The 72,089-nt window shown below is 36.8% G+C and overlaps 3 protein-coding genes and 1 long non-coding RNA gene across 5 annotated transcripts in view; 3 read left to right on the top strand and 1 right to left on the bottom strand.

The window, feature by feature from the left end:
* Positions 1 to 5,226, top strand: part of LOC136246563 (uncharacterized) — a 12,916-nt gene extending 7,690 nt beyond the window's left edge. Inside the window, exons 2-4 of the mRNA XM_066038059.1 lie at positions 583 to 909; positions 1,428 to 2,137; positions 3,519 to 5,226. Coding sequence (XP_065894131.1) covers positions 585 to 909; positions 1,428 to 2,137; positions 3,519 to 5,093 — 2,610 coding nt within the window. The 5' untranslated portion in view covers positions 583 to 584 and the 3' untranslated portion in view covers positions 5,094 to 5,226. The remainder of the gene's footprint in view (positions 1 to 582; positions 910 to 1,427; positions 2,138 to 3,518) is intronic.
* An 11,179-nt stretch (positions 5,227 to 16,405) lies between these two features.
* Positions 16,406 to 31,416, top strand: LOC136243009 (uncharacterized). Its single transcript, XR_010694709.1, has 3 exons — positions 16,406 to 16,827; positions 17,285 to 17,460; positions 31,366 to 31,416. It is a non-coding gene; the product is annotated as an uncharacterized lncRNA (long non-coding RNA).
* A 416-nt stretch (positions 31,417 to 31,832) lies between these two features.
* On the top strand, positions 31,833 to 51,591 carry LOC136243000 (uncharacterized). The gene is made up of 2 exons (XM_066034522.1): positions 31,833 to 32,075; positions 49,910 to 51,591. The coding sequence occupies exons 1-2, from the start codon at positions 31,842 to 31,844 to the stop codon at positions 51,482 to 51,484; spliced, it is 1,809 nt and encodes a 602-aa protein (XP_065890594.1). The 5' UTR covers positions 31,833 to 31,841; the 3' UTR covers positions 51,485 to 51,591.
* A 19,126-nt stretch (positions 51,592 to 70,717) lies between these two features.
* The window catches only part of LOC136246560 (interferon-induced very large GTPase 1-like), a 102,625-nt gene continuing 101,253 nt past the window's right edge, over positions 70,718 to 72,089 (bottom strand). For both annotated transcript variants that reach the window (XM_066038056.1, XM_066038057.1), the window contains one exon: positions 70,718 to 72,089. This exon is cut by the window's right edge and continues 3,711 nt beyond it. In XM_066038056.1, coding sequence (XP_065894128.1) covers positions 70,923 to 72,089 — 1,167 coding nt within the window. In that variant the 3' untranslated portion in view covers positions 70,718 to 70,922.

Below are 72,089 nucleotides of genomic sequence, written 5' to 3'. Positions count from 1 at the left end.
TCCAACAGTATACGTGTCATGTGTGTTTGTTTACGATGCGGTACATGTAAATGTAAACAAGATTGTCATCATTTCTTCTACTAAACTGCCTTCGTATCATATGTACAAGTGACTACAGGCCTAACACTATACCTTGGCTGATGTGCTAATCCATGGTAAACTTTTTAAGCTAAGTTGTTGACTAATCTGAACGGAAGTTATGGCTGCTTATGTAAGTTCCTGTAGTTTATTTTCCGTATAGTTGTTGTATAAATCGATTATCTTGCTCTTCCTACTGTCTAGGGCTACAATTCCAAAACTACTCACCACAAACAGCTGAAACTTTGGTGATCCATTCCTTGGACACTGCAGATAATGTTAAGAAAAATTCAATTGTGCAAACGTTGCATTTGTGCTGAGATGGTCACCATTATTGAATCTTTATTTAATACTTATAGCAGGGGATAGTATTTACTGCATGGGCACCTGGTTATTAGAAGTATAGTAGTAGAAGTTTTTCCTTGTACTATATAGTATGCTTAAAGATCATATAAAACAGTGATATGTGAATGTAGTGTTAGATATGTTCTTTTTTTATTGTAGATATGATGGATGTTTCACAGTCCAAGGAAAAAGAAGTATTCACAGCCAACTATGCTAAGTTCTGTAGTACTCTGACTGACATTGAAAATCTGCTGAAGTACTTTGTAGAAGAAAAGGTCATCAATGTTGAAGACCAAAGTGAAATAAACTCCAAAGTTAAGAAGTCAGAGAAGGTCACCAAGTTACTCCAGCATATTTCTGGTCCATTAGAGAGTGGTGACAGTAAAGGATTATATACCTTGCTAACTATAATGGAGAAACATGGCACTCAAGCTACAAAAGATTTAGCTAACAAACTATGGGGCTCCTTAAAGGAATGTTCTGCAGGTGAGATATAAAGGTGGTGACACCACGTGTGGCATTAGGCATTTACATTTTATATCCATTTAAAAAATTATGTGCCTGACATAGTTACTGATGTACCGGATGCTGTTTTTGTCTGTTTACATATGTGAGGATTTCTGGCCACAACTATCTTAATCATGTTTCCGACTATATAATTTTATAAGCCTCATTGTCAAGTAATGTCATGACATACAACAAAAGTGCCTTTAACACTTGTAAATTCAAAGTTGTGACATTCCTATTCCAATAATTTATGTTTCAAAATAAAGGATCATGTTTTCAGAATTTGTAATAGCTAAATAATATCAATAACTATAATACCATCAATACCCCCAATACCATAATAGGGATTCAATACCATCATGCATATACCTAATTTCACTCTACCTTGATTTTTTAGTTAATAACTTTTAAAATGCAAAAGTAATATACATCTGTGCAGTTTATGCAAATACAGTGTAAATTTTTGTTTGTAAAGTATGTTAAATGATTGTCTACAGATTCTCATCCTGCCATTGCCAAAGCACAAGGTACACCTGTTGTGACAAAGCCACATGTGAACAAAGCCAGTGCTCAGTTTAGTAGTCTAGTAAGGACAGTAGAAGCAGTTCTTGACAAGAGCTCTGATAATCTTGAATTGTGCAAACGATTTTGCCTAGATTTAACCATCAGCGATAATTCTGATACCTTGCTGTTCAATGATGAGCAGTTACTGAAAATTGAACAATGTAAAACATTTCGGGAATTGTTTAAGTTGCTACGCCAATACTGGAGCTGGAGAGAATATTGTATTTTAAAACACATCATCAGTGAATCTAATTCTAAAGAGGCTAGAGATGAACTGAAAAAGTATGAAAAAGTAATGAGCTCTTATGCCGGCCTTCAGTTAATTTCAGATAATTTTTTACCAGAAGAATTGCCACATGAGTATGTAAAAATGATCGTCGTAATAGAAAAACCATATAAGGAGCTTACTAGGGAGGAATATGATGAGATACGAGATTTCATCTTCAAACACATGGATGTCAAACCTTACATAGCTCATCCCTTTATTAAGTTTCTCTTTAGCTCCTTGCACCTTGAGTGGTTTGTTCTTCATCATGCAATTCCTCACATGACCAAGATGGCTCATAAAAATATAAGTGTGTTTGCAGAAAAGTCTGTGACTTACATCCAAATTGGACAAGAAGTGATTTTAGATGCTCATAAAGTATGTGTAATTTCTATGATATTATATAATTAATATTTGTATGTATGTACGTATGTACGTGCAGTATATCCTCCATGAAATAGCAGCTTGGCTATATAATAGGCACATCCATGAAGTAAAATAAATAAACTGGCAACTGAAAGAGCTAATATCTGGAGCGACCAAGAATGAATGTTAGTTACATTCAACTAAGTACAGGACTGCGTGCCTGCCATCTGTGCCTTGTTTTTTGCTTTCATCTTCAATCAGTCTGGTCATTGTGTTCTTCATGCAACAAAGCCATATCTAGGCATTAATATTCCGTAGCAAAACTTTCCTTGAGCAGCATATTTAGATGCTACAAAATTATTTAAAGCTCTTACTAGTGTTGCACCGATAATTGGTTCAATAATCAGTATCGGGCCAATATTGGCTACTAGCCGATTAATCGGTTATGATGAAATCAAAGTCAATATTAACCTCCACTATGCTGTGTAGTATAATGATGTGGGGGAAGCAAGACATAAGTTATTTGGCATTTTAATTAAGTTATGTGTTGGTGGTTTAGCAGTGACTACAAGCCGTGCCCAATATAAACTGTCAGGTTCCAACAGTAAACTGAGGTTTTTGGTTTCTGTGTAGTACCAGCCACTTGTCTCAACTGTATAGCAGTAGTAAAATGTACTTAAAACCTGTTAACCATGTGTAACTTTTACTCGTGGTATACATCTAACTTTACATTTTAGCCCAGAATGAGCTGTATATCAATGGTTATGTCACTAATATGAGTCATTTAATAATGATGAGGATGAGGATGAGTGTTAGTGTTATTAGTGTATATTGAATCGGTTATCGGTATCGGCTAATTCTGTTACTTAATATTGGTTATCGGAATAATCAGCTAATTTGGATATCGGTGCAACACTAGCTCTTACGCTACTGTAAAGGGCACTGGACACCCGTTAGATACCGGTAACTTTCTAAACCGTGCCCATTAACAATCTACGTTGATCGAGTGTGGAGACCACACCTCTACTTACTCTAACATGATGATCACACTTCCTTATTGTTTTAGCTGTATTATAATGATAACATGACAAAAATAAGTTATAGTAACCACACCCCTTGGTAGGTGGGACGCTGGCTTGAGATTCTAATAGAACAGTTGCATGTGTAAACTATAATTATTACTAATAACTGCTGTACTTGATACAATGTGTTGTGTTGTATAGTATAAATCAATTTCATTATCTATCAAGTGCTGTGTGGCCCTCGGGCTTGGGTATATCAGGCAAATCCCCATGGCCATGGTATATCTTTTAAATAGTAGCTAAACTCACTGTAAGAAAGCGTATTATTTTTGTTCCTGTATTATGCATTCTCAATTTGTTATATATTACAGGTCAAATATGCAGCTTGTGGCTACAATTGCACATTTGCACATCCACCTCCCTGTGAAGTTACCTGCAAGATTTGCCAACTTCCTTGCAGAGAATCTCAGATCAGTCTATGTTGCAAGAACAATTTCTGTGCAGGTCATGTCACAACCGCAAAAGATGGCGACTCTTATCCACTTCAGAAAGAGTGTCCCATTTGTCATAGCGATAAGTTTGAGCACTTTCCTGACAATCAAGCTGATCAAAAAATTCAATCACTTCTTGTCTACTGCCCTAATAAAGATGTAGGGTGTAATTGGATAGGACAATTAAACCAAGTGGACATGCATTGTAATGATGACAATTCAGGGTGTCTACTTCAAGAGTTACGATGCACAAGCAATTGTGGTAAAGTCCTTCAACGCCAACATTTAAATAATCACTTGTTGCATGATTGCTCATGTTACTGTTCATACTGCAAAACATCAGCTGGTCAACAAGAAATTGTAAAATTCCACAAAGAAAATTGTCAAAAATATCCGATAGTTTGTCCAAATAATTGTGGGGTAACTATCTCTCGTAATAAGGTCGATGAACACAAAAATATCTGTCCTCTTCAAGAAATTGATTGCGAATATTACAAAGTGGGATGTAGAGACAAAATTCTTCGTAAAGATAAGGAACGTCATCATAAAAACAAAATAAGCAAACACCTTGATTTAATAAAAGAACATATTTCAGATGAAACAGCAACCCAAAAATGTTGCATTCATTTGGCATATACATTCTGCTTTGGATTGCTTTTGCTTGCTATAATTTGTCAATACATTTATATAAATTATAAATACAATGAAATAGAAAATGATAGGTATATTTATAATGAGGTCCTTGGAAATTTGGAAATAGAAAATGACGATTTGAAGTATAAAATCCAACTTTTAAATTCTAGCATCTTCCACCTGAAAATGACTCTTCATCAATATGTACCCACAGAAGATCAGTTAAAATACTTTGATGAAAAAGCGGAACAAGTATATAATGCCTGCATAGAAGCTGCTGATAACTTGACAATGTCAGTTAGAAATATGAGGGAATCATATGCTTCTCTAGAAGAGTCTATCAGGGAAAAAAATATGTACATGCATTCTTTTACTTGGAAACTGCATCTAAATGTCTTAAATCTCCTATCTCTACATGGTGACAAAGTCACTCCAGTTGTGATAGCCTTGCTAAATTATAGTAAATGGAGTAAGGAAGACAAGCCATGGTTCAGTACTGTTTTCTTTGATGTTAAAGGTGGAAATCAGCTATGCTTATCAGTTACACCAGCCAATGTTACAGTGTCAGTCTCTCTGATACTGTTAACACCGGCACCAAACACAAGCTTACATCATGATGGAGTGTTTGCCATTGAACTGTTAAACCAAATTAATGATACCAATCACTCGATTAATGACATAAGTTTTAATGAAGTAGCAAAATCAAAGCAAAGCAATGAAGCAACCTTTGGGGATCTTAAATACTTGTTATCTTCTTATCAAGATGATGTTGCATTCCTTAGAGAAGACTCTTTGTACTTTAGAGTTACATTTTACAAATAGCTATTAGTACACAGTATGATTGTTGTAACTTTTAGGGCAAAGCTAAGTAATGCGATGCTTCAGTGTTGTAAGATATTAAGTGTTTGGCTTACTTTTTAATTAATTGAAATATGTATTATTAAATGAAAATAAAACTGGAAAAGAAAATCTATTTGGTATAGTCATTTAAAGCCAAAAGGAAAGCAGACTGTGGTGTTAGTAATTCCTTTATTATACACTATTACGTAGGAACTCAATGCAACGCAACATGACATAATGTTGCTGGTGAAGACCTATTTTTGTAAGCTCTTTCGTGCTAGAGTATTTCAGACTTCCATGACTGCAGCTATAGCAGCTAATGAGAGCAGTTAAATGTTTTCCTTCACCTTTAGATAGAACTGAGGATTTGTAATGAATCGATTGATTATATAAAACACATACATTTATATGTATCACTAGGATTAATTAAAAATATATGATTCTAAAATAATCTATTTACATGGTGCACGCTGTATTATGTGTATGTATACTGTATAGTATATCTCAATGGAGCCATACTTTAAAAGAATTTACAAAGTATAATTTGTTATACAAATACTGCCTATATATTTATGTTTGTGTTGAAACCAGCTACTAAGTCCAAAAATTTTTCTTAAGCTCAAACAAAAGCAGATACCAGGTCCCAATGTATATGAAGTCATCTATAGATTTGTGGTCCATTTTTCCTCAGTATAGTGTAGAGTGTTTTTTCAACTAGGTGTGGTACTTAGAACTAAATGGATGGATGGAATGATGGGCGCACAAGGCCAGGGCTGTTGTATTTCTGTTTGTTGCAGCCAAATCAGGATGACTACTTTGTACTAAATTCTCAATCCGTACAACACCGGCTTCTAGAATTAAGAGTCACATAATCCCATCTGATTTGGCTGCCTGCCCAATGCCCATGGAGCTAGAATTCAAACGGAGAATGATCCCGTTGCATGAGACAGAAGAAACAAACTGTAATGATGTGCCATGTATATAAACAGTGAATCGATTGACAAATGCAACCTCCACTATAATGTGGTACATATGCCTAGTATATGCATGCTGAAATTGGTGAATTTAGCACATAATTCGATACTGTGTGGTGCATATTGTTATACACAATGCCAGTGCATGAAGTATATATGTGACCGGATCTGCAAATAAGCTATTAAGGGTCTTATGATGGCCTTTTCAAATTTCCAAGTTGACGTGTCATAACTCATCATGTGTTTAAACCCATTGTCTTAATATTGCATCCAAGAATAATGCTATAATAGTCTAGGGTAATTAAGGTGACCAAATTTCAAGCTGGTACCATACACACAAGTCAAGTTATGGATTGCCAAGTACATGCAATTGGAAAGGCTATACAGTGGCGGATCTAGAAATTTTCAGAGGGGATTTCAGGTTCCACTCAACTTTAGCCTAGCTGTATAAAGTCGAAGACCAAAAAATAATAAATAAATTAAAAAAAGGTCACTGCTTGCTGTTGAACGCCTTCAAAGGCAAAAGTATGAAGTTTCGCCAGTAGAAATAGTCCTAATATAATACACTATGTATAACTCGTGGTGATTTTATCACCCACACGACGAGTCGTAAATAAATTTAGGGGCACGCGCTATGATTCAGCTGAAATCATTGCAACTCTCCTGTATCCGCCACTGCTATAAGACCCCTTTTCGCAGATTATTATTATGATTAAATACAGGTAAAGGCACAGCCTGTATACCCGATCAATGCAATGTCTTACACAAAAACATGTCTTGAATCTAGTAGCTAAATAACTGTCTAACAACGATTTAAAAGTATTAATAGAGCTATTCCAATCATTGGCGATCCTATTAATAAAGTAATTTGATCTACACAATAATCGTGACCGTTCCTTAAACAACTGGTTGAACTGATGCCCCCTGGTGGTAACTAGTGGCTAGTTGAGAAAGTATATAAATCAGTGAAAATCTGTGTTACGGATCCGGGCGAATTTTTTTTTTGGGCACACTTTGGATTTAGAAATTTTTCACGAAATATTTTTTCCGGATAATGCTGTGTACGTATCCCGGATACTGACATGTTAAAGACTAGTTAACAGGGCCAACAACGTCGTGTTCTCCGCCAGGCTGGCAGCCACTAGAAAAGAAGGGCGAAAAAATTGAGCCAGCTTAGAACTCTTTTCTCCTGCCTTTTTTTCAGAAGGACTGTTCTTACCTTGTTTCTCTCACTGGCTGCCTCATCACTATGAACTGATTTTTCAGTGGCGTCTCACATTACCTGGCAGCACAGAGCTATTCACAGGTATTGGTGAAACTGATTATGTGAGTGTGAAGCAGCTTGTGTTTTATTCTTGTGACACCACTGTGTGTGTGTGTGTGTGTGTGTGTGTGTGTGTGTGTGTGTGTGTGTGTGTGTGTGTGTGTGTGTGTGTGTGTGTGTGTGTGTGTGTGTGTGTGTGTGTGTGTGTGTGTGTGTGTGTCGTTTTTGTGCTATATAATTGTTTGTACCTCCTGCAAGAAAGAACAACTTAAGCATATATCACCACTCTTGAGATGAGATGAGCACTTACTCAGTCATGCCCTTGAACATATATGTGACCGAATTTTGAAAAATCACCCATATGGGTGCATTTGACACCTAAAATAATTAATAATCAAATCACAAACTTTACAAGGCAAATGTATTTGTTTATGGTTTTAAGCCATTCTCAATACTTTTAATTACAAGAAAATTCTTGAAATAGTTTTAAAACTGTGCCCTGCTCTTATTAACAACCCACTAAAGATGGAAATTCTAATTATTTCATGCACGCCTATATGGGTGATTTTCCAAAATTTGGTCACATATGGGGATTTCAAACAGCTGAATGTCAAATGACCCATACATAGAAGGGCAAACCTATTGTGTCAAATCCTTACTTATCCACACAGGGATATGACAAGTTACAAGAAAAAGTACTTGTGTGCTTAATGAATGATTATCAAAATTAATTCCCTATAGTGTGGCAACAGTTTTGTGTCAATTCTCCCTGTAAATACATTGATAGGTGCATTATAGATATTATAATTTTCATCACCATTTTATTATGTGGTAACGTGGTCATGAATTTGTGTGATGTTGTGTGATGTTGTGTGTATTGGGTATGATGTTCTTATTTGTAGGTGGAAACTCAGATATTGCAAGTAACTGGCTAGGGAATTTAACATCTAATGAGGTAACCTAACACACTACAGAATGCCAAGAAATGCTTATTGGATTGAAGTCATCTCATCTTTATGCAATCACTGTGAGAATAAGAACTCATTGTTCCAACTAGTCTCCATGCCAGACGGTTTGTGTGGGGGTGGCAAATAAGCCTTCTAGTCACTGTTGCACACATTCTGTGTAGGCACCGGCCGATTATGCCGGCACAATTTAAAGCATAATAGGTGGCCAAAAGCATCAAGCATAATGCCAGCATAATAGGGACGATGTTTGAAAAATTAATTAAATGCGCAATATGCGCACCTGAAAGAAAGCAAATATTCACTGCCAATAGTATTATTAGTGCATTTTATAATCAAAAACACGTAATACAACTTATTAAACCGTTTCTTTGTTGGTTATTCACACTTTGCAGAAATAAGATCGAGATACTCTAATAGAACAGTCACTTACTCTAATAGAGCAGTCAGGAAAGGCTGATATACTCTAATAAAACAGTCACTTCTAGAGCATAATTTTGATTTTGAAAGCATAATTTTGAGCATAATAGGCTTAATTTTTGAGCAATGCTCAAAAGCATAATAGGTAAAATTTCGGGCATAATAGGCCGGTGCCTAATTCTGTGACCACTGTGGAATGTTGGCAGAGCCAATCAGATTGCCTTGCGGGCTCTATGATAAAATAAACACCAATTATTCAAATTCTTACTGTAATAAAGGACTGCATGAAGTTTAACAATGCCATAGGCTTAGGATATTTGTTCCCCTTGTACAGAGCTCTTATAATCATTGGTTCGCTATGGATTTGTGAAGTAGTGGAATTGTCGAGGAAGACCTTCAGCAATGTTTCAAATACATCATGACATTACCAGTACAATTTTCGCTTCAGCTTGCTCAGACGTGACTGGTACAATTCATCCTTGCCATGCGTGATGTAATCTAATTGCATGTCAGTTTATTCATGGAAAGTGTATAACAGTGACCAGACTGTTTAGTTCCCGCCCCCACACAAACTGTCTGGCACGTGAGACTAGTTAGGTACCTATATACAAATGTTGCAATTTAAAAAAAAAAATGGCTGCATATTCAAGTTTTTTTGTTATTCAGACAAAATAATTGTTAAATCTGCAATAATGGGTAAATTTGTGGGAGCTGATGAAAACAGAAAAGAAACTCACTGTAGTTTCTAATAACTATGTTACATACTGTGCAAGAATTGTGATCCATAGATGTGATTACTGTTAACCATTTAATTGAGTGACTGACAGTCTACTTGCTGGCTAATGTAGTACATAGTTCTACGTATATGACTCAACCATACAGTTAAGGTACATCTTTTTTATAAAGGACAAAAATTACCAATCTTTAAGAGGTTTCATTATAGACAAATTTGTAAATTCTCAGTGCTATCTCTTATACAGGTTCTTGTACAGGAACATTTCTAATGTTAATGGTAATTAGAACTGCTCCAGAGTCAAGCATACTTGAACTGTTGAATGACCTAGTGCATGTATGGTATAATCATGTACGTACATATAAACTTATCTATTGGAACCACTATGTAACAAACCACTACGTATGTAACGAACATTTTGAGACCAACTGATGAAATCTTACTGAGAGGTTGTCCTTTAAATTGTATTCTATAGGAACCACAGAAATTTTTCTTTATAGTGGAGGGTGCTTTAAGAGAGGTTCTACAGTTAGATAATCCATCAATGCTTTTTAAATTCAGGAGTAAGAGTTACATGGTGCAAGTCAAGGTTGTCGACCAACAGGAAGAATTGTATGCAAAAGAAAATGAACAAGTAGCTACAGGTACCAAAACACACATATTCAATGATCAATAAGTGGGTGTAGCTCCATGATAGTCTACAGGCTCCCATAAGCAGGAATAGCATTTTTCTTGATGCCATGCAGTCTTTTCTTGCCTACAACAACACAATCCCATTAAGTGGGCATAATAGCATAGGGAATGTGGATGTGGCTCCATATATCACTTAAGATACCAAAAACGTTCTCAAATGGTGCATGAGTACGGCTCCACATTAAGTCCCTTGAAATGCAACCCAAATGACCTGACACTAACGCACTAATAGACCAATAGACCTGCAGTGCTGGTCACTGTAAAGTGTTAATAACAATAACAATAGCACTTCAAGTTCACACATGCATAAAGAAGTACAGTAGATGTACTCTATAAAATTGACGAGGATGCATTGATTTTTATTGCAGAAATTTTGAATGACATGTGCTAGTACCTGAGAACTGATACCAGTAGTATATGGCTATGGGAGAGTAAACTTCACAACTTCGTTTTTTATCCCCTTAATTCTTTAGGCTATCATTAGTTGTACAAGAGATATGGTGACACAATTAGTACACACATAAAGTATCCACTATAGCTGTCACAACAATGGATTAAATATATCACACCTAATAGAAGTGAATACTTGATTATCTGACCTTTGACTATCAACACACTTAATTACAGTAGATGTGTCTGTTCTATTAGAGTATTTCGTCTAAGGCGTGCATTCCATTAGATTAACTCTGTATATAAAATGGGCTTTGATTATCTGAACATGTCTTGGTACCTAGGGGTTAGGAAGCACTGTACGAGTAATTTCTTTACAGCCGTCAGCCATGCAGACATTATTTAGACAGTAAAGGACAATAAGTTTTCAAGTACAACTACCTTATAAATCATGGAGTAATAAAAGTACTTCTGCAAATTTACCATTGGATAAAATAGCAAATAACTTGCACTAAATCTACTACACTAACACTAATGCAGCCTTCAGGTGTGAGGATACAGCTAGCATATTGAGGTAAGCATACACTCTATGTACAGCAAAATACGATTGGCTACATTCCAGCAAAAAGAATATACCATTTTCTTAAAGAGGGTGATATCAATAACATGTAGCCATCAACAAAAAATAGTTGTGTAAAGGTGCTTTACAATATACATACTGGTGCTATTGTAATGTACACCAAAATGCAAAACTTCAATCATGTCTTTTGTTGTTGCCGTTACCCTTGAATGCTCACAGTCAAATTGTTCATCATTAAACATCGATCAGTCATCTCACAAGATCACCATAATACGGACTCATTGTTCCACACCTCATTTAGACGAGAAGTAGCTTGGTTAAAATCATTTACAATAACAATGTGAATCCACCTACAAATTAAGAACATTACACTCAATCATAGATCATCACACAAAATCATCACCACATAATAAAGTAGTGAATCATTACCTAATATAATATACCTATAATGTACATAAAAAGAGCAACATTTCTGTAGTACAAGGAACATCTGAGTGGCAAATTAGGGAAAAATATTACTTTATATTGTGAATTGTGATGTAATTCAGTCTTTAAACTTGTAGTCACTTGATATTACAACAATAAAATAACAAACACATAATTATCATGCTTTTGTATGTCTTCCTTTAATGCCTAATAAGATTGAGACAGATGGCTGATCAATTCAATCACATTTTATTTTTATAGTAATCTCGCATAAAATTGTCAACCATTACAACATGTTTTGGTAGTGCATTTCAATGTTCAATTATTATTCTTTAGAAAATATTTCTTCACAAATTTTCATGCACTACATGCTTGTACAATTGAATGTCAATGGGAAATGGTGGATCTGGTAAGCTGCAAGGATTAGTGCATGTTACCATGAAACATCTGATATGTCGTGATCATGTCTTCTCTAAATACTAAGGAGGGTAGTTGTAAACGATGGAGTCTTTCATAACGATGAAAGTCACTAACTAGTTTTGAAGCTCTGTGTTTAAGTGATTCAACTCTGTTAATATCACCCTAATAATGAGGCCCATAGATTAAAGCAGCATAGTCGTAGAACTGGTTGAATCAAAGTTATCTCCAATACAACAAATATCATAGCGTCCAAGGACCAAAACATCTCTTTATTAAACCCATCAAAAGCACAACTGCTTGTTCACACATATATAATACTCCTGTAAAACTATCCACGACAGCGATCAATCAAGAGATCAACACTGTGACGTTAGTTCTACTAACTTAAAAGAGACAATCAAGTGGCTTGTATTAGCAAAGCAGTAAATTAAGCTTTGTCCCCTTTTCCTGAGATGAAATCAAGGTCGATCAAATATCTTGATCACAGTCACAGATAGTTTTACAGGAACATATAGGGGCAAGAAAAGAACAGTTCTCAAAAGTGGGGGGCAAGTCATGTGGGTTGGCTGCAAGTTACAAAGTGTTTTAAAATCATATTGTGCCTTAGTGTGCTTTGCACTCTAGCATGCAAAGCACGCCACTACTAAGGGGTCTGGAGGCATGCCCCCACAGACAAATTTTGAGATTTGGATGCTTTGAGATTGAATCTGAGAGCATTTTCAGTGGAACATGTGTACTTGAATAGGATACTCTTATGCAATGACTATCATTGAGACACTGTACAATTAGATACATCAGTAAATGAAGGCATTTCAGATAGACTCATGCTGTTGATTGTATACATATAGATAAAGTGCTGTAGTGAAGACATATTGAATTAATTGCATATAGCAGGGCAAACTTATAGTGATTCCGCTGAATGTTCTATTAGAGTAGTTAGGTGACTGCTCTATTAGAGTATATCGATCTCGTGCACTCCCAGTATTGATTCATGCAGTGTTCCATGCTTGCATAACCTTTAGCACAAATCCCAGTAAATAAAGGCAAAGTAAGTTGGCTAATGACTAAAGTAGTTGCTTTACTTTGGCAACTGGGCATTGGAAAAAGTGAGGGGGCACTGCCCCTCCACTTGTAAAAGTGGGGGGGCAGTTGCCCCCTCTGCCCTCCCTATTTCTCCGCCCCTGGGAACATACATAGGTAGTGACCATCCCTTGTTCAGTTATAACTGGTAAAGCAGATAAAAACAAACAAGTTATCTAATGTAAGATTTAAAAAATTTTTTAACTCAACACATTCAGCTGAGCCGTTCTTCCATGAGAGAATTCATAACACCTGTAGTGACACACAAACATGCACGCACAGATTTGATTTATTGTTTAAACTCAATGCAATCGGCTTAAGCTGTTCTTCCTTGCCGGAGGTACAAACAGTTATATAGCACAAAAACGAGACACACACACACACACACACACACACACAGTGGTGTCACAAGAATAAAACACAAGCTGCTTCACACTCACATAATCAGTTTCACCAATACCTGTGAATAGCTCTGTGCTGCCAGGTAATGCGAGACGCCACTGAAAAATCAGTTCATAGTGATGAGGCAGCCAGTGAGAGAAACAAGGTAAGAACAGTCCTTCTGAAAAAACGGCAGGAGAAAAGAATCCTTCTAAACTGGCTCAATTTTTTCGCCCTTCATTTCTAGTGGCTGCCAGCCTGGCGGAGAACACGACGTTGTTGGCCCTGCTAACTAGTCTTCAACATGTCGGTATCCGGGATATGTACACAGCATTATCCGGAAAAAAATATTTCGTGAAAATTTTCTAAGTCCAAAGTGTGCCCAAAAAAAATTCACCAGATCCGATCACATAATATTGTTTTGATATAAGTTTAGAAAAAATAAATTTGATGTGAACGACCCAGTAGTTCCACCCTCTCTCCATAGACACTCTCTCCCTGCTGCTCGCCTTGCTAAGGCCACTCCAAGAAAATTCCTTATTTCCCATTTCATTTACCTCAAAAATACATGGGGACAGGTGGTTCATTATCCATTGATTCATTATAGATATTTCCAAAAATTTTCAAAATTCATAACTAACCTACAGGTAAGAATACAGTAGAAATATTTGAACTAAGAACCTGAACAGTGAAAAAGCTAGTTAAGTGGGCTTTCTGAATGCTAAACTAGTTACTGCTATGCAATCACAGGATAAATAATGAATGAAATGTTCAGTTGACAGCAATAATGAATGACCATGCGGGAAGAGAATCTGCATGCAGGTGGGAAATGGGAAACAATGAATTTTCTTGGAGTGGCCTAATATAGCCATGCAGCTACAGGGGCGTAGCCAAGATTTTTATGAAGGGGGTTAGGATTTAAAGTGGAATGTCTTAAGGGGAAGGCTTGGGTGCTTCCCCTAGACCATGTTTGGTCAAAAATGATGCATACACAAAATGTGCTCGTAGGCAGTAACATTAAAAGGTGCTGTTTGTGCATCTGACTAGCTAAAACCTACACATTGCTATTTATGCAGGTTATAGAAACTATAAACCTATTGTAAAACTAACTAATCTTCACTTCCAGACAGCATACTGACAGCCAACTTCAATTTCCTGACACGGAAGCCCTCCTGGCACACTCGAGTTGGCAATACTTCTTTCCGGCTATACACTATTCTCAGCCGGTCCTCCTATTGATCGTCAATAACTTCAGACTTGGCTTGTACTCCAATATGTTCGAGACATCACATGCCCACAACATGTAACAAATAAACAAACCATTCATCAAGTAATATACATCAACAATTCACAGTTTGTGCTAACCTGACACATGTATAACACAACCACTCAAGTATAGCAGCTGCTGCCTCGTAATATGTCTCAACCGACCAATGAACAGTCCTTCGCAGCTTCGCCATTTCATTCGCGCCATTTTCAACCATGCATCACGTGCGCAATTGATCACGTGATGCTATAATATGCTTTGCAATGGTTCAGCATTAATGTGATTCAATTCAATTATTAGCTTTATAGTGCAATGTTACAGGTGTACATGGTTGTACAACAATAAAAGTGAGTTTGTATACAATTGCACTAAAGGTAATCTGGTAAGTACCAGATCCCATAACTTAAATTAAGTACTTATCATTACTTATATAATTACAATTAGCTGCTAAATGTATCAAAGTTGGGTGGCTTGGGATGTTTGGAGCAGATGCTACAAGGACATGTAAAATGGAAACTATGCTGGTTGTCTGGATCGAAGTTTCTTGTAAAATGCTGCCATAGGATTTTAATTAGTTAGTTGAAATTTAATGGTAACAAAGGGTTGAGTTAGGTCAATTACTGGTAAGCTGTTGAAGGTTCGAGGAAGCCTGTTGAAGTAGAAGTTTCTTTGTTGATTAGATGATGTAAAAACATGTTCAAGTTTGTTACTGGAAGAAGACCTAGTAGAATGATGACAGAATTTGATGAAGGTCTGGATGTTGAAATGATCAGATGGATTTTGAATTGATTTTATGAAAAACAGAATGTCACACTGGTCATAAATATACATTAACGGTAGTAGGTTGAGCTTGATAAGGCGAGTTTTATAATCAGAAACATAATCGTTGAGCATGAGGATGTATTTGGTAGCTCGGCGCTGCATTCTTTCAAGAGCAGAGATATCTTGGATAAGGTAGGGATGCCACAATGGAGAACAATACAGGAGCTGAGACCTTACTAGTGCTATGTACAGAGTTCTTTTAGTTGTAGTGTTAATAGAATGGCTGAATGTACGTCTAAGCAATCCTAGGGTTCGATAAGCTTTGGATGAAATGTGGTGATAGTGGTTTCTCCAGGACAGGTCAGTAGATAGAATGATACCAAGGTCATGATGGATGTTACTAGATATTATTGAGGAATCGTCAATGTTGTAAGAAGTTGGGAACTTTGTATTAAAGGAGAGGTGAATAAATTTCTTGGTGTTAAAAGATAGGTTTGAGTCTTGAGACCAGTCAAATAAGGAGTTGAGGTCATCCTGGAGTTTGATGGAATCAAGTAGTTCAAAAATGAGTTTGTAGCATTTAGTGTCATCTGCAAAAGATAAAGCATAGGCATGTCCTCAAGTAGAGGTAAGGAGTAGGTACTCTGAGAGAACACAGAGTAAAAGTACCTGTTGAACAAAGTAGCTTTATCAATGTCATGGGTGGCAGAACTATCATCAAAGAAGACTGTAGCAGGGATAGAAGCAGATTTAGTGATGTTTCTTACATGCTGATATATTTGAGTCATTACTGAAGGCAAAATTGTGGACTAGATTTGCTTCAAAGTTGGCCTTGGCTTGTTGGATGCTGTTTTGGAGGTTATCTTCTGCTGTTTTTATACGATTCAAATTATGATCAGTAGGATGAGATTTGTATTTCTTTCGTAGAGTCCGAAGACACTTAATCTGATGGCGTATATTTGAAGTGTACCATTTAGGAAACTGAGAAGAGCTGGTTCTAATTTTAGGAATAAACAGGTCCATTCCCCTAGTGATATTGTTCTTGATAAAGAGCCAGATAGAGTCTATGTCAGATAGCTGTTCACAGGTAGTATAGTCAATATGAGATAGATAATTGATGAGGCCAGGATAATTGGCTTTAGAGTAATCAAAGATAACTAGTGGAGTGTGTGAGGGTACATGGTCTGCATGTGACTTAATACTTAAGGTGACAATAAAGTGATCAGATGATATCGGTTGGTAATGGGGATGAATAGATATGTTGTACACAATATCTTCATTGTTAGTGATTATTAAGTCCAGAGTATTTCCTTGATTGTGGGTTGGCTCTTCAACCAGTTGAAAGAGGTTTAGCTGAAACAGTAAGTCACAAAATTTGTTAGATTTTGGTGAGGAACCACTATATATATAAGTGGCTCAGTTGACATCAGGGAGATTGATGTGACCCTCAAGACTAGTACAGAGGAGCGCCAGTGGGTAAGTAGCTACCGGAGAGCTCCAGGGCTGTAAGATTTGGTGTGATCACTTTAATTTAAAAAAAAAACCTGCCTCTAAAAGGGGGGTTCGTCGGAACCATCCGAACCCCACCTGCCTACGCCCTTGAGCTAGTCTCGCATGGCCAGACTGCTTTTTCTCTTTGTCATTGAGTAGGTAGAAAAAGTGGTCTGCATGGCCACGCGAGACTAGCCTTGCAGCTACTGAGTCAGTGTCTGGTGTATTATGTCGCTTATAAGCCAATAAGGGTAGCTATAGCCGTTTTGTGTCTTACATTTTTTTATGGATGCTGTGTTTGTACCATAAGATACCGGTATTTTGCAGACTGCTGTCAATTAACTGTGGACCTCGTGACAACAACGCATGCGTAGGAGGTCGGGTGATCTTTTAATGGAAGTCTAGTATATATTATAGCTCACTTGGAAATCAGTCGAGCATTGTTACTGGTTATACAGTAGAAATATTAGTATACACGGAGTGGATTAACTTTGGGATAAACGGTATGGATTGTAGTTAGATATGATGCACACACGTGTATTAAAAAATTATAACGATGCACCTATCAATGTACGGATGTATTTCCCCACTATCCCCTCTCCGGCATACATGGGGCTGTAGTGGGATTTGACACAGCCGAATGCCTAATACCCCATAGTAGGGCAAATCTCTAGTGTCAAATGAAATCCCACCGTTGGCCCCAGTTGAAACGCGGAGATTTGACATAGCTAGCTATATTGAATTTATTTGGTTAATAATCAGTACATTAATATATAAAGTGACACGCCCCCAAAAGTACTTAAAATGGTGTAAAAACAGTGATTTTTGTGTATTTTTGAAGCGCCCCCAATGTTACGTAGTGGTACCCACAAAAACATGGTCTGCTAATTACTATACTCACATACCTCTAAGGAATACTCCACCTTATTTTCATGGCTGTAGCTGCAGCGGATACGTGGGCCCAGTACAGTTTCTGAACCTGGTTCGTCATTTTGCCCAATGTGTAATGTATTGTGGGATTCACCCGTTACCAAGACTATGGGAATTCACCTTAAACTAATTAGTTTAAACACAAAAAACGGTCTGGAACATTGTGTACATGAATAATACTTCAGTAATTTGAAGGAATTGTATGAAGAGTTGTTGCCCTAGAGTGGGCCATTCAGTTTAAAGACAAAAGTTAAGGAGAGCCGCTTCGAGAATAGTGCCGCGTGAGTAACTTAGTTTAGAATGGCTTTGTTCTAGTTTCTGTAGGCCTATATAAACAGACACCATGTTTCCCAAACCAACTTTTAGTGGGTTTCTCGTGCGTTTTTGACCTTACCATGTCTGGATATGTGGAATTCCGCTAAATTCAGTAAATTTTATTAGGTTTGCAATCCCAATGGCTATTTTCAATATGCTAGCATAGAACAGTTACAACCAAAAATACTTTAGCGCTTAATGAATGATTTTCAAATGCCCCATAGTGGGGCAACAGTTTCGTGTCAATACCCCTGTATAGCCCCACCTACGCCCGAGGGGGTGGGACAATAAATTGATTTTTTTGTTTAAACTCATGACATTCGGCATTGCAGTTCTTCCACATCAGAGTAGGCATAGCCGTCCTTCCTCGTGATTTATTTATTATTTATTTATTAATGCTTTACAGCACAAGTGCTGAAGGTCTGTAGGACTCCTGGTCCTACAGCCTGTTCAAAGACTTTAGCTACTAGACTTTAGCTACTTAAGGTGTGTTTGAAAAGTTGGAGAAAGGAGAAAAAATCCATGACTGGACCTAGGTAGCTTCAAACCTGCAGCCATCCGATTTACGCTTGATATGTGCATTATGCTCATGGGCATCCTGCAAGGCAAGACTATTGCTGATAAGCATGTTCAGGGGATGAGAGATGATTTATTAAGACAATATGCAACATAAGTGCAGGGTGTAGACTCAGACCAGGCAAACTTGATTACTTAATTGTCACAAGTTTCTCATCCACAAAAATATGGATTTCCATGGGGGCGGGAGCTCATTTTTCATTATTCATTATTGAAGAAAATACACCAAATCAAGCTGTCTGTTACTGTAAAGTATGCTAAACCCTTTCAAGAACTAGTACTTACATTTGGCCACCGTTTCTGAGGTGCAAGTGACATTTACTATGCTGTAAAAAAGTAGCCAGCCTTCTTAGCATCAAAATATGTGTGCACATGATTGATAACGGTAATAATGAAATTAGAGGCAGTGGGGTACAACAGGATGCGGGAGGGGATCAGAAATCGATATACACACAATACTTTTGTAATAATTTAAAGCACATTAATTAAAAAAAAAAACAATGGGTAAAAATGTAAGTTCCAGAAAAAAGTTTCTGCAAGTTTTTATCGCCTTACTGGTGGGTGAATTGATGATAAATCCTGGAGATCATTGTGTTTGCCTGTTTATAAGGAGTTCAAAAATTAAAATCCTTGTTTCATCTCCTTACTCTGAAGGGTTTTTGAGTTACAGACGTTTGTTTACATATATTGTGGTGACAAAAAAATTTACCACTCATAAGTGAAATCACCTTCCTTCTTGAACACAGAAACACACTTTGGGCTTTTTGTGGTTTCTCTACTTCATGGCAAACACAATTGAGCCAAGATTCAACACCGTATGCTGTTGTATAAGTAAGTTATGATGGTTCGTGTAGGCACCTGTAGATACATGTAACTTTCTTGATGGCCACTGTTATTTGCTGTCTAGTGCTGTATTTCCATCACTGCTGAACTTATGAAGCTTAAACTTAGCCAGTCCATTCCTCTGTCCCTGTAGACAACAAAGAACAAGTACGTAAAATGGATTTTGAAAATTGTGCAAATATTGAAGATTTTTTTAAAATTAGGTAAAAGTTGTTTAATTGAAGGAAATTTGTCAACCTTCAATACTTGTTCAATATTGGATTCATATGTGAATACATCAAATTGTTATCTGCCAAATTGCTTGATGGTTTGTGTATGATTTGCTAAGCTATAGTCCTGCCACAGTGATACATTTGTGATCAAGGTGAGAGAAACACATAAGATCACAGGTCAAGCAACGGAAATAAATTTAAGCTACAGGTCAAGATAGATTTTGCCTTATTTACTGTTATCTCTAAAGTGCAAGGTTTTATCTGTGAAATCTGTGTACTTGGACAATGTCTCAGGACATTATGCACCTATTTGCATGTAACAGTCAATCATTCTTCTTTCAATATGCAACTGAACTGAAATGTTTTGAGTTGCTGTTACTATAGTAATATTGCATCATTGTAGATGTAGTACGTATAAGGTACGCATCATGGACTCACCTTTGTCCTCCTATATATAGATGTGTTCTATTTCTTCATGCTGACAGTGTAAGGCGTTGATTCGCGATAGTACATGTGGCTTCCCAGTGAGTTGTCCATATTTTCCGTAGTGACTGAATTGATTGCAGAGGGGCGCACTGTCTAGTATGTGCAAGTTGAGCTGAATCCTGAAAACGGCTAAAAATTAAAAGTGGATTTTTCCTCAACAAAGAGTTAACATTTCAGCCAACCAGAAGGTTAGTGGTAACAGCAAAGGTGTCAACAACAGACATGTACGGTTTGGCTCCATTACAAGTTCGGGAAAGGGCTGTAATGGACAGTATTTATATGGCTTCCCCATAGGAAATGTATTGTGAAAATTTTTGATTGGCCATAAATATTGTCAGACATTTGAACAAAAAAAATTTGAAATATTTTTAGCAGGTCAAGCAGTACTACAAATGAGCCAAATTTCAAGATCGTGTGTAATTGCATTCATGAGTTATTAAATGTTTTTGAGGATTCAGCTCAACGCGTACATACTATATACTTCTTCATTTAAAACACTGTGTAACTTGCTGAACATAGCTGGAAACGAAGTGAAATGAGCGATCCACTTTTCAGTAATTGTTAGTTGTGGCGTACATTCAGACAAAATATTTAGTTTGGTCCCACCACCCACCCCCACACACACACACACACACACATTTTTTTGATGCGGTATGTGCGGGTTCACCAGTCATAAGCATGTTACAAAAAGTAAACAAGAATACATATGTAGGACATTTAATCCCTGATTCAGTCATGCCCAGATAGACTGAATTAGGGATTAAAAGTATATCTGCAGGTATCGGTGACCTCTGCTTTACTTTTATTTCTATGATCCCTGATCAAACTTAACTTTCCTTCTGCTTGTATGCCTTTACTGTCTCCTGGTTCCATGTGTGAGCTATATCATTTATATAATACTGTGTGCCAAAGTCTTGCACACAAACACAGCCATTTTATCAATTATAACACCTTTCTTCATTGCAGATACCTTCCATTTAATCACTTTGAAATAATTAATTTTGGTTAGGGATCATAGATATACAAAGTGTGTTATTTAAGGGAGTTCGTCTACACCTGTAACTGTACTAGAGTGCAAATAATTCCTATACTTCAGTCATGTATGACTATCTGCAACGGTTGTAAGGACTACTGGACTTCTGTTTTCTTCAAGCAAATACAGTGTTTGGACAAATGGCTGTAGCTATTCTACACTGATGCAGGTGGACCTAGTTCATTTTCAAGAGTAGCACACAATTACTATCTTAGATATTTTTTTGAGCAGGTAGCTGTTGCTTGCTAATTACTCTTGCAAAAGGAAATACCGTATAGCAGAAAATTTTGGTGGGAGAAAATTTTGGCGAATTGATCATTGGTAGAAATTGGCGAATAATAGTTTGGTGAATGGGCGAATGCAAGACATTAGTTTGCCCATGCAATTTTAATCTGACAGCATTGGTGACAGAGCTTTGCGATGTCTACGGACGAAGTACTACAGTTCAATACCTCTCATTTGAATCGACACGCTCTTATGCAAATAGCTAGCTGTAATATGCACTAGCTCGCTAAGTCTGTAATCGAGACTGGAACACACGTGGCACTGAATTGAGGAAATTAAGGCATGTGCATGGGCACTGAGTTGAATCGCTCGAGCTGATGCCTGAGCTATTAGTCTAAAACCATACTGTATTCAATGGGATACTTGTGAAAGACTAACCACTCACCGCTGTAACCAATATCATAGATAGTATATTCTACATAGAATATGATGTATCTATACCAATATTCACTCACTGATGAACAGCGTTAGAAAAATGGCGAGTAAAATTTTGGCGAATCCATGCATATTCGCCAATTTGCCAAAATTTCTCCCACCAAAATTTTCCGCTATATGGTAGTTGTTTGTAACTGATGTATCACACTTCCCAGTATACTACGTGCATAGACTTCATGATTTAAGGTTACGGTTAGAGATGTACCAATCTACCGATCTAGTATCGGACCGGTGCCAATCTTGACAATCTGAGCAAAATGGGTAGAACCGATTAAAGCCACCAATTCACGATACCGATCTTTCTAATCATTATTTCTTCAAACATACTGGACTTCTTCTATTATTTCTCTGTTCCATTTCCAAAATAAGCTAAAGAATAGTGCCATTTCTCCATTGACACTATGAGAAGCCATATAAACACACGAGTTTGCTGTTTCAAATACTGAAACTTACCCTTGAACTTACCAGAGGTCCTTGGCAAAAAACAATGAATAGTGCTACACCATATCAAATAGACTAAACTATTAGATTCTCTGCTACAACCCATCCAAGCAATGGGAGGAGCATGCATTAAAATATTTGTCACTGCTGATTGTCTGGGTGGTGTAATTGAGTCCACACCACCATTGGTATTGACTCCAGTAACAATGCTGTGATCATATCATTCAGCTAATAATGACCAGTTAACTTAGTCTGACATCATAAAATGCTACAAGAACTACCTGTACAAGATCAGTCATCAGAAATTATTAGATAACTGATATCAGATCAGTACAATATCGGTAATAAATTTCCTAGATCGTATTGGTATCGGTAAGGCTCAGAAAAGTTGAATCGGTACATCTCTAGCTATGGTATACTCATGGGCAATCATTCAACATTTTGAACACCTATAGATACTTTCTGAGAAGGCTATAAATCCAGTCTAACAGTATAAAAAGCTTATAGTGAATGAGAAGCCCTTCATTCTTGTGTAGTTAGTGTAGTTTGAGGCAGGTGGAGCACTACACATTGTTGTAGCAGCACAGGTAAGCAAATCCATACATTGCTCATGCTCCAACTGTCATTACCATGTTTTTCCACCGCTAAATATAGCAAAAGCTGTAGGCTCTATGGGCATTTGTGTGGCACAACAATACTGTATAGTAGGGCCTGTGGAAGTGCTTTTGTCGTGGTTCTCCCCAGTGACGGAGATACACTCCTTCAAAAACTTTGTTTCACTTGAAGAATGTAGTAAAATGTCTTCACAAACTTCGCTTCCACAGGGCCTAGATATTTTAGTTGTTTACTTACATTTAGTTGAAATCAATAATCTGGTTTTTGGTGGCACATATTTTTGAGAACAGTACTCTATTGTGGACCACACATCAAAGAGCAGTTGTTGTTCTGCAGTAATAGCAAACAAGTACAACTAAGGTACCTTGCTAACACAACACAGTTATTAAAAATATTTTAACCCTGCTTATTTAGAAGCATTTGTCATGCCCACACATTTGAAATGTACCATACGTTTTAAGAAAGAATAGCAGCTATCACACACTCTGTTGGTCATGTCAAGAAATTTGACTGTAGTTGGATGAATTTAACTTAAACATGGTGATGTACATACAGCTGTATTGCTAAATTATGTATATTACTGAAGTACTTGCTATTCCATCCACAGTTAGATGATAGATAGCTACAGCTGGAAAGAGTTGACAGGTTCATTTTAGTCACCTGTAACCATACCACTTCATTTTGTGTGAGGGTAGCAAAAAAAACATTCTGATAGTCTATCCATGCATGGAAGAATAACATTCTACGTTCAGTATAGAACAACTAACTGTCAGTTTGTTTCTAAAGAAAAGTCCACCAGTCCAGTGATTGTTATTAATCTGATCACATTTTGAGTTTAAGAAGCATGGTGCAGTAATTTTCATTTACTCTTGTAATGCATGAAGTCTTGACCTGTTTCCCATGAATCCACATCTTTGTACTATTGAAGAAAAGAAATGGAGCGCTTTGGTAGACCCATGATACATGTATTATACCACCTGCAGTAAGCTGAAAAGAACATGTCAGTTTTGAACAATATGTAATGGTATAAAGTGCAGGTGCTTATGCCCTGGCAAGTGTTGATACTTTTAGAACCTGGCCTGAGAGACCAAGCTGGAGCATGCCAGCTAGGTCTCTATGACTCTGCATTATAGATTTCTAGAGCAAAACAATGTTTGGTATGAAAGTTAACTCATGTATTTTAAGTGTCTGTGTCTGCATTTATGTCCATGTCCAACCATGTCGACCTTTTCCAACTACAGTACCCCCATCCATTTAGCATTGCATAAATTCATACAGAAATATCTTGCATAAGTGGGCAGGTAGCACAGCTGACATAGATGCTATAAAAACCAAGAATTGTTATCCATGGTATATATGGTTAGCACTTAAAGGGCTTGTTGGTTAGCACTTAAACGGCTTGTTGGTTAGCACTTAGATGGGCTGTATATCAAATAAGGATATTATCTTATAGGTCATTCCATACCAAGTCAACAAAAAAAAATCCGGACCCCTTTTGATTTTCATGAAATTTGGCACAAACATGAACCCTTTCAAGAAACTTTCTCGCACCAAAATTTGGCTCATTTCATTGGTCTCTCTTTAAGTTAGGACTGCTCAAAGTTTCTGCTGAAAGTTTTATTTTGCTTACATGTCTTCAATTAACTTTGCTTATGATTCACGTAGAAACTTCTGGTGTAGATTTTTGAACTCCTTATTAAATTCTCTTTCAGGTAATATATAATGTTTTATAATTGCTCAAAGGAAAAAGTCAAACCACAAAAATGTAGCTTTTCCCTTTGATCTTAATTTTCAAAAATACGTATTCTTTAATTAAATTTAATTTTGGTTTACATGTTGCTCTAATACCTATCATTCATCACTGTGAGTTTATAGTTGGGACCAATAGTAGATCATGAGTTATAAGTGTTAATGTGTAGCCTTGTAATTACTGCTGTTTGTATGGTTCAAGTATGCAAAGATGCGATACCAATTGTAAATAACTTTATATAATACTATGTCACAATCATTTTATACATTGTTGGTTTGTTAATTTGTTTATGTTGTGTAAGAAAACCCAATAAAAGCTATAGTAGTGAAATATTGAACTTGATGACATTTTCACTAGCTACATTTTCACTGCTACAGTTAGTATTTAATGCTGATTGTTGATATGCAAGTACTGTGACATATTTTGATAAACAAATGTATATCTATAGTGGAAACTGTCTAAGCCAGTCAGGGCAAATTTTTTTGGCCTTAATATTCGGGTGGCTATTTATATAGTTTGATGTGTATAAATGTCTTACTAGAACAATTTAAAGTTGGCTCTTAATAGAAAGGTGGCCTTTCATTACAGGTGATCACTAAGAAAGTTCCAAAATTTGAAACACTTACAAACAAAACATAATATTATGTAGCTGCATTCTTTGTTCTTAACACAGGCATGAAAGTCTGTTCAACGTACACCTTCAAAAATTCAATTGTGTACTGATATCAATGTATCAGATTTCATTGCATGTCAAAGTTACATGTGAATGATTGTAGAGACCGTCATGCAATATGCACCACTTTCAGTCTCAACCTTTACTATAATGCTCTGATTTAATTTTGAAGTTACTTGCCTTGACCCTTTCTTTAATCGATTGTTGATGTATTTCACTTAAAGCTATAGATATGTATCAGTGTGCAATTGCTGTAGTGAACCTTTGTACAATGTAAATTCTATGGAACATTTATATGATTCTATGATTCTCAATTATATATAGAATCAAATTATGAGCTACATTGTGATTTTTATCATGATACAGTTGATGTATGGAGTTTAAGCCAGTTACCCTAGTGCCAAAATTTCTGAGCCTTAATATGCAGGTAGCTGCTTAATACATTTGCATAACTGTATAACAACAATAATTTAAAATTGGCCCTTATGGAGTGGTGGCCTTTCTATACAGGTGGCTACTTTCCACTCAATTCCATCAAATTTTGACAAGTAAGACAATATATAGTGGTTTTAGAAGTGTACATTTTTCCAGCAAAGGCATTTTTTATAGGTACAAACATATAAAGGTGGCCTTTAAGTGGTCAGTAGTAGACTTTCCCTTTCAAAGTATGATTCAAAAGTGATATACAGTGTTACATACCGTATTTTATTGGTTAATAGCTGTGGGTACTATAACTTTCAGCAAGGAAAATGATGCGGGTACTATGCGAAGGTGGCTACTATGTGCTTGTGTGGCAGTAGCTGTGGAATTTATATGGATTTTCAAATGGCTGGCCTTGTGTAACCATCCTTTAACACTGTTAATCCACTTGGCTCCTCTCGGAAATGCTATTTCCAGGCTTAAAACAACCCTTTGCTTAGTTTCTCATTCAAATGTGTGTCATCAACACTTGTATCAGCATATTCAGATACAAACCATGGCTCTTATCCGAGGGCGGCTCTTATGACAGTAATTCAAGGTTGTGCTGCAGCTACTATCCGGGGGCAACTATTATGTGAGCTGCGGCTGTTAACAGGTCAAATACGGTATCTTAGTAGCTACCTTAAAGGCCACCTTTTTATAACGGCCAACTTAAAATAGAATATTTCTACTATAATGCAACTATATGAAGCAGCTGTCTAGGTATTAAGGCCAAGAAGCTTTGGATATCACTAAGACATGGCATTTCGATTCCACTTTACATGTACATAAGTATGAATAACTGTGTTGTTTGCATCCGCTATACACACGTATAAGATTGGAAACTACAGTATCATCATAATCTGTGGCCGAATATTATTATTATATAGTAAGTAAAATTGAAAGAATAGATTGGAATATCATTAGTTGTACAGTAAATCCTTTATAAATATAGCTACCTCTATAATAAGACCACCTTGTTATAGTGGCCACCTCTATTTTATAGGGCACTGAACTTACAGCAAAAACATAATCAGTGATTCCTTTATTAGGCAGCCTTATTATTGCTCCGACTTTCTTAGCTTTAAAAGTGGCTCTGTTAGTATGATTTCAGTGTAGTGAGCCCTTGTCAATACAAACCCTAACTATATTATTTTAATGCATAAAATGATTTTTGACATACTAATATAAGGTTACTTGCAACTGGTATTGGAAATTACACTAAAAATACAATACAAACAGCAGTGATTACAAGGCTACACATTAACACTTATAACTCATGATCTACTGTCCCAACTTTAAACTCACAGTGGTGAACGATAGGTATTAGAGCAACATGTAAACCAAAAATAAATTTAATTAAATAATATATATTTTTGGAAATTAAGATCAAAGGAAAAAGCTACATGTTTGTGGTATGACCTTTTCCTTTGAGCAATTATAAAAAATTATATATCACCTGAACGAGAATTTAATAAGGATTTCAAAAATCTAAACCAGAAGTTTCTATGTCAATCACACACAAAGTTATGGCCATTTTATTGAAGACATGTAAGCAAAATAAAATTTTCAGCAGAAACTTTGAGTGGTCATAACTTAAAGGGAGACCAATGAAATGAGCCAAATTTTTGTGTAAGAAAGTTTCTTGATAGGGTCCACGTTTGTGCCAAATTTCATGAAAATCAAAAGGGGTCCGGATTTTTTTTTATTGATTTGGTATGGAATGACCCTTATGCCAAACAAACACCTACGTAGCTACATACTAAACATTCATAGACCTTATGCAATGGGGTATATGAAAATTAGTTTTCTGTTTACACTCAGGATCTATCCACAATATTAATAGAAAATGGTGATGGAATGGCACTGGTGTTTCAAGTCTCTCATATATCAGCTAACTTAGATGATGGAGTGTGACTCAGTAACAAGACAGGAATTATATGTAATATTGTATAATCCTAAAGCAAATCGCAAATGGTGGTTTTTGGGTATGTTACTTTGTACTATCATCAATTATCAGCCTGTACAGAGCATTGAAGTTCTTAATGACGAATAAAGGACGATGATAGCAAACATGATAACGATGATAACATCTAGAGTTCTATTCTTGTTTTGTTACTGCATCATAAACCAACACACGTGACACACATACACTGTACCATTGGAACTACAGAATCTCACGAGAGGCGATTAAGATGGTGTATAGGTTTAATTGATATGAGACTTGCTTCCCTGCTGGATTAAAACTCTTGTATTTTTCTTTGTTAGCATGCATAATCTTAATTTTTAAAATTTTATTTTCTTTAGAAAGTTTGATTGTACAAACTAAGCAGGTTTTTGCTGAGACGGCAAACACATTTTAGCTTCCTGAACACTAAAATTAGTCACAAATATGACCACTGGTATAACCACAAAACAACCTATATAACCTATAACCTAACCTAACCTAACCTAGGCTAGGTTAGTGTCTATTAATGTGGGGGACATCTTTCACAATGTATTCAGAAACACACTGCAGCAATACATGCTATTGTAATAGTTATAATGCATGTACAATGTTGACAAGTTTCAACATTCAGTATGTACACTGTATAACAAGTAAACAGCTATAGTAACTATTATTACGCATATATCAGAATGTGTGATCAATGCACTTCTGAATGTAATGTGTTTCAAGTTTGTGCAGTAGTGTTACTAGACTGTCGCTAAGTTGGGATTTCTGGTACAGCCTCATGGCCAAACACCCCCCCAACTGAACCACATAAATAAATGTTATACAGACCTCCTGTCGTGTTAGTAAGTCACTTTCTTGGACAGTTGAAACACCCATGCCACTCCATCGCCATTATCTAACAATTATTATTGTCGATAGATCCTGGGTGTTTACGGAAAATAATTTTTGCATGCCCCAATGCATAAAGTCTATATACCATTTATTTTAACAACTTCACCAAATGGGAAAATTGCACATAATGGAGTTTTGTTGGTCACACACACTTTGTAAAGTAAAATATCTTTTACAGTAGTTATTTGTACATTTATAGAATTTTAAAAACAGTGTATATATATGTTATGAGGGTCATAGAATGGGTTTGATGAATATGTGGGTTTGCTATATAAATTCAATCTCTTGTTTCAATGTACTGTATGTGTGCAATACTAATTCTTCATACTGTGTAACTACTGTAAAAGACAGACAGAAACTATTAGTAGCTAATGACATTTCTGTGGTAAATAAACAGCTGGTCACTTTTGTTTTACAGACTATCATCTAGGGCAATTGGAAACAGTGGAAATGGAAACTGAAATGGTTAAATTGTCATATAAATGTACCTAGAGTAGGACCGCTGTATAACAGCTGCCTCATAAATACCACCTCTGTACAAAGACCATAAATTAATTATGCATACTGACCTTATAAGATCACTTCATGGTCACCTTTTATAAAGACCACCCTCTTTACAAAGACCACCACTCACCTTGTAATAATACCTAGGTTCCAAACATCTATTTTATGACTTATCAAAACAGCTATATACATAGGTCAGCTAAAAAATACTACACTCTTAAGATATCATCTCTTTATGAGACCTCATTTTTTTGTTGATACAATAGCTTGTAGTATACTAGCCACATTTCACTTGCATGGATTAAGGACTTGACACATTCTGGTACAAACTAAGTGATAATGGTAGATGACTTTGTCAGAGAAAATTGAGGCTGGTTTTGGGTGATGTTTTTTATGGGCCACTCCTATACCTTTGTCATCCCTACTATACGGTACTATTTTACTGTTTGATTACAAATGAAGAACATTATGAGAAGGGAATCTGCAATCAATCCAGTCACCAGGGAAAATATGGATAATTCAAATTACAAATCTAGAGGTAAGCCATAATGTGTAACTACAAATTGATGCCTTGGTGCTGTCAGTAAAACGGAATGGGAATCAAGAAGGAAAAAGGTAAGTCAGTAATGTGTGCATTGAACATACTGCAGTATACCAAATGGCACCTGCAAGGTCTAGCAGTGAAAATTCAAGCCTGTAGCCTTGGCCACTATCAGGTTATGCTTGTCTGAAGGTATATCAGGCAGTTAGTTATAGACTATAGTTAGTCAGTTGAAAACTCTTAACTGTACTATAGTGTTTACTTTATTGCATGTTTTAATACTATAGGAATAATGGATAATCCACAGTCCAAGGAAAAAGAAGTATTCACAGCCAACTATGTTAAAATCTGTAGTACTCTGACTGACATTGATAGTCTTCTGAAATATTTTGTAGAAGAAAATGTCATCAGTGTTGAAGATCAAAGTGGAATAAACTCTAAAGTTAAGGAATTGGAGAAGGTCACCAAGTTACTCCAGCATATTTCTGGTCCATTAGAGAGTGGTGACAGTAAAGGGTTATATACCTTGCTAACTATAATGGATAAACATGGCACTCAAGCTACAAAAGATTTAGCTAACAAACTATGGGGCTCCTTAAAGGAATGTTCTGCAGGTGAGATATACGTATAATAATGGTGATCAGGATTAAGAGCTCAGCACAATTATTTATATAATGTTCCTGAAATTGCTAGGCTGCCTTTGTTTGTTTAAGAATTGTGACTGGCTGAGCAAAAACCAGCTGTTTTACAAAATTCTATTTTGCCTTAAAATAAAGAATCGTGTGTTACAAAAAACTACTCACATTTCAATTGCTTTGGTAAACAATGAAATAAAGCTAGAATCGATAAATCTATATACCATTTTATTTTCCTGTTCATGGAGAGTAAATTATTGTTTCATCTTTGTACAGCAATGGCACATGAGGTTTGGGCACTTATTTACAATGTGGTAGAAATAAAATGTACCATTGTAATTTCTATGATGAATGGCTTGCCTCTTTGTCCACAAGGTGGAGTACAGAGAAAGCACTAGCTATTTTCTGAAGGATTTGTCAGTTCATTTGAACAGGTTGATCCTATTTTCATAGCTTGTTTTAGTTGTAAGTAGTGATCAACTGATTAACCTCCTGTAGTTTATTCACCATATTGTTGGTATACACGAAAATCTCCTACTGTTCCAAATGTCCAGTGCCGGACCATTAATCATTTATGTATCATACAAGGCTGGAACTTTGGCTGTCCACCCTTTGTTACTATAGTAAACACAGAGATGCGATAAAATGGAAATTCATGAAAAATATGACAAAAGAGAAATCAAAATGGAATCTCGTTTTAAATTTCCTTTTTACAATGTCATGCCATATAGCTGGTGTATAGGCTACCTGTGAATGTTACCTTATTAAAATATATTTGCAATATGTGTATGTAAATTGTACTATAAAGCATGTTAAATAATTGTCTACAGATTCTCATCCTGACATTACCAAAGTACAAGCTACACCTGTTGTGACAAAACCACTTGTGAGCAAGGCCAGTGCTCAGTTCAGTAGTCTAGTAAGGACAGTGGAAGCAGTTCTTGACAAGAGCTCTGATAATCTTGATTTGTGCAAACGATTTTGTCTAGACTTAACCATCAGCGATAATTCTGATACCTTGCTGTTCAATGATGAGCAGTTATTGAAAATAGAACAATGTCAAACATTTCGGGAATTATTTAAATTGCTACATCAAAACTGGAGCTGGAGAGAATATTGCATTTTGAAACACATCATCAGTGAATGTAATTCTAAAGAGGCTAGAGATGAACTGGAAAAGCATGAAAAAATAATGAGCTCTTTTGCCGGCCTTCAATTAATTTCAGACAATTTTTTACCAGAAGAATTGCCACGTGATTATGTAAAAATGATCGTTATAATAGAAAAACCGTATAAGAAGCTTACCATGAAAGAGTATGTTGAGATACAAGATTTCATCTTCAAACATATGGATGTCAAACCTTACATAGCTCATCCCTTTATCAAGTTTCTCTTTAGCTCCATGCACATTGAATTGTTTATTCTTCATCATGCAATTCCTCACATGACCAAGATGGCTCATAAAGATATAAGTGTATTTGCAGAAAAGTCTATTACTTACATCAAAATTGGAAAAGAAGTGATTGTAGATACCATAAAAGTATGTGTAATTTCTGCGATATTATAATCTAATCCAAAACAGCCTAGCTGTAAAACAAGAGTGCGGCCCTCAGAAAGGCTATGGTGAAAAAGATGTGAAATCCAAGGTGGAGGCCAAGAAATGGCTGTGATGGTAGGTTAATGATAAAAAATTTAATAACAACAATTCAAGTGAATTTGGTGCCGATTGGTCTTGGCACAAAATTCACCTGAATTGTCGTTATTAAAATTTTTACCGTTAACCTACCATCACAGCCATTTCTTGGCCGCCACCTTGGATTTCACATCTTTTTTCACCATAGCCTTTCTGAGGACCGCCCTCTTTTTTTACAGCTTGGCTGTTTTGGATTAGATTTCACTTCTTTTTGTATTTGTATACCCCAAAGCCGGCCTATGGCCGGCTTTAGTGTATTTTAACCAATCATATATTTCTTTACCACAGGAAGAAGAAAAGATGAAGCAGGGTGATTTCTTTGTAGCTGAACTCTCTACAAGGTGATCCTTCTAGCTGATCTCTCTACCGGATGACTTGTTTGTAGCTGAACTCTCTACAGGGCGATTTGTTTGTAGCTGAACTCTCTACAAGGTAACTTCTTCTAACTGATCTGGCTACAGGGTGACTTGTTTGTAGCTGAATTCCCTACAGAATAACTTGCAATGTAATATAATTGAGTAAATTATAAACGCAATTGAATGCTTTATTAGGGTGACTGTTCTATTAGAGCATCTCGATCTCACATTTGCTACACGTAGTTGCCTTTCGAATCATAACTCAGTGGTTTGTAATCCGATTCTTCTGTACAACTACAAGGACTCTCTATGATGATTATTCCAGCTACATACTGATTTTCAGCTCGTTGCTCTAAGCGGTTTGCCTGGTAGACACGAAAACTAGTAGTTTTTTTATTCATAAAAATCGATCGCGTAATTTTGACACAGGTTGGATTTTGTGACATATCTCCATGGTTTTTATCCTGATTCCTTTCAAACCACAAAAAGGCACTCCTACGATAGTTGCTCCATCTACATAACAATTTCTACTGATTCCTCCAAGTGGTTTACCCTTTAGGCGTGACAAACCTTCAACCATATTTTACGCAAATAATCGGTCATAACACAGTGAATATTCATCGGATTCCTACTCTTTTTTTTTCCCCGGGCTAGATGGACTGCCCTTGCCACCACCTGCAGCACTAGGTGTTAAAGTGCTGGACAGCTGGAAATACCAGCGATCAAACAAGGCCGCCAGACTCCAAGTGACCCTCGGAGTAGGCCAGATCAATATTAGTGGTTGATGGACAGCCAACTGAAGAGTGATGAACCCTCAAACACATCACTGCAGATCTTAACAATGAAAAGCAAAGCCTACATTGCAGCCAGAATAAGCATTTGCTGTAATGAATGCTGCGCTTCTCAGCAACATTGAAGCAAGCTTCCTAAAAACTGTTGTAGCAGTGGGCCCCATGCCACCAGCAGCTGCAAACACCAATGGTGAAAAGCAAGCTCTCTCAACCTCTCTAACATGCTCATCATATGCCCGTCTTTTTTCACGTTCGTGAAGCTGGTAACATCTGGACAATTGGGAGCGAAAATAAGAGCGCGCAAAAGGGTTGAAAACCCTGACATCGAAAAACACATGCTGCCTATTTCGACCCCAAAATTCCCTGGCAACAACATCAAGACGGGCACCATCAGATTCCTACCAAAGTTGGTAAGGAGATCTGCCGTAATGAGCCCTTTAAGTGTGCCAAATTTCAGCCCAATCCGAGCATGCATTTGTGTTATATGGCGGATTTTGCGAAGTGTGTGAAATGAAGATGAAGAAGAAAAAAATGAAGAAATTAAAACGAAATTGTGTTCGCTTGTATCTCGGAAATGGCTAAAGCGATTTTCTTCACATTTGGTATGTTGACTCCCCTAACTTGCCGGCACTTCTCTAGCAAATTTGGTTCCAATCAGATTAGGGATCACAGAGCTACAGAGGTGTGAAAACTGCGTTTTCTTTCTTCCTGTTAATGTACTCACGGTGTGGCGTGCCGGCTTCTTGGGCCGCACGACACACTACCGTGTGTCTTGATCTAAATCAAAACAGCCGAGCTGTAAAAAAAGAGTGCGGCCCCCAAAAAGGCCAAGATGAAAAAATATGTGAAATCCAAGGTGGCGGCTAAGAAATGGCTGTGGTGGTAGGTTAATGGCAAAAATTTTAATTACGACAATTCAGGTGAATTTGCTAGGAAGAGGCAACGCAAATTCACCTGAATTGTCGTAATTAAAATTTTTGCCATTAACCTACCATCACAGCCATTTCTTGGCCGCCACCTTGGATTTCACATCTTTTTTCATCCTGGCCTTTTTGGGGGCCGCACTATTTTTTTACAGCTTGGCTGTTTTGGTTTAGATATCACTTCTTTTTGTATTGCAAGCCACAAAGCCAGCCATTAATTAGCTTTGGTGCTTCCTTCTAACTTTTTTCCTTTCTTTTCTGCAGGAATATTGGAACAAAGAAAGAAATGTTGTGTACAGTTTTTTGTCTGATTAATAATATTTGTATATTTAACAATGAAAAATGATTTTGTTTCCAACACATATTTCTACAGGGTGATTTGTTTGTAGCTGATCCCTATAAGGTAACTTGTATCTAGCTGATATCTCTACAGGGTGACTTATTTGTAGCTGATCTCTCTACCGGGTGACTTCTTTGTAGCTGAACTCTCTACATGATGGTTTCTTTGTAGCTGAACTCTCTACAAGGTAACTTCCTCTAGCTGATATTTCTACAGGGTGAATTGTTTGTAGCTGAACTATCTACAAGGTAACTTCTTCTAGCTGATCTCTCTACAGGGTGATTTGTTTGTAGCTGAACTCTCTACATGATGGTTTCTTTGTAGCTGAACTCACTACAAGGTGACTTCTTCTAGCTGATCCCTCTACAGGGGGATTTGTTTATAGCTGAACTCTCTACAAGTGATTTTTTGCAGCTAAACACTCTACATGGTGGTTTCTTTGTAGCTGAACTCTCTACAAGGTGACCTCTTCTAGCTGATCTCTCTACAGGGTGATTTGTTTCTAGCTGAACTCTCTACAAGTAATTTTTTGCAGCTAAACACCCTACATGGTGGTTTCTTTGTAGCTGAACTCTCTACATGATGGTTTCTTTGTAGCTGAACTCTTTATAGGGTGACTTGCTTCTTGCTGAACTGTCTATAAGATTAACTGTTTGCAGCTGAACTCCCTACAGAATAACTTGTAATGTAAAAGAATTCTATAATGGAGTAAATAAATTAACTGAATGCTCTATTAGGGTGACTGTTCTATTAGAGTATCTCAATCTCGCATTTGCCACACGGAGTTGGCTTTCGAATCATACCTCAGTGGTTTGTAATCTGATTCTTCTGTACTACTGCAAGGACTTTCTATGAAGATTATTCCAGCTATACACTGATTTTCAGCTCATTGCTCTAAGCGGTTTGCCTAGTAGGCATAAAAACTAATACTTTTTTAATTCATAAAAACAGATCACGTAATTGTGACACAGGTTGGGTTTTGTGTCATATCTCCACCAAAAGGCACTCCTACGATGGTTACTCCATCTACATAGCAATTTTCAACTCATTCCATGCAGCGGTTTACCCTGTTGACGTGACAATAAATCGATCTTGTTTTATGCAAATAATCGGTCATAACACCCGAACCATTCATCGGATTTGAAACAAATTTGACGCTAGGATTTGCCTTTGAACTCCCTTTCTGTGTGCCAAATTTCAAGGCGTTGGAGCACGCGTTTGCATTTATAGCAATTTTTGCAAGTGTGCGAGAACACGAAAAAAAAATCGAAAATTTGGCAGCTCGTATCTCGGAAATGGCAGGAGCGATTTCCTTCAAATTTGGTATGTAGACTCCCCTGGCTGGCAGGCAACTCTGTAGCAAATTTAGTTCCAATTGGATAAGGGACCACCGAGATACAAAAGTATGAAAATGACTTTTTCTTTCTTCCTGTCAATATACCCATGGTGTGTCACGTCGGATTCTTGGGCCACACGACACACTATCATGTGTCTTGATACAAAGAACCTTGCATGGAGGACCATAGTAAAAATGGTTCTATAATAGCCATACAGAATCCAACCGTTCTATATTGAGCTTGACAATGTTATAGAACACTTTGATAAACCCATAGTTCTCTGTAAGGTAATTATAGAACTGCCAGACTGATTTGTAAGCTAATAGCCGTTTTGAGTGATTAATCACTCATTCTGACTAGCATATCTACTCAACCAAGCCACTCTAGGCTAATAGCCCATGCTGTGCTGGCTGACCAGTCAACACAACCAGTATGACAAGAAGAACTGGATTTAATTTATAAACATACTTGAATTAAGACTTTCAGTGTTATTGCTACATTTCACTGACATAAACGGACGAGTCCTAGGAATGTCACAGAAATATGCTCATTAAGTACCACAATCGAAAACTTTTAGCCATTACAAAATCAGAGTCTAGAACAAGAATAATGCAGGGGCAACATGGGCAAAACTGCTTATTCTGATAATTGATTTCAGGACTACCCCATGATTCTCTAATTGTTTTGTGTATCTTAAGTGTGCCTCAAGTTTACAGGTCTCTATAACAGTTAAAGTAGTGCCTAGGCTTGTTCTAAACATCAAATATTGCACTCAAAGAGTGGTCTCAAGACAAACATTTAGCACGCAGCTTTGCCTCGTGCTATATTTGTCTCTTGTCCACCTTTAATATGCAATATTTGATGTATAGCACTTGTGGCAGTGCTTTAACTCTTACACAGTAAGATAGCACCGTATAGTGTGGATGATAACGGTGTGGGCGTGGCCTGTGATAAATTATCACCCTAAAACCTGCCTCAATTTCCATGATGACATGACAGTATTTGTTGGGTAAAATCTACCCCAAAAGTGTCTTCAAAGTTTTTGTCAAGTTGGTACAGATTATATAAAAAAAATTATTCAATGGAATTTTCTACTGCTTGCCTGCCTGCCTGCCTGCCTGCCTGCCTGCCTGCCTGCCTGCCTGCCTGCCTGCCTGCCTGCCTGCCTGCCTGCCTGCCTGCCTGCCTGCCTGCCTGCCTGCCTGCCTGCCTGCCTGCCTGCCTGCCTGCCTGCCTGCCTGCCTGCCTGCCTGCCTGCCTGCCTGCCTGCCTGCCTGCCTGCCTGCCTGCCTGCCTGCCTGCCTGCCTGCCTGCCTGCCTGCCTGCCTGCCTGCCTGCCTGCCTGCCTGCCTGCCTGCCTGCCTGCCTGCCTGCCTGCCTGCCTGCCTGCCTGCCTGCCTGCCTGCCTGCCTGCCTGCCTGCCTGCCTGCCTGCCTGCCTGCCTGCCTGCCTGCCTGCCTGCCTGCCTGCCTGCCTGCCTGCCTGCCTGCCTGCCTGCCTGCCTGCCTGCCTGCCTGCCTGCCTGCCTGCCTGCCTGCCTGCCTGCCTGCCTGCCTGCCTGCCTGCCTGCCTGCCTGCCTGCCTGCCTGCCTGCCTGCCTGCCTGCCTGCCTGCCTGCCTGCCTGCCTGCCTGCCTGCCTGCCTGCCTGCCTGCCTGCCTGCCTGCCTGCCTGCCTGCCTGCCTGCCTGCCTGCCTGCCTGCCTGCCTGCCTGATGTGTTTAGCCAAACATGGTGGAAACGTGGCTACAGCTAAGGCCCTACTTCTTTCACAGAAACACTTTGATTCACATCAGAAGAAACTTTTGCCATATTGATACCCATGTGCTACTGTATTGTCTTACTTTTATCCTTCCATAATACTATAGCAGCCATAGCACAGTATGGCTTTGATCTCCAGGCATGCATGGACTGCTTGTGGAATGGTATGCACACAGCGTATGTATGAAAGTATACTACTATTGCGAGTTAGATGGCATGTAAATAGATTAGTCTGGTGGCTATGTCAGGCCTTGGTGCCATTGGGGATGTTGTAAAATGTGGAATGGAATGATATGTTCCTTTCATAACAAATTTTTACTATAAAATTTGCTATGCTTAATCATATTATAGAAAGGTCTAAAGAGAAACCATCTGTTTTTGGAGTGTTTACTAATTTAATTGTCCTGGAGTCCTTAAGGAAGTGAAAATGCACTCTAGAATCTGTGTAAAGGATATTTACTACACAAATTTACACTGAATAACTACTTACCATATATTAGCATGCTACCAGTGTTCAGGGCAACCTAAAAAGGGGGTGGGGCAACTGGAGCAGCCCTGGCCTGTTTGAGGCCTCAGTAAAAATGTATTTGGTGTACTTTTCTGTATTGTATGGGGTCCCTCTTTTATTTTCTTCCTCTGTGCTCTGCCAGTGTGGTATGTGGGATAAGGTGGGAGTCAACTAGTAATATTTGTTTCATCAAATTATTTTGTCTCTCTGAGAGGACACAGTCAACATGGACATGTGGCAGAAAATAAAAGTAGGGCCTTTACAGTATACCGAATGCATTTTTACTGGACCCCAAAGAGGCCAGGTCAGAGAAAATTGCTTCAGTCATCCCTCCCCTTCTACCCCTAGGTGGTTGGTAGCACTTTCATTATGATGAATAGCTGTTCAGAGCAAATCTGCATAGCAGATGTCCTTGCACAGATACTAGAGTGCATTGTCACTTACCTATAACCCCAAGGACGCATTGTACATGTCAAATTAGTGGCTGAAGACCTTTTATAGCCCTTCCATAAATATGATTAAGCATAGCCAATTTATTAGTCAAAATACTACCCAATCCATTTCATTCCATTCCAAATTTCATGTTTTACAACATCCTGTGTGTATCAGTGGTAGGTGCAGCTGGAATGTAAGTGGACCTGCTTTTGTGCTGTTATGAATATAATTATCAGATTCATGATTACTGCAGATCATGACCTCACTCATGAATATGATTACAACGAGCTGGATTGGAGTGGTACGTAATTTTCAGATACTGTAAAACAACAAGAAGTGAATATCTTGTTTCAGTGCTTTTTATTGTAGTGATACTACATTGGAAATTCCTAATATTTTCTTACACTTGTATAATTATATCAGACAGTATAGTAGGGATCATGGAGGTTTGGGCTGTCTTGTCCAACCCAGAAACCAGCCTCACTTTTCCTTCATGGCAGCTTAGCAGTATAGGTTAGGCATGACCAAACCGAAAATGTCTTCAAACCAACCCCAAACCCTTCCAACAAGTTTCTACGAAAAAACTGAATTTCTACTAACCGATTGCCTGCCTACCTGACTGACTGGCTAATGCCTCCAGCCAAGCATAACCAGCAATGGGTGAGGCTTTGGGCTTGATTTCTTCACTGTTCGGCTTTGCTTCGTCCTGAGACGTACCTTTCACAGTGTGTACAATACCCACATGGACTTGCCCCTTGGTGACCCAGTTTTTTGCTGACAATGATTTGCGATAGCTCGTTATTGCTTCCTTGTGGTTGTGTTGACAAGCTACTGTATCTGCCCATATTTTCCGTAGTGAGTGGATTAATTGCAGAGACACTTCTCATACTTTTCCTCATTTGTAATGCTGTGTAACAGGTGGAAAATCACTGAAAATGAAGTGTAATAACCAGCTCAATTTTCAGTATTAATTGTTGGGGTAGAAGATAAATTAGGAGATTTAATTGGATTAGTGATCAAAGAGAAAAAGTAGCAAAACAAGGGAATATTTAAAAAATTTTGAAACAAGAAACGTTGCATGTGCATACCTGCAGATATACTAACAGACATTTAGTCCCTCTACTTCACTCTTCACCAGACAACCTCTCTTGTTTCACAAATTTTATATATTCCCTTGTTTCACTGTTTGTTTTACAAAAGCTCAGTCTGAAATCAATTATGGGAATAAATTAATGCTCACATGACTATTATCATGAGTTGGAGTTAAGTCACAAGAAACACTCAATTGAAGGCGTTTCAGTATCCTTACCATTCTACAAGTTGGGAAACATTACTTGAAGATGAGAAGTAGTCTTATTGCACATAACAAGTATTTCAGCACATTCTTGAATATGGACCATACCCACATTACAGATAACACGAGTTAACCATGCTACAACAAAGCTTACTCCTTTAGTATATGTAACTAAAACACTTGTAAATTCCTTGCGATTTGCAAAAACTCAACCTTTCCATGATATCTTTAGGACTCATCCATTTATTATAACAAACATAGCTACAACGTTACTTGTTAACTGGCCGCAATTGAACCTTTCAGGCATGTATGTAAGGATCCAGTGGTTTCACTCATATTGGCATGGGTGTTTAATAACCTGGCAGGCTATTTGCCTACAATAGAAGTGTTACATAATAGTTGTATTGCGGCTCTCTTGCTTTGGGTGGACATATCAGGCAGACCACAAGTACCCATGTTACAACTATAAAATATATCACTCCAGGCACACTCACCTGATAGATAAAAGAACTACAGAGCATTCGCCATGTTTCTTTTATACATCTGCTTCAGTATTTGTTGATCGATGGTGGTTTTAATAGCATTGGCTAATAGCCAATAGAACATTATTCACACGTCATTATGCTTTACACGCAGTTCTAGAAAAAATGCAATTGTGAGATCTGTTTTTTTTAAAAGTTTTAGCGTTTTGTACTACATTAAGCCTACTAACATTACTGTTGCAACAGTGAGTTATTATATTAAGGTTACTTTAGACTATAAGTTACTCACCTATTTAAATCTACAGGTAGTTTTCCTCTTCGTGTTGTTCTGTGCTCTGCTCGATGGCTGACATGCGGTGTGTAGAAATACATATCCATGCATTGCTCAAACAATCACTTTACTGATCATCCCGTTTAGTAACTGTCAACTGGTCAAAACTTGGCAACTACACTGAGCCTAGCCTAACCTGTAAACCCAAACCCACAATTAAATGCTCTGTGTCGCTCAATACAATGATGTATTGTATTTTTTACTGGTTGTGAATCAAAGCCATGAGTAAACCGCGTTCCCATGTATTGCTTGGCATTATGTGAGTTAAACCCCAAGTGACACCTTTGAATGCCCATGTATATTAATATAGAGTACATATTGTACATATGTGACTGGGTCTGCAAGAACCTGACACAATAGTGTAAGCCTAAATTTCCCGTATAAAGCATTGAAAAATGGGTGAAATATTTGCGTAATATTGAAAAAAAATCGTAAAGTATTTGAATGCCTCTTTCGTAGTGAAGGAAGGGACTAACTAAAAACATGGATATCATCTTATTCGCCTACTCAAGAGGAGTTGGAAAAGCTTTGTTTCGTTACAGTAGACCCAAGGATACGCAAGTTATGAGCACTTGTTTACATTAAGTTGAAGCAATCATATGCGATAGATTTTTCTTCAGTAATTTGGCCTTTGTATGCAGTTAAGAATGGTGATAGAAGGACAAACATACCCAGTAAATGATTCCCCTATCCATGGCGAACACAATGGTGAAAATTTCAGCCCAGTATGTGCGTCAATCCGTTTGTAAGTTACAACCGTTTTAGTAAGCTCCTGTAATTTATTTTCCCTACACTTGCTGTACAAATTGATTTTTCTGTTGTTGCTATTTTGTAGGGCTGTAACTCCGAGGTTATTGGCTTGTGAGGCTGAAACTTTTCCAGAAGGTGTACTTGGCTAAGCAAATTATAAATAATTAATAAACAGGAATTCAAAAAATGTGCTTTTGTGTCAGGTTTTTGCATATACGGTCATTATATCATCCATGCCATAACAGCTTGGCTGTAAAATAGCTGATATTTGGAGCAGCTGTTACTACAGGATATATAATAAACAAAGTTTTAGCATTAAATCTTTTTCATTGACTTGTGTTATACAAAGTACACTGGCTATTCCATTTTTTTAAGTTACTTATGTTCCACCCATTATTCAGCATTACAAATGAAGAAGAGTTTGAGAAGTACTTCTACAATTAATCCAGTCACTATGAAAATTATGAATGAATGCATACCCCAACTATTGATTAGTGAAACATGCAGTGGCCATTTCACTTTCGTTTCTGCTATGTTCTACCTGTTATAATAAACTTGTTTTATGATGTTAGGGTTATCGATGTTAGGCTTGTTTAATTTTTTAGATAACATTTTTAGACAAGAAGGCTGTGATTGATAGTATATGTGGCCGTCTCAGCAAAAGCCTGACTTGTTGGTACACCTTCCAAGTGTTGTTTTTTCAGCATTATCTACAGTGTCCAAGTAATGAAGTTTCAGCCTTCTGTGATGAGCAGTTTTGGAATTATATTGCTAGACAGCAGGAAGAGAAAACAATCAATTTGTACGGCAACTATACTGAAAATAAACTACAGGTGCTTACATTCACAGCCATAACGTCCTTTTGCAGTAGTCTACAATGTTGCAATGCAATTTGGCTTAAAATGTTCACCATAGAGCAACAAATCAGTCAAGGTATAGTGTTAGCCTTGTAGTCACTTATGCATATGGATATAAAGGCGGTTTAGGTGATGAAATGACGATGATTTTGCTTATGTTTACCCCATCGTAAACAAATGCATATGACACAGATACTTTTGGGGCTACAGAAACAAATCAAAGAGTTTCATACTCTCCATGAGCAGACAAATAAGGTAGTGTATAGTTGTAATTGATTTGAGTCTTCCTTCTCCCAAGTAATGGCCCAATAAAACTTGTGTATTCTTTTGTTGAAGGATGCGTAATTTTACTTTTTTTTTTCAAAATTCCAATTTTTATTATGCTCTGTCCTCAGAGGATAATTTAGATTTTGACAATTTTGTTTGCAAGTGTAGTAGGTAGTGTAAATACCCAGGAACATCTTTTGGCTGCTAGAGCTTGGAAGGAAGATTGGTATGGCTGTTTACAATATGACCTTCTGTCAGCTTCCTGGCTTATCTGTTAATCTCAATTCCATTGAGATTGGTTGTTTAGGCCACTTTATGCCAGACACAATTGTCCAAGTGGCCAATGCTTGTGCAATGATGAAGACTGTAAGATCCTGTTTGAGCAGGCTGCTCACACTGCTATCTCCTGCTCATACAGTATTTTTAATTCTAGAACCTCCCCAGACTGGGATCTATTGGTTTGCCTAAACTGAACTTTTCTGCACACCATAAACATTATTTTTGTATTGTAATTTAATAGTGTAAGTCTTTCCAGGGCTCCTGTACTGTTCACCCAGTGCATGGTACCCCTGAATCTATACCCTTGTAGTTATGTTGTATATCAAGACACACGATAGTGTGTCGTGAGGCCCAAGAAGCCGGCGTGCCACACCGTGGGTATATTGACAGGAAGAAAGAAAACGTTATTTTCACACTTTTGCATCTCGGTGATCTCTTATCCGATTGGAACCAAATTTGCAACAGAGTTGCCTGCCAGCCAGGGGAGTCTACATACCAGGAAATCGCTCCAGCCATTTCCGAGATACAAACTACCGAAGTTTCGATTTTTTTCTTCATTTTTTTTGGCAGGTTATATAGAGCCGGCACTGGTTACACTGTTTTGCCTGCTATTTTACCGGCAGTAGAGGGTATAATACTTAGAATGTTACGTGCATTTAAAAAAAAACTTGTACAAAAAACCTAAGAAAGTGAAAAAAAAGTTGTCTAAGTGAGAGCTCGAACCCGGGCACCCGTACTCATAAGAAATGTTTGTAACAATTATACCAGCTCCTCATCTCCTTTAGTTTCTACCTTATAAACATCCGACTGAAGTGACTTCTATATATAACAAGAGTGAAGAAGAAACCAAAGCTGAACCCTAGCCTACCCTAACGCTAAGGAACTACTTTTCGCGTCCCCTAAAGTGAATGCTCGGGGCAACCTACTAGATGCGTGCCCTAAAGTTGAATGCTCGGGGAAACCTACTAGACGCATGCCCTAAAGTCAAATGCTCGGGGCATATTGGATGCGTACCAACTCTAGCTCGCCTAGACACAACTGGTTTGTTTGATAGTCCAGCAAATGATGGACTTGTGCCGGTAAAATAGCCGTTCATGTTCATAACCGGTGCCGGTACTATATCCACTTTGTTTTTTGTTTTTTTTTAACCAGGCGCACGCCCACAGCCGGCCAAAGGCCGGCTGTGGGCGCTCGCCTGGTTTACTGAAATTGTTTTCGTAAAAGTGTGTGTGTGTACCTATCTATATATCTACGTATCTATGTTTGTCCGTACGCACCCACGTGAGCAAAATCGTTTAATAATGGTAAAGGCAGTTTTATGTAAGAAGTAAAAGTGAAATGAAGTCTGTATTAAACTTCTACACGAGTGAACTTTACTCTGAGGTGGCTTCTTTTCGGCAGACTGAAATACGGGTGTGGTGACTTTTCTCAGACTACCTTCCCCTTGAGGCTTTCAGGCATTTAGCAACTGAAAAACAACGGTGCAGGCCTTGTACACTATCAGGAATAGCCTATCGCTTCAAGTTGATAGGGGGCGTATCCATTACATACGAGAACGAAAATGAAGAGCAGCTTTGAGGCTTTGTCGAGAGAATTTGTGGGAAAAAACATGTTAGTCACACTATAAAACAGTTTAGAAGATAGTTCTGTGCGTAATATGTTGGTAAAAGCGGTTTGTTTAACAAACGCTTCCTTAGCAGTGCATAGCAACGTAATTGAACGAATTACGAATATTTCATGAATTACAAAATACGAGAATTAGCTAATAATATTATTGCACAACCCAAAACTACCCTATTGTAAAGTAGTAATACATAGTTGGTTAATTCATGGTAGCATATACTGTCTGTAGTTAATTCCAGATGAGTTAGCTAGCTGCATGGCGCCTGGTTTTTAGAAGTAGCACAACATCAACTTGTTTCTTCTTCGTGTTTTCACACACTTGCAAAAATTGCTATAAAATGCGAACGTGTGCTCCGATCGCCTTGAAATTTGGCACACAGAAAGGGAGTCCAAAGGCAAATTCTAGCATCAACTTTGGTGCAAATCCAATGAATGGTGCGGGAGTTATGACCGATTATTCGCGTAAAACAAGATCGATTTATTGTCACGCCTACAGGGTAAACCGCTTCATGGAATGAGTCGAAAATTGCTATGTAGATGGAGTAACCTTTGTAGGAGTGCCTTTTGGTGGTTTGAAAGGAATCGAGATAAAGACCATGGAGATATGACACAAAACCCAAACTGTATCACAGTTACGGGATCGGTTTTTATGAATAAAAAAGTATTAGTTTTTACGCCTACTAGGCAAACCGCTTAGAGCAATGAGCTGAAAATCGGTGCATAGCTGGAGTAATCTTCATAGAAAGTCCTTGCAGTAGTACAGAAGAATCGGATTACAAACCACTGAGTTATGATTCGAAAGCCAACTCCATGTAGCAAATGCGAGATCGAGATACTCTAATAGAACAGTCACCCTAATAGAGAATTCAGCTAATTTACTCCATTATAGAATTCTATTACATTACAAGTTATTCTGTAGGGAGTTCAGCTGCAAATAGTTAATCTGATAGATAGTTCAACAAGAAGCAAGTCACCCTATAGAGAGTTCAGCTACAAATATATTGCTGTAGTGATTCAGAACATTACAAGTCACACTGAAGAGAGTTCAATTATAAACAAGTCATGCACGCTATAGAGAATTCAGCTACAAACAATTCACTCATTGTAGAAGTTCTGCTACAAACAAGTCTTCATGCAGAGAGTTTAACAACCAAAATCTACCATGTAAAGACTTCAGCTAGACTAACAAGTTACTCTGTAGAGAGATCAGCTAGAAATAAGAGAGAGCTCAGCTAGAAATAAGAGAGAGCTCAGCTAGCAAACATCACCTTGTAGAGAGTTCAGCTACAAACAAATCACACTGTAGAGAGATCAGATAGAAGAAGCCACCATGTAGAGGGTTCAGCTGTGAAGTGATCACCCTAGAGAGAGTTCAGCTAGAAAAATCACCCTGTAGAGAGTTCAGCTACAAAGAAACCATTGTGTAGAGAGATCAGCTAGAAAGAAGTCACCTAGAGCGACATCAGCTACAAAGAAACCATCCTGTAGAGAGATCAGCTAGAAAGAAGTCACCTAGAGCGACATCAGCTACAAAGAAACTATCCTGTAAAGAGTTCAGCTACAAACAAATCATCCTGCAGAGAGTTTGGCTACAAAAAAAATCACCCTGTAGAGTATTCAGCTACAAACAAATCACCTTGTAGAGTGTACAACTAGACACGAGTCACCCAGCAGAGAGATCAGCTACAAGAAGTTACATTGTAGAGAGATCAGCTACAAGAAATTGCCTTGCAGAGAGTTCAGCTACAAAGAAACTATCCTGTAGAAATTCAGCTACAAACAAACCACCCTGTAGAAATATCAGCTAGATACAAGTTACCTTATAGGGATCAGCTACAAACAAATCACCCTGTAGAGGTATGTGTTGGAAATAAATCACCATTGTAGAGAGTTCAGCTAGAACAAAATCACTCTGAAAAGAGTTCAGCTACAAACAATGGGAATTTCAGCTACAGTTCAGTTATGTATAAGAAGTCACCTTATTACCTACAGTATTATCTTTTATTGTTAAATATACAAATATTTTTAATCAGACAAAAACTGTACACAACATTTCTTCCTTTGTTCCACAATTCCTGCAGAAAAGAAAAAAAAAAACAAGTTAGAAGGAAGCCCTAAAGCCGGCCATAGGCCGACTTTGGGGTATACAAATGCAAAAAGAAATGAAATCTATTCCAAAACAGCCAAGCTGTAAAAAAAGAGTGCGGTCTCCAAACAGGCCAAGGCAAAAAAAGATGTGAAATCCAAGGTGACGGCCAAGAAATGGCTGTGATGGTAGGTTAATGGCAAAAATTTTAATTACGACAATTCAGGTGAATTTGCGTTGCCTCCTCCACTAGGATTCGGTACCAAATTCACCTGAATTGTTGTAATTAAATTTTTTGCCATTAACCTACCATCACAGCCATTTCTTGGCTGCCACCTTGGATTTCACATCTTTTTTTGCCTTGGCCTTTTTGGGGGCCGCACTCTTTCTTTACAGCTTGGCTGTTTTGGAATAGATTGTCTTAACAAATAAGACGTACCTACTGTATCCCCTCATTGTAACTTCAGTTTTGTTCTTTGTAGTAGGTATATAAGTAATTATGCATGTTCGTACTGTATTTTGTGACTTGGTTAGTTATTATTTTCTCAATGCGCATACATATGCGAATCAGTCGGATTTTATCTGAGACGGTCATTTTATGTTACTGACAGGCTATACCTGTTTACATGACTGAAATAGAAATTAAAATAGCTGCAGGTGTAGATGACTTCCTTGTTTTTTTTGATTTTTATAATTCCTATTCAAATGTAAAATTTCTATTTTTTAAACTAGGCACACAGTCACAGCCAGCTGAAGGCTGGCTGTGGGCGCACACCTGGTTACTTGAAATTGGTTTACAGGGTTTTCAGCACTTCCAGCAATTTCGTACAAATCGCATAGTGTTAATGCATAGCATGTGTGTGTTTGTAGTTGATTTATCTGGTACATGCGTAATGGTGGTGGATACCCATACCATGACTCAGACTGCTGTACACTTGACAAAATTTTTTAACAGGGACAGTAGCATTGCTTATTTCACTTCGAGAACTGCCAAATATAGCAAACACGCATGTGCAGCCTCACTACTATGCATTTCACTCGAAATACTGAAAATGTTGTAGCTAGCCAGCCAAAACCATGTGTCTGCATGTCTGGTGGCATGTCTGTCCAACACCAATGTGAGCAAACAGGCTTTGAGCTAGAGAAAATAAACATTCAAAAGACTGTTTATGTGGTGTACTAAAGTAAAGCTTAACTTTCTGTTTCATCGTGTTTACTTGAAGGGGTGTGGCCAGTAAATGAAGCCAAGTAAAATGGTTTATTAATATGTGCTATATGTACAGACATATAACAACAGAAAAACCACGGAATAGGCCTTGTAAGCTACCAGGAATGGTATATCTTTTCAAATTGAAAGAGGGTGTATCCCCTTTGTATGTGAACGACACTTAAGAGCAGCCATAAGGCTTTGTGTATAGAATTTGCATAATGTGACCGGATCTGTGAAAACCCAACACAATCACTCATTTCTCAAATTCCTGTTTATAAAATATTTATAATCTGCTTAGCCAAGTGTACCCTCTGGCAAAGTTTTAGCCTCATATGCGAATAACTTTAGGAGTTACATCTCTACAAAGTAGCAACAACAGAAAAATTGATTTGTACAGCAAGTATACGGAAAATAAATTACAGGCGCCTACAAAAACAGTTGTAACTTACCAATGAATTGAGGTACAGAACTACAATTTTTGCCATCGTGTTTATCATGAACAGAGGAATCGATTACTGGGTGAAATTTTCCTTTACTCACTTTTCTTCACTATATATGAAGGTGAAATTCATAAAGAAAAATCGATTACATACAATTGCTTCGATGTGACGTAAACAAACGCTCATAACTTCGGTATCCTTGGGTCTACTGCAATGAAACAACGATTTTCCGACTCCTCTTGAGCAGGCATACGATGATATCCAGGATTTTATTGTTAGTCCCTTCCTTCATTAAGAAAGAGGCATTCAAAAAATTTACGGAATTTTTACAAGTATTTCACCCAATGTATTCAATGTTTCATCCTGTAAATTTAGGCTTGCACGATTGTGTCGGATTTTCACAGATCCGGTCATATATGATAACATGATAGACAAACCATAAAACAGTTAAGAAGATACTTCTGTGCGTAATTTGTGTGATTCAAAGTGGTTTGTTCGAGTTTCACTTTCTTAATGATGTAGTAATGTAAATAAATTACAAAATAATTGATGAATTACAGAATAATTAGTGATTTACAAAATGCATTAATACTAAATGCACTGCATGTAACAAGGCGAGAAACATAAACATGCTGTGTGTTAAAAATATGTAAAGAATTAACAAATTCAAGGAATAGTATCTATTGGGCGCCTAGTTTTTAGAAGTAGCACAAGTTTTAAAATGGCGATGCAGTTGGGGATGAGAAACTAATTCTCATCCGCACCCACATTGCTGTATTTCTTACCTCATCAAGGATGGTTTGCACCGTTGGTGGTCAAGGGAGACCAATTAGCACCTTTTGTGGTTGTTAACTTGCTAGAGCAGTCTAAGAAAATTGCATTTTGAGCTAGGTAATTCAGCTCTCTAATTAGTAAAAAAAACTTTTTAAATGAATATCTGCCCTCCTGGACTGCTTATTTTGAGTACAGGAGGATGAGAAACTAATAATTAAGGTCTAAACAAAGTTTTGACATTAGACCATTATCACAATCATTGGTTTGTGTTCTGTATTCAGTCTTGTTGCATTCCTAATGAGCTATTATTTTGAATTTTTGATGCCTTTTGTAATTGTTAGAATAGTAAGAAAGGCAGCCAAACTACTATCCAATAAGTTGTGCAATTATTTTTAATAGTGTCGCTGCATGGCTTCATTCTTTCCTTTTTGATGGATTGATTATGTTAACAAGTGAAAGGAAAAAATTAGAAATTTATGTTTGAGTAGATATCGTAGAAATAAAAAGCAGTGAAACAAGGTAGGCCATCTTCACCTGTATGTATGTTATTATAGTGGATATTTAACACCTACTTAATTCATAGCTTTCATTTTTGTGATGCTGTGTTAATAATAATAATACACAAATCAATTCATATAGCATTTAATGCTAATAATTTGTTTTGAAAATACTCAATTATACTCGTACTCAATTTTAACCTCAATTTTAACTTAATTCATGCTTAGTTTTAACTCTCAAACCATACTGTAGTCAGTCAGGTGATTGCTACTATTAGGTTGCATTGCTGATTTTTTAAAAAGTATTGAATGTTTGAAATTAAATGCATTCTTATATTGCAGGTCAAATATGCAGCTTGTGGTTACAGTCACATATTTGTTTACCCACCTCCCTGTGAAGTTACTTGCAAGATTTGCCAACTTCCTTGTAAAGAATCTCAAATCAGTCTCTGTTGCAAGAACAATTTCTGTGCAGGTCATGTCACAACCACAAAAGATGGTGACTCTTATGCACTTCAGAAGGAGTGTCCCATTTGTTGTAGTGATAAATTTGAGTACTTTCCTGACAATCAAGCTGATGAAAAAATTCAGTCACTTCTTATCTACTGCCCTAATAAAGATGTAGGGTGTAACTGGATAGGACAACTAAGCCAAGTGTACATGCATTGTAATGACGACAATTCAGGATGTCTACTTAAAGAGATACGATGTACAAGCAATTGTGGTAAAGTCCTTCAACGGCAACATTTAAGCGACCACTTGTTGCATGATTGTTCACGTTATTGTCCATATTGCAAAAGATCAACTGGTCAACAAGAGATTGTAAAATTCCACAAAGAAAATTGTCAAAAATATCCGATTGTTTGTCCAAATAATTGTGGGGTAACTGTCTCTCGTGACGAAATTGCCGAGCACAAAAATATCTGTCCTCTTCAAGAAATTGATTGTGAATATTACAAAATTGGATGTAGGGACAAAATTCTTTGTAAAGATAAAGAATGGCATTATAAAAACAAAATAAGCAAACACCTTGATTTAATGAAACAACAAATTTCAGATGAAAAAGTAGCCCAAAAATATTGCATTCATTTGGCATATATATTCTGCTGTGGATTGCTTTTGCTTGCTATAATTTGTCAGTACATTTATGTAAATCATAAATACAATGAAATAGAAAGTGATAGGTATATTGTATATAATGAGATGCTTGGAAATTTGAAAATAGAAAACGATGATTTGAAGTATGAAATGCAACACTTAGATATTAGTATCCTACTCCTAACAATGAACCTTCATCTATATGCAACCACAAAAGATCAAATGAAATTTCTTGATGTCATACTGCAAAAAGCACATATTGGTTCAATAAATGATATTGATAGCTGCGCAATGTCAATTAGAAATTTGAATAAATCATTTGCTTCTTTGAAAGAAATCATCACTAAAGGCTATGATCATGTGCATTCTTCTTCTTGGAAACTACACCTAAGGATCTTAAATCTCCTATCTCTACATGGTGACCAAGTGACTCCAGTTGTATTTGCTATGCTTCATTATAGTAAGTGGAGCAAGGAAAAGAAGCCATGGTTTAGCACTGTTTTCTTTGATGTAAAAGGTGGAAATCAGCTATGCTTATTAGTTACACCAATCAACGTTACAGTGTCAGTCTCTCTGATATTATTAACACCAGCACCAAACACAAACTTACATTATGATGGAGTGTTTGCCATTGAACTGTTAAACCAAATTAATGACACCAATCACTTGGTTAACGATTTAAGTTTTAATAAAGTGGCACCATCAAAGCAAAGCAATGAAGCAACCTATACAAATCTTAAATACTTATCTTCACATCAAGATGATGTTGCATTCCTTACAGAAGACCGTTTGTACTTCCGAGTTTCATTTTACAAATAGCTAGGCTATAGCTACACAGGATATTTATCAGGAATTTTTTAGGGTTAAGTAATGTGATGCTCTGATTTTGTAAGATATTCAGTATATCTGAATGCATAGCATACTATTTACACAATTACAATATCTATTGTTAAAGACTTGTAAATCTATAATACCAATAGACATATAGTAGTGAGGCCAGTAGTTTGACCTGTTTTCGATTCTTTCATGATAGAGATTTCAGACTTCCATGACCAGCTATAAAACAGTTACAAGAGTGTAAAATATTTTCATTCACTCTTAGCTACAGTAGTTGCTGCACATGATGCTTAGTGCTTTTAATTTTATAAGCACACACTTAGCTATACCCTGTATATGCATCACAAGTTTTATGCACCTACTACATTAAAATAGGCCTAAAAGTGTGGGATGTAGCCTTTTAGCATAAATGATTCAACTAAACTCTGGTCCATTGTTATGACTATGCACACGTACACTTGTATGTGTGTAGTGTTAAGTGTATTTTTTATTATATGCTGGGCCCATAATGTGACTGGATTTGCAAAAAATTAATTATTATTCTTAGTTGTTAAAGTACAGAACTCAGTATGAGTGTAATGTACAATTTAATTACAAATAAAATTGTTCTTAAATTGATTAAAAGATTCTAACTACTGATGTTGGTAGTCTGTTCCACATAGAAATTGAAAAAAGTGTTAATAGGAGTCAACCATAGACCATAGTTGCTGGCTGTATAAACTATAGGAGTGGTCTTGATAGATGCTAACATGTTCCAAACTAAATAAGAAATCGTAATTTTGAGGTAAAGTGCTGGAAGGAATTTTACACTTGTGTAGGAAGCATGGTTCCTACACGTGTAGTGCTTTATTGAGAATTTTGTAGGAAATATTCCCACACTGTTGAATTTTGTAAGAAAGATTCCTACACTTGGCACAAAGTGTAAGACATCTTCATGCGGTGTAGGAATCATTCTTACAAGTGTAGGAATTGTTCCTACAAATGTAGGAATAATTCCTACACTTGTATGAATTATTTCTACACATTATGCAATGTGTAGGAATCTTTCTTACAAAACCCAACAGTGCAGGAATATTTCCTACAAAATTTCTTAATGCTGCTCTACACGTGTAGGAACCATGCTTCTGACACAAAGGTAAATTTTGGTACATCACAAAACATTTGGTGTGTTTTTGAGAAAAAAATGCCACAACTTAAAGTTTTGGTTTCTTATTTAGTTTGGAATATGTTTGCTGTTTAGGTTAGAATATGTTAAGGGTAAGTTAGGCTGGATGTAGACAAATCCTTGAATTATTTTGTACATCATCAGGTTTAGCTGGTTTCTTCTAACTTGTAGAGTGGACCAATCGAGTTGCTGTATTAACATGTTTGTGGCACTCTGATACCTTGAATAGCAGTTTACTGGCTACTCTTCTCTGAACAGCTTCAATCAGTTGAATATCATTCTGACCGTGAAATTCTCTAATGGTACATGAGTATTCTAAAGTTGGTCTGATGACTTTTGTAAAGCGAGCTCTTTATATTAGTTGGACAGGCATTAAAGCTTCTTTGCACAAAAGCCAAGTACTGAGTTTGCTTTTTTGGATGCAATTTAAATATGATTTGACCATGTTAGCTTGGTATTTAGAGTAACACCTAGATATTTGGCTTTCTGCACTTCTTGAATCTGAATGTTTTGAATGAAATGTGACTGGGCGCCGGCCTGTGATAATAGGGCATGTGAGCACATGATTTTTGTCTACTTTTTCAAACTTTCATTGTACATATCATTTTGTACAATATATGGCAATGCAATTTTCAGCTCTTGGTAAGTATTTTAATTGGTGTTATGATGCATGTTACAGAATCCAAATACTGTAATTATTTTGTTCCAGTACTGAGATATGACCTGTAGAGTGACTGGGTGTAGCTTGTCACTGCTTGTGCCCACATTCCTTAGTTTCGCAGGCCCGGTCACAAATATTGAAAGGTCTTTTTTGTCTGTGGTTCTTACGAGTTCACACTTAGGAAAGCTAAAACACATTCCACTTATATGCCCAGTTTTCAAGTCTCTGGAGTAATTCACAATTATCTTTAGAATAAATAGATCTGTAGATTAGCACATCATCTGCATACAATCTTATGGGGGAAGTGATTTTTTTCGTAATGGCATTAATTAAACATAAAAGTGGACCAAGAACTGTTCCTTGAGGTATTCCTGAAGAAATTGTGGATACAGAACTTTTTCTCCATTTACTATTACTTGTATTCTAGATCTAACAGGGAAATTCCTAATCCATTCATGAATAGGGCCATTGATCCCTAGCTGGGTGGCTCAACTTATGACAAAGACGCATATGAGAGACTTTATCAAAGGCCTTAGCAAAAGTCTAATAGGATTACATCAGTTTGTTTGCCAGCATTAATTTTATGCTTTCTGCAATGTTGTTCACTGTTGATATAAGTTGGGTTTCACATGATCTGTTCTGTTGAAATCCATGCTGTTCTTTACACAATATATAGTACTTCTTCAAAAGGTGGAATATATGTGAGTAAATGACATGCTGAAGTAGTTTGCTGCACACACAGATAAGGGATATTGCCTGGGTTACTTCTTTCACCTTTTCTTAAAAATCGGGACTACATTGGCTGTTGCTAGATTATGCATACATTGTTTCCTCTTTCAATGAAAGGAATAATCCAGGAGTGGGTAAATAGACAGACAGAAAGTTTTAAATTTGTTCCAAAACTCTGAAATTAAAATACTACTACTACTACTACTACAAAAATCTGTGCTATTGTTCAATCTGCTCTGTTCCATTTATATACTGTCCTTTTACTGTTAGTAGCTGATAGGTGAAAGTTAACTTTTACTAAAGAGTGAGCTAGGACAGCCTCATGGTAACTAAGTCCTGGCACTGGCTTACAAACAGTAACCAACGATGGACGGTTTGTGGCGAAAATGTCTAATGTATTATTTCTCCTGTTTAGGAAGTCAACCATACGTGTAAACTCATAATCTTGTACAAAATCAAAAAAAAACATAATGAGACCGTATAGGTGTTATCATTAATACAATATCTTTCCCATTTAACATTCAGAAGTTTAATATTGCCAGCAATCCATATAGGAGAGTTAGGGTGGTTTATTGCAGCATTTGCCAGTGTGTAACATAGATTTTCCATGCATGAAGTATCATTATGTGGAGGGCGATAGAGAGAACGATAATCAAAGGTTGGGATTCTCTCTGTTTGATACAGCAAGCAACTATTCAGCATTTGATTCAAGGTCTTCACTAACTATTCCATTATAAAAACTCCTCCATATCCATCACTTCAGTCTATCTTTCCTGTACACTGTATATCCAGTTGGAAATTTTTCTGATGAGGAGATAGGTGGAGTGAGCCACAATTCACAGCCAGCAATAACATTTGGTGAGTGCTCTGAAACAAAGTTATAAAGGAAGCCTTTTTAGCAGAAATACTTTGAAAGTTAATTCATATTATAAACAGAAACTTAATCAGTAGGAGGACCTGGAGTCATGATTAACTGTTATTAGTAGGCAGGTAAAACAGCTTCTTAAACGCTATCAGCTGTATGCATGTTTAATACTGTGACAGCAAATGGTATTCTCCAGCTATAATTATGTGGTTTTATGCACTTAAATGTTAATTAATTATATAGCAGACTCTGATTCACTAACAAAATAGTACCAAGGTTCCTCTGAACAGTATAAAATGTGACTCGGCCTGCACAAAAGGGCATGTGGACATATCAAATTTTCCTATTTTTTGAAACTTTCATCACTCATATAACTTTTTGTACCATCATACTATTGCCATGCAATTTTCAGTCCTTATTAATTAAACATTTAATTGGCTATGTAATAAAAGTAACAGAATGCAAAAATTCTATTCCTTTACTGAGATATGACCTGTTGTGTGGTGGATGTAACTTGTGCTTACATGTCCTATTATCGTAGGCTCGGTCACATACAGATGGATAATCATTCTTCTTGCACTTCTTAACAACTTTAATAATGATTACAGTACTTCAAAGGAATTAAAATACTTTGTGCAAATGCACGATGAACACATCATACAGGCTTAGTATTCTGTGTATGTACACTCTTATTCTCTCTTAACCAAGATTCCAGCTTATAATTGATTTGTGACTATTTTGGGGTAGCTAACCAGTAACTCTATGATTCCTTATACAGCTTTTTTCTTTCTCACTGGTCTTGCCATTAGTACTAGTAATAACATGGGTAGGAGTGAAATTTGGGATAAATGCTACGAGTGTTGTATTGGAAATTTACCAACAAGAGTGGTATGTATTCCAAATTTCACTGCTACCCATGCTATTCCCAGTTAATACCATACTCGCTGCATATACGCATGCTGTGCATTAGCGTTGCTATGTACGCAATTTGTCACTATGTACTAAACACGTGTCAACACTAATTGTTAACATAAATTCTAGCCAATGAAATTGCAATTACAACTTTTTCACTGCTACCAGTGAAATACGAGATAAATTTCACTGCTACTATTGAGACTTTTATATGGGCAATGAAGCAGGTATGGTATTATTATAGTAAGCACCAAATTTTAGATCAAGATACGAATGAGCACGAGTGGTCATTGCAGGTCTAGAGAATAATTTGGTAAGCTACGGTTTTTTTTTTCATTGTAAAATAATTTTCATATGCAAAACTTGTACGAAAATTTCTCACATGAAACTTTTTATGGAAGTTCGAACTACTCTAATAGAGCAGTCATCTACGTAAATAATGCGAAAATATTTTTACATGAAAATTTTTATCACAAGTTTATTTGCACAAAAATAAAGCGAATTACGGTAAATCTTTCTAATATGAATGCACTATCAGGGCAAGAAATAGCAGGGCAGGAGGTCTGGCATTGTATTGGTCAGAATATTTTTCAGCTGTATATGCTTGAATTTGTAGAAAGATTGAGATACTCTAATAAAGTAGTCATCAGAATATACAACAGTCATGCAATACTCTAAGTCTAATAGAGCATTCAGAATATAGCCAGTGTTCTAATAACACTGCTTGAGTCTCTGTTAATTATCTTTAAATTATGCAAGGACCTTTTCTCTTTTCTCCACTATTTCAAACATACTTATGTAACAACTTTAAAACAGGCTGTGTCCTACAGACTTTCAGCACTTGTGCTGTAACAATAGCAATTACAATTTCAAAGGCTTCCATATCTCAAAGAACGAAGTTTTCAACATCATGAAAGTAAAATTTGCTACTAGCTACTGTGATGTCCAGCTCGATGGGAGAAAGATGTTTGGCATGTAAAAAAGGCTATTGATGCATTCCAGAGTATCTTTTTTCAAACATTTCCCTGGGGTAAAATTCCCCCCAGGCCCCTTAGCTTGACATGCTGCATGTGCTTATCATATGCAGTCAAATATCACATGAAAGTAGATAAATAGGGACCCGCCGATTATGCTGGCATAATTATGAGCATAATAGGTGTCTGAAAGCATTGAGCATAATGCTAGCATAATAGGTAGAATATTTGTGTAATAGTATGAATTCTTGCTTATCAAAATAGCTATCACAAAAAGATCGATATACTCTAATAGAACAGTCAGTAACTCTAATAGAACAATCATATAACTGACCTATTAGAGTATATCGATCTTTTCTGTGATATGCATTTTGACAAGTACTTCAGCCACTTATTATTTATCCATAAATTGGAAATTATTACTAGAGCATGGGAACTGAAGCATAAATAATTGGGCATAATTTGAGCATAATGGGTAAGTATTGAGCATATATTTAAGCATAATAGGTAAATTTTTGAGCAGTGCAGCATAGCATAATAGGTAAAATTATAAGCATAATCGGCGGGTCCCTATAGATAAACTCTGATTTAAATATCATAATTAGATTAATAAAAGTAGTGTGCATTACTATGACCTCCAACCATTGGACTCAAAATCTCTGGGCTTCAGCCCTGAAAAATAATATAATATGGCTGCAAGGGATTTTGCCGATGTATACATCTGAAGCCCAAGGGCTGCAAGCTTGGGTGTATTCAGCAAATCCAAGCAGCCATAGTTTAAGTGATAATTATCATGCACTCACCTATTAGGTGAAAGAACTACAGAACACTCAATCTGTTTGTTTTATACACTGGTATCTGATCATCAATCAAGTGTGGGATAATAGCGCTCAGAACATTATCCATGTGTCATTATATATATATATATATGCTTCAATACACAACGTTGCAACCTACGATTTTGGGATTGTATTAATTTTACTTTTTTGGGCTGCAGTAATGGTACTAATTTTGCTATTGGGACATTGGGACAGTAAGTACATATTATAAGTAAAGTATTTAGGACTATCAGTTACTTGTTACGTGGTCTGCTCAATGGCTAGCGTCAAAGCCACGAGTAAACTGCATTCCCATGATATTGCCTGGGTAATATCAAATATTTCCTTGGAAATATGTGAGTTAAACCCCGAGCAGTGTCTTTTTCCTATGCTAGGGATTTTGTTGATACATGATATGTACGTATCTACAGTGCACCCAAAGCAAAAGGGCACTGGCCGGTGGGCTTATATATAGGGTTTATATATCGGCAAAATACAACACAGTCATGGTATAAGTGATGCATGCATGTATATCACTCTAGGCACACTGATAGGTGAAAGAACCACAGAGCACTCACCCTGTTTCTTTTATGCATCAGTATATGTGACCGGATTTGCGAAAAGGTACCTTTTTCACACACAAAATTTGACCCATTTTTTGAACTTTGAAGCGTCATAACGTTTTAATTATAGCATACCATTGCCTGAAAGTTTTCATGAGTGTGGCTATGGTATCTGGCTGCAATTTGATACCAAATGCAAGTTAATCAGTGTAAGGATTCAAATGTTACATTATTTTGTTTGCTGGTATGTAAAATGTGTGGAAAAGGTACCTTTTCGCAAATCTGGTCACATATCATGATCGATAGTGCGTGGGCTAATAACTATTAGAAAGGTATTATGTCATTATGCTTTATGTATAATTCCAGGAAAATTGAAATTGTGGGATCCAGTTTTTAGTTTTACTCTTTTGCACTACATTAAACCTACTAACTTGGCTATTGGGACAGTAAGTTAATATATCAAGTACTTAGGACTAAAAGTTACTCACCTATTCAAATCTAGCTGTCCTCTTTGTGCTGTTCCATGGTCTGCTCAATGGCTGATATGTGGTAGAAATACATATCCACGCATTTCTCATACAGTTATTTTCCTGGACAAATTTCTCCTTGATTTTGATTTCTCTGCAAGAATAATGCTGGAACTTTTAGATTTAATATAAGAATTTTAAATTACTATGCCACTCATCAACTGAAATATAATGCTTGTAAATGAATTTCTATGATGCACTGTACCAGGATAGCATGTAGACAGACACTATCAAATTCATCCAATGTTAATTTCACATCTTGTTAACTAAATGGGTACAAATTAAAGCACATGGCAATTCTGCACTTCCATAAGATAAACATATAAACTTAGCTTCCAATTCAAAATAATTTCCAAGTCTATTATAGACAACACATGTTTCTGATATGTATACATGGCTTCACATAAGTTGTATGGCAAAGTCAAATACAGTTGCAAGCTGCTGCATGCATTTTCACTGCTTTCTATAATGGTTGGTTCAATGTCATGACCACATGTGGAGAACTTGTCACTATACAAGAGTTTAGCATAATTGTTTTGTTATGCTACTATATTAAATTTTCAATCTATAACTATGTATAGCTATACTGTGGCTTATTGACAAATTAAATGATGACCAATCTGTATATGTACACTGTATTCACCTGTACGTACATTATATATTCAAATTATGTACGTTCATATGTTCAAAAGTATCATGTATCATAATATAAGCTATCTTATAGTACTATCTACAGACTACACATGAAATTTCTATTGATCAGGATATGTGCATGAAATGAGATATGTCCACATCCATGTTATACATCCTCCTTGGAAGCTATGATAATGTGGGATAAGTGTTTGGGTCCAGTGTATTGTGTTAATGTAACACATTTTGATAACTGTAAACACTCTACATATGAGTTACTACAGTACATTGATCTATGATACTCAGGAAATCTACATATACCTGTTTACATTAACTAGCTGGTATATCACGTATGTGGTAGGGATCCAAAATTCATAGTAGCAAAATTAGTAAGTTTGCAAAAACAAAATTTTATCACAGCAAACGCATGAAAATTTTTCTCAAGAAATCAGTGAATGACACATAATGAAACTGCCATAATAATATTATATTGTATGTTTATAAAAGCAGATTTCATACACTTCTTATCATGTATAGTTGGTAGTCCACGGACAATAAAATAAGTTTTTCAGTAAATTATATGGTATCAGTTGCAGAGGTGCAAGTAAGGGGTTTTGAATTACACCATGTAAGCTTTCATCATAATTCACTAAAGTAGTGTCATAATTTGGCAACACAAAAAAAAAAAAGAATCATGAATCATTATGCCCATTAATACAGATCTCATAAGGTTGGCTACTATCAAAACTAAAATACAACAGTGTGGGTCTGCTGTCTACGTGAGCTGCAAAAGAGATTCTATATGTGCTTTGTGCTCTATGTTATAGCCTAAATTGTCTAAACAAGTTTGGGCTAGTGTGGCAAAGTGCCAGAGGAGAGGTGGGCCGAAGGGGAGTAGCTAGCATGTTATGCCTCAGGAAATTAGCTGTGAAAACTTTGAATCTGGAACAATTGATTTATTAGATTTAAAAAATTAGCTATGCCTACAGATTGCTAAGCAGGGTTGTAACAGGGGTGGATTTATACATGGAAAGCTAGCGCACTAGTGCCTCAGGTGGAGGTGTCAAGTTAGGGATCTAGTCTAAGAGGCATGCCCCTTCCAGGAAGTTTTAAATAATAGATTCTAAAATTTGGTAACATTCCTACACTATATTATACTGTACAATTTATGCTACCTGTAACTATTTCACTGCCCTTTCAATATTGCAGTATTGTTGTGTATTTATACTGACATGCACCATCTGCTGGTTGAGATCAACTAAGAGGACTGAAATAGACTTGTCTGGCAAAGTGGCCATGGACATGAGTTGTTTGGCAAATACCCACAAGCATTGTCTCTTTAAAACAATGAAGTTAGCTATAATTAATTAATTATAGATAATTAAAACCCTACAAAACATAATTTTTGCAAAGAAACTTAGACATGTAAAACCAAAGCCAGAGAACAGTAATCTAAAGCTGGAGCATATTATGAGGTGGCAGTCAATTAACTTATAATCATCAACTGTACCTTAGTTAGCAAAGAATATCAGAATTGTCTGGCAGAATACCCCTCTCACTGGAATTTAAATGAAATTTTGAAATTGAATCTATGAGCATTTTCAGTGGTACATACGTACTTGAAGTATTTCTATGCTGTGGCAAAGTAAGTATTCAAAACATGCACAACAATTGGTGATCAGTGAATGGTAACTCTCCTTACTGTCCCTTATTGAAATGTGCATGTAGTAAATAATGATAATAATAATTATGATGCTCATTTGAAGTAAAATTCACTTGCTAGAGTAAAATACTTGTGAGTCCATAATACAGTGTCACAGTGAACAGATGTACACTATTGAGTACTACACAGTGTAGTATTATAATAAATAATAAACCAGTAGGTTTTCAAAACATCTACAATGAATAGGGGTTAGTGAATGGTAGCTCTCCTAACTGTCACTTATTGAATTGTGCATGTATATGTATGCAATTGAGCCAGTCACATGAAGAATCGCATAAGTCCACAGTACATCATGCTTGAACAGTATATTTTGGAACAGTAATGTGTAACTACCCAAAAAATTTGTTGAAGCAACAATACTTGAATTTCTTGACATTTTAAACTAGTTTTTTTTTTGAAATACACTGACTACTTACGTGAAAGGAGAAAAGGCATAAGTGCATAGGATATGATTGGATTTATGCCGCTCTTCAACTGTCAGGCTCAATTGTACATTGCTTACTGTTTAAACTGATAACAAAGTTGTGCTAAGCCATACAATCCATAGTTAAATAGCTCCTCAAATTGTTGAGGACTATAGTTAAATCTGTGCATGTTGGATATCAACACTTAGAGAATGGTAACAAAATATACCTGTATTATAATTGATTGCAGTTTTACCAGTTTCAATACTATTAGCTACTGTAGTTGAGAGTCCATGAGTGAACAGATGTACTGTATTACACAGTTAATACCATACACTATAGGTTTTCAAAACATGTAGGGGTTAGTGAGTGGTAACCGTCTTTACTGTCCCTTATTGAATTGTGCATGTGTATGTATGTAAATTTACATTGTTTACTGTTTAAACTGATAACAAGGTGGTTGTACTAAGCCATAATATTATAATTCATAGTTATTGATATCATGATGAAGACTAGTCAAAGCTGTGTTATTATATTAACACCTAGAATGGCAGGTGAATGTTATGTAAAAAGTGAATGCTAAATTTCCAGTACTCTTTACTGATTGAGGTTTCAATACCATTACTTTATTAAAGCCATAATTGTGACCGGGCCTGCGAAAATAGGGCATGTGGGCACAAACTACACTCCATTACTCTACAGATCATATCTCAGTACTGGAAAAGTATATTTCCATTCTGTAACTTGTATCATGATGCCAATTACATGCTTACTGAAAGCTGAAAGTTGCAACACCATAGCATAATGGTACAAAACGTTATGAGTGATGAAAGTGTGAAAAAGTAGGCAAAAAACGTGTGCCCACATGCCCTATTATCGCAGGCCCGGTCACAATTTATGTTTGGTCATAATTTATTAGCTATGACTTCTCTTTAGTGCAGTATATGTTGTTTCCCATTTCTAACACCGTACCTATATCATAACACCGTACCTATATCATAACACCGTACCTATATCATAACATCGTACCTATATCATAACACCGTACCTATATCATAACACCGTACCTATATCATAACACCGTACCTATATCATAACACCGTACCTATATCATAACACCGTACCTATATCATAACACCGTACCTATATCATAACACCGTACCTATATCATAACACCGTACCTATATCATAACACCGTACCTATATCATAACACCGTACCTATATCATAACACCGTACCTATATCATAACACCGTACCTATATCATAATACCGTACCTATATCATAATGTACAGTAGCAGTATGTGATGGGATGTGTAACCCCCTGTGTTTTGTTCATACTGATAGTTGTGGTATTTCCACTTGAATGTTGTGTTACACAATTGTTACTAGTGTGTGAACTAAATAGGCTTGAAGAAGTATGTACATGGCAGAATAATATACCTTCGTACAACTAGTAATGACATACAGTAGTAGTAGTAGTAGTAGTAGTAGTAGTAGTAGTACACTAAAAATGTGGACTAGAGTAAAACATAAGCGAGCTCATAAACTAAGCCCTAGCGTATTATGTACTGTACCTATTCTATTCTTTTGAACAGTGCTCAATAATCCAGCCTATTATGCTCACTTTTATGCTTTCAAAATCAAGATTATGCTTGAGACCTGACTGTTTTACAGAGTATATCATCAGTATTACTGACTTGTATTATAGTAAGTGACTGCTCTTTCAGAGTATCTCAATCCTATTTCTAAAAAGTGTGAATACCAGCCAAGAAACAGCTCATAACATCATTTAATCATATTACGTGTTTTCAGCAGTAATAATTGTACATTATTTGTTTCCTTTTTAGTGCATGCATTGCACATTAATTATTTTTGAAAATCATTTTTTTTATGCTTTCCTAGCTATTATTAAATTTTTCTTGTCCCACTGTGTAATGGATGAATTTCATAATAACAAGAGTTGGCCCTAGCCACCTGAAGTTTACAATATTTGTAGGGGAAAATGTCTATAATAGCATCTCCAAATTTTAAAAGTATAGCATAATAGGTCATAAGATATAACATTTTAAAGTTTGTTATTTTACCATACGTTGTCTATGAGAAGGGGCAACTGTTCTGGATAATGTGTGGGGAAACAACAAATTCAATTAATGTCATTTCTCAATTTAACATTATTTGTAGGTGTGAATCTCACAATTAACCTCTCCAAATTTTAAAACAATAGAATATATAGATCATGAGATATGACATTTTGAAATTTGTGGTTTACCCATACATTATCTGTGTGATTGCCAGCAACTGTTACCCCTCCCATAGATAATGTAAAGGAAAAATGCAAACTTTAAAATGTCACATCTCATCACCTATAAAGGCTATCCTTTTTAAAATTGAAGACGTTAGTTTTGACATTTACACCTATACCTATAAAATAATGTAAAATTCAGGTTGCTAGGGGAAACAGTTTAAAATTCCTTATTATGAAATTCATCTATTGGCCAGGGATTACCATAAATCAAAGACTGCGAACAGATTTAGTCTATAAATCATAGAAATATCATATCATATCACTATTGTTGAATAAAAACTACATTCAGTACTAGAATTATTATGCCAGATGGCAGTCACAGAAAGATAGCTAGTATTATCACACTATGTGCAACATCCATAGTTATCAGTAAGAAATGTTCACTTCCTTCAAAAAGAGTAACTGTAAAAAAAAACAATCATTGCTTGATTTAATGACACAACATTATAAATGAATTGGGATTCCTGGAATAAAGCCAAACAAATACCTTGATATCATCATCATCAACATCCTTCACTGCCACTTTGATCAGTGTGGTAAAAAGCCAAATATCAACTTAAATGAACCAATCAAATCAACATGATTGTCCAATCTATAATGGTGACCAATGAAATGAAATATCATAATTAACTATATGCATTGGTGAATTACATAAGATAATGAATATTGTTACTGTCAGTTTAGAGTTTGTAGCAATGGTTTAGGATAGTTTTGTTTATAGTGTTGACAGTGGTTACATGTTGACAGATCTGGACAGGGGCTGATCCAGGAGCTGGCAAGGGGAGGGGCACACACAGGCTAAGTTATAGGTGGTTGGGGAGAACCAGATTTCTTGTTAGTTGTTGCATTTTTGAAGCAGTAATAATTGCCTCTTAGTAGTGTTTCACTGTTGTTTTGGCCATTTTGGCCTTTGAAAATGGCTGTGAAGTCTTAAAAGGCTATCAATGTCTTTAGCTGGTCACTGTAAAGTGTTAATAATAATAATAAATAAAATAAAAGTAGCAATACAATAATTATTTTGTAGGCACTTATGCACAGCTAGTTTGACTTATTCGCTTAGTTTTAGGTGAATTTGCAATTATAACTACTAGTGAATTGTGCATATTTTCATGATTTTTAAGTTGATCTTGGCCTGAGTATATTTTAATCAAAAGAAGTAGCTAGCTATGGCTACTCCACAAGGGGGGAGGGGAAGCATTTTCCCCAAATGCCCCATCCTGGATCCGCCATTGCAGGTTTACTATACTGTCACTGTCTAGTCACCACATGTGTACATGTATTCCATACATTATTTATAAATAAACTAAAAATAATGTGACTGGATCTGTAAAAGGGGTCTTATAGCCTCTCTAATTGTGTGTACTTGGCAACCCATAACTTGAATTGTGAATATTGTACTACCCTGAAATTTGGTCATATTATATTCTCAACATAACACTATTTGATTGTGTAATATGAAGGTGACAGGATAAACACTCAAGGAGTTATGAGTAGTCAAACATAGGAATTTGGAGAAGCTATAAGACCCCTTTTCGCAAATCTAGTCACAAATGTGACTTGCATCTAAGAGTTTGTAGTGGCTGTACATACATTAGTTTTTTCACTGAGTAATTTATGAGAGAACATCCATGCAAACTGCACCAATTATACTTTTAGCATTCTGTGGCACCTGCAAAGTAACATGTGTGGTTAACCACTTCAATCGCTGTCTATAGTTAACTCTGTGCAGCCTCATGTAACTCTGTGCAGCCTCATGTAACTCTGTGCAGCCTCATGTAACTCTGTGCAGCCTCATGTAAGTTACATTAGGCTACATTGGGTTACATGAGGCATTAGGCTGCAAAGTGTTACACGAGGCTACACAGAGTTACATGAGGCTACGAAGGGTTACATGAGGCTGCACAGAGTTACATGAGGCAATACATAGGGTTAAATGAGACTATACAGAGTTACATGAGGCAATACATAGGGTTACATGAGACCATACAGAGTTACATGAGGCAATACATAGGAGGCTACACAGGGTTAAATGAAGCTACACTGAGTACCATGAGGTCTAGACAGGATTACATGAGGCTGCACAGAGTTACATGAGACTACATTGGATTACATGACGCTACATTAGGTTAATTGAGGCTAGACATGATATGGCTACATGAGGAGAAATTGGGTTACATGAGGCTATATACATTGGGTTACATGAGGCAACACCAGGTTTCATGAGGCCAGACAAGGTTACATAAGGAGACACTGGGTTACATGAGGCTACACAGAGTTACAGTACATGAGGCTACACAGGATTACATTAGGAAACATAAAGTTACAGGAGGATACATCTGGTTACATTAGCTTTACATAAGGGTACACAAAGTTGCATGAGGCTATACACAGAGCTACATAAGGATACATTGGATTACATGCTTGAGGCTACACAGAGTTCTATGAGGCTACCAGAGTTACACGAGACTACACAGGGTTACAACAGGTCAAACAGAGGATAATATCTATAGTCTGGAAGAACCACAGGATTACAACAGGCTACACAAAAGGTTACAACTATATGTATTTGTATTACATAACTACTACTACCTTTGCAGTGTCCAGCACTAAAGGTTTGACGGTCTTTGAATTAACTATCTTAATAAACAGAATGCTTGAGAATTTGCAAACAGCTCAGGTTACACAGGCTTCACAGGGGTAAATTAGGTTACAATGAGCTACATAAGGCTGCATTGGGTTACATGAGGATGACTACACTGAGGCTACAGGAGTACAAAGGGTTACAACAAGCTATGCAGGTTTACAACATGCTATACTTGGCTACTAAACTGAGGATATACGCAAGGTTGCACCAGACTACATAGGGGTTCATGAGGATAAGCCTGTTAAATGAAGCTACACTTGGATGCAAGTGGATCTGTGGATACACCTATAGGTAATAGTGGATCGTGATACACTGGGCTACAAGTGCACATTAATACACAGTCACTTCTATAGAGGATACACTGGGTTACATCAACTGAGTTACAACAGGATTTCACATCGGTACACAGTAGGTAATACTTTGTTACATGAGAATACACTGGGATACAAAATGGAAGTACTGGGTTACAAAATGGATGCTTGGGTGTATACATACAATCAGTATTTTTCCTATAATACAGTGCTGTAATTCACAATAAACTTGTGCTAGTCTCCATTTAACTGGGTTTTTAGCACAACTATATAGATAGATATGGTTTTGTTTCTTCCATATGCACTAAATTGTAAGGCTTTAACAGGTTACTAAACAAGTACATAATAAGAATACAGATTTATCTTTATGTACCCTTGCTACACTAGTGGAAAAGGTTTAGTTACTCTAATAGACCAGTTACACAGTCTATTCATGATCAACCTCAACTCTATAGCTACTCTTCACTTAATTTTTGATTTGGTTATTCCCCTCAACATGTATCTATCACAAAGCTTCAATGTAAATAATAGTCATGTAAAAGCAGCAATAAGATATTTAGTAAATTGTTCAGTAAAAAGGTGAAAAATTTATCATAAATGTTAAGCCCAAATCTGAGTAAGGCAAATTACAGTACACAGCAATACACAAGAAAGCTTATGTAGTGTATGTGGAATCACATCAACCATTAGGTACGTATTTGTAACTTTAAATTTATAACCACAACCCTTGATAAATTTACTCAACTTTTTTAGACTTTAAAGAACCCCTAAAGCTCATTTAAATATTTAAAGCTGAAACACAGTTTAATACACTATACACACAATCTCCTGAGTATCTGTAACCAGGTGTAACCCTGTGTAGCCTCATGTATGTAACTGAGTGTATATATCCCCATGTAACCCAGTGTATATAGCCTCATGTAACCCTGTGTAGCCTCATGTAACTCTGTGTAGCTTCATGTAACACTGTGTAGCTTCATGTACGTAACACTGTGTAGCTTCATGTAACCCAGTGCATCCTCATGTAATCATTTAACCCTTTGTATCATCATGTAACCTCATGTAGCTTCATATGTGATTGAAAATGGATCTTCCACACACATCCAATACTATGAACTGTAAAGATCACATATAAGCCTGAACTTCTTGCCAACCATTAATCCATGCTGGGTCTCTACTGAGCAAAATTCAAGTAACTAGCTTTTTCTCAGCTGAAGTTACAGTATAAATTGTCAAAGTTGGTAAACTGGGTGTGTGTGGAATACCTCTTTCCAAATCTGGTCACATTATGTGACCGGATGTGCGAAAAGGAGTCTTCCACACACATCCAATTCTCTGAACATGACAGCTATGCTGGTACTCACTACTGACCAAATTTCAAGTCAATATCTTTTTCCAATTTTATAAGCTATTAATTGTCAAAGTTAGTAAATTGGATATGTGTGGAATATCCCTTTTTGCAAATCCGGTCACATATAACCAGGAACTCCGTGTATAACAATAGCCTCTTGTATCCTCATGTAACCCTGCGTAATGCTGTGTAGCTTCATGTAACCATGTTGTAACCCTGTGTAGCCTAATGTGTGTATCAACATGTAACCTAGTTTAGCCTTCAATGTAACCTGTGTTGCAATCCTTTGTAGCCTCCTAGCCGAATGTAATGCAATGTATTCTCATGTAACGCTTTGTAGCCCCATGTAACCCAATGTATCCTCATGTAAAGCTGTATATAACCTAATGTAACCTTATGTAATTTGGTGAAGCCTTATGTAACCTGTATAATTACCCCCTTTGTACCCTGATGTAACTTAATGTAGCCTCATGTAACCAAGTGTAGCCTCATGTAACCCTGTGTATTGCCTCATGTAACTCTTTGTAGCCCCATGTAACTCTGTGCAGCCTCATGTAACCCTTTGTAGCCTCATGCAACCCGATGTAGCTCTGTGCAGCCTCATGTAACTCTTTTTAGCCTCATACCAATGTAACCCAATGTAACTTACGTGAGGCTATATTAGGTTGCATGAGGCTACGTGAGGCTACAAAGGGTTACATGAGGCTGCACAGAGTTACATGAGGCTACATTGGGTTACATGAGGCTAGGCATGATATGGTTGCATAAGGAGACATTGGGTTACATTAGGGTACACAGAGTTACATGAGGCAATACACAGGATGACATGAGGCTATACAGCGTTATATGAGGCAATACGCAGGGTTACACGAGGCTACACAGGGTTAAATGAGGCTACACTGAGTTACATGAGCCTACAAAGAGTTACAAGAGGCTGCACAGAGTTACCTGATGCTACATTTGGTTTACAAAAGGTTACGTGAGGCTGCGTAGCCTCATGTAACCCAATGTAACATCATGTAACTCTGTACAGCTCATTTAACCCTTTGTAGCCTCATGTAACTATGTCAGTTTCATGCAACCTTGTGTAGCCTCTGTGTAACCTCGTGTAACCTCATGTAACCTAGTGTAGCCTCATGTAACCCTTTGTAGCCTCATGTAACTCTGTCAGTCTCATATGCAACCTTGTGTAGCCTCATGTAACTCTGTGTAGTGTCATTTAACCTCAAGTAACCCAATGTATAGTCTTGTGTAACTCTGTGTAGCCTCATGTAACCCTTTGTAACCTCATGTAACCCTGTGTAACATCGTGTGAGCCTGTGTAGTTTCATGTAACCCTATGTATAACCTCTGTGTAACCTCATGTAATCCTATGTATCCTTATGTAAATTTGTGTAGCCTCATGTAGCACAGTTTAGGTTCATGTACACCCTGTAACCCAGTGTAACCTCATGTAACTCAGTGTAGCCTCATGTAACTCTGTTTAGCCCCATGTAACCCAATGTATCCTCATGTATCCCTATATACAGCCTTATGTAACCTTGTGTAGCCTCATGTAACCCTGTGTACCCTCACATATATATATATATATATATAATAATAATAATCCAGTGTTACAGTAGCATCATGCAAAACTGTGTAGCCTCATATAATTATCCCAATGTAAATTCCAATGTATCCTCATGTAACCCTGCGTATAACCTCATGTAACCTTGTGTAGCCTCAGGTAACTCTGAGTAGCCTCAGGTAACTCTGTTTAGCTTCATGTAAGCTTGTGTAGCCTCGTGTAAGCTTGTGTAGCCTCATGTAATCCTCATGTAACCCAGTGTAGCCTCATGTAACCCTGTAAAGCCTCATGTATCGTAGCCTCATGCAACCTTGTGCAATATCATGTAACCCAGTGTAGCCACATGTAACCATGTGTAACATCATGTAACTCTTTGTAACTTTAATGTAACCCAGTGTAGCCTTATGTAACTCTGTGTAGCGTCATGTAATCTTGTGTAGCCTGTTGTAGATGTTGATTGCAAGGTTTGTTAAGATTAACGGTACATTAAGTAAAGAATTTAATGGTTTAACAAATAATGTTCATGGTTTAACAAATAATGTTCATGATTTAATAAATGTGACCGGGCCTGCGATAATAGGGCATGTGGGCACATGATTTTTGCCTACTTTTTCACACTTTCATCACTCATAACATTTTGTACCATTATGCTATGGTATTGCAATTTTCAGCGCTTAGTAAGCATTTACTTGGCATCATGATGCAAGTTACAGAATGGAAATATAAATTTCCAATGCTGAGATATTACCTGTAGAGTGATGGGGTGTAGTTTGTGCCCACATGCCCTGTTTTTGCAGGCCTGGTCACAAATAATGAAAAGTACTATAGAAATCTTGCACATTTTTGGGTAAACAATATCAAGGAAAATTATTTCCATTTCTATTTTTGGCAACGTAATTAAAAACCTAAGTTTTGATACAAATGGCATCTCAAAGTTCAGGTTTTGTGCCAAAATGTGTAACAGGACAACAAATGGCACATAATAGAGAAAATACTTGTCATTGTCTTGTCATTTGAGCATTATACATTAAATAATGTAAATTATTTATTTAAAAAGAGTCATTATTTATTTATGAAAATGTACATATGTATAAACCATGTACAACAAGCATATATAACCTAGTTTTTTATACTTATTATATTGTTATTATTTGGATACAAACGGCACCCCATACACTATAGGGAAAAAAACTGATAATTATACTTTCTATTATATGTAAATATAACAAACAATAATACTGCATGCATGAAAATACTTAAAAATTTATTTCAGGTAATCTTGTAAACCTCAGAGAGGCTAGCTATTGCATCACTTTCAGAAACTCCTTCCCAGCCAAGATGATCAATTGGAGTATCAGCTGATTTTGCCCAGTGAATTATTTCTTCGATGTACATACTAACAAACCATTGCCAATACTTTGGTGCTTCTTTTGGACTTTCATTACTAATGCACCAATCACTATAAAGGGTTCTGTAATCTTTGTAAGGATACCACTGATCATCAGTATCACGGTTCCTAAATCTCTTTTCACTTTCAACCGAATAAGTACACAAGTCAAATACCAATTGCCGGTTTATTACCCGCTTGTACTTTTTAAGGCACTGGGGGCGATGAATATTTAGATAATGATCTTTTCCAGCTGATATATGGTCAGCATCATTTAGTTCACACTGTTCTCCACAAAACGGACACTGTGCACAGCAACCAAACAGATGATCACTCAACAATAAATGAGCAGACTTATTCCAACTTGTGATATTTGAAAATTTTGAGCTTGGTTCTTCTATTAAATTCATTACTTTTGCTTCTAGGGAATTGAGTTCCACAGTTAATGCTTCAGAAAAAAAATCACTACTGTTTGCACTGTGCGTTGCTTCAATAATATCTTGCATTTCTGCAAGATTTATTGTTAGAATTTTACTAAGATTTTTATGAAACTGATATAGCCATTGCTTGATAGCTATACCTTTATTAAGCCTTTGAACAGTATCCTTGATCTGAACAACAATTCGATGTACTATAGTTTTTGTCTGCCTTTTGAAGTTTGCCCTTTCATTTTCCATACAATATTCTTGTACATATTGTTCTGCCCACCATTCAAAGCTTCCCTTAATATCTTCTAAATATATTTTGTACAGTTTAAAATCCTTTCTTTTTGCTAAATCCTTCAATATTTTCATCTTAAAATACTTTTTTTCTTTGAAACTTGCATCACTTGCAATCATGTTGTCAACAATATTACCAGGCAAAATTTCAAATACAGCAGCTTCTATTGCCACAACAAGAAGTTGACAAAGGTTACTAGCTGCTATTTCATGACCAGAAATATCTTTGAATTGAGCTAAAAATGTGTTTAGATAGGTTGCTTTTTGTCTTTTAAGTGATATTGTTGGATCATTCTTTGTTCTAATTTCTTGCATTAAATTAGCAAATTC

The sequence above is a fragment of the Dysidea avara genome, chromosome 2 (genome assembly GCF_963678975.1).
Source record: "Dysidea avara chromosome 2, odDysAvar1.4, whole genome shotgun sequence".
NCBI lineage: Eukaryota > Metazoa > Porifera > Demospongiae > Dictyoceratida > Dysideidae > Dysidea > Dysidea avara.
The sequence above is the reverse complement of the archived record's forward strand: the minus strand, read 5'-3'. Positions and strand labels throughout refer to the sequence as shown.

What these genes read in the sequence shown, in the direction of transcription:
- LOC136243000 (XM_066034522.1), top strand. Translation starts at nt 31,842, where the DNA reads ATGAAAGAGTATGTTGAGATACAAGATTTCATCTTCAAACATATGGAT. An exon ending in TGATTGTAGATACCATAAAA is followed by an intron (nt 32,076 to 49,909) that starts GTATGTGTAATT and finishes CTTATATTGCAG; the next exon opens with GTCAAATATGCAGCTTGTGG.